Source organism: Phoenix dactylifera, unplaced genomic scaffold, assembly GCF_009389715.1.
Source record: "Phoenix dactylifera cultivar Barhee BC4 unplaced genomic scaffold, palm_55x_up_171113_PBpolish2nd_filt_p 001265F, whole genome shotgun sequence".
Classification (NCBI taxonomy): domain Eukaryota; kingdom Viridiplantae; phylum Streptophyta; class Magnoliopsida; order Arecales; family Arecaceae; genus Phoenix; species Phoenix dactylifera.
Genome location: NW_024068598.1, coordinates 59,123 through 121,446, shown reverse-complemented (window position 1 = coordinate 121,446; position 62,324 = coordinate 59,123). Strand labels below are relative to the sequence as shown.

At 39.8% G+C, this 62,324-nt stretch overlaps 2 protein-coding genes and 1 non-coding gene across 4 annotated transcripts; 1 reads left to right on the top strand and 2 right to left on the bottom strand.

Moving 5' to 3' along the window:
* Positions 1 to 2,098: 2,098 nt before the first annotated feature.
* LOC103697431 (calmodulin-2) lies at positions 2,099 to 27,851 on the bottom strand. Its single transcript, XM_008779280.4, is given in 7 exon segments — positions 2,099 to 2,370; positions 2,373 to 2,444; positions 2,447 to 2,618; positions 2,620 to 2,651; positions 2,654 to 2,690; positions 2,692 to 2,714; positions 27,637 to 27,851. Coding segments are annotated over 7 exon segments (444 nt in total). The 5' UTR covers positions 27,713 to 27,851; the 3' UTR covers positions 2,099 to 2,338.
* Positions 20,829 to 22,269, bottom strand: LOC120108307. Of its 2 annotated transcripts, none has more exons than XM_039121894.1 (2): positions 22,228 to 22,269; positions 20,829 to 22,139 (listed from the first exon to the last, which is right to left on the bottom strand). In XM_039121894.1, the coding sequence occupies exon 2, from the start codon at positions 22,033 to 22,035 to the stop codon at positions 20,947 to 20,949; it is 1,089 nt and encodes a 362-aa protein (XP_038977822.1). In that variant the 5' UTR covers positions 22,036 to 22,139; positions 22,228 to 22,269; the 3' UTR covers positions 20,829 to 20,946. The 2 variants fall into 2 exon arrangements, with proteins under 2 accessions (XP_038977822.1, XP_038977823.1); XM_039121895.1 differs by lacking the exon at positions 22,228 to 22,269 and having other exon boundaries at positions 20,829 to 21,971; positions 22,064 to 22,202.
* A 31,513-nt stretch (positions 27,852 to 59,364) lies between the features above and the next one.
* On the top strand, positions 59,365 to 59,471 carry LOC120108308. Its single transcript, XR_005509708.1, has one exon. It is a non-coding gene; the product is annotated as a small nucleolar RNA R71 (small nucleolar RNA).
* The last annotated feature ends 2,853 nt before the right edge of the window (positions 59,472 to 62,324 follow it).

Here is a 62,324-nt window from a genome sequence, read left to right as displayed (position 1 = left end):
AAACTCCAAGCAATATTTCCACCAAGTAAGCATCTAATTTGGCCTAATAATTGCATGGATCATGTTGACGTCCACAAGCTATCTTCACGTCCAAATCCACTCCAATAGCCTCTTGCTGGTTCCAAGCTTCCTCAATCAGCCCATTAAGTGCTTCCTTCATTCTTTTAGCTTTGGACCGAGTGATTGGTCCTCCACCAGTTTAATGGATCATCAAGATGTATCGGACCAGAATGCTCCATACATTGCTCCTTGCTTCCCACGGCTTGGATAGTCCCTCCTTAGGCTGCATCCTGGTTTCCATCAAGATCATGGCCACCTTCTATTTTAGTGCGATCGAGCCATAAGGGTGTGGAGGCTTGTTGATATCCTGCTAGATGCTCTGTGCTAGTCTGACTTCTTCACCCAAATCTGACACATCCTTTCAGACCCGGTATATGCCATCAGGGCAAACGTATATTGCTTACATATTTGGCTGGCCAAAATGCTTGAATTTTGGAGAGAGCAGTCCTACAACCAAGGTTCGTCATTAGAGAGAATTTTGTGATCAAGGCTCAGACTCTAGAGTGGTGCGGTATCGGACACAAACTAGGTGGCTTCTTTTGTGGCTAACCATCCTACTAGAGTTCTTGGACTGGTGAGGGGGAGCTGCCTAGAGCGCTCCGTCACTTATACATTTTGACTTTTTTTGGATGTACTCATACTAGAATTGTATGTGTTATCCCATTGTAGCAAAAAAAAAAAAAGACACTTCTTTTGTATAGTCATACATAACCTACTTTTTGTAAATTTTCACTCATGTAAAAGAACCCAAGCACAAAGAATAATAAGTACACGGAGCCGACCCAGACCCAACCCAGAGCCGACCCGGACCTGATTTTTTTGGATTGGGACCGAGTTATATAGGGACTTGATCCGACCCGAATGACCCCATTGGATCAATAATTTTAGCCGTAGACCCGACTCGACCCAATTTCCATTTGATTGGGTTTGGGTCCAATATTAAGAACAACAAACAGAAATGGAATTGATCGGTCCGACCCACCTATTTGCACCCCTATTCTCTTATCCTTGATCACATGGTAGTCATCGTAATGTCATTGTCTATTTGGCGCACCATCTTCAGGTTGGCGCATAACCTTACCTTGGATTATGAGATTTCTTTCACATCATGCATCCAATTATCCACACACCTGATTACTCTTAATCTTTTTTTAATGAAATCATCACTCTTAATCTCAACTGCAAGTAATCACATGCTCCCCTCACCCTAGAATTTGGACAGATGGCATACTCTACCGATCACATCACCCTTCCAGAATATTCCTCTTTCGTGCGACGCCAAGTCTCCCCAAGATACCGTGTCTGGCCTCCATAACCTCCGTTTCTCTTGGCTAACGAATGTTGCCCAAGATAGAACTGAAACCCAGACCCATAGACCCAAAAACCAGAGCTGCTAAATGTTTAAAAGAGTTAGAACACCAGCCTTGTGACTGATATACGACAAACAGAATGTAACTGTCACACACCAGCCACCAAACAGTTAGATTATTTCTGTTCAAATCAACATGTTCGAAACACTCAAGACTTTCGTAACCCAGACACCATAAGACCATCAATATTGGAGTAAACCAGAACAATAAATGATCCAGTTTAACTTTTGATAAGACCTGTCATCGCTTGCACCAACTACAGATTTGACTCAGGAGAGCACCAACTTAGATACCATGGAACTATTACAGATTGCACTTCAACATAATAAAATAAAAACCACTCAGTACCAATGATCCAGGTAACAGCTTGTCTTTGCCTCTACTGCAACTAGAAGCGCCCAGTCATCAATGAGATTTACATTAACACAAAAAGGAACGCAACTGTCTTGACACTTCCAAGACAAGGACATATACCTGATTACTAGAATACCAAAGCACCAAATAACAACAGCACTTTCAAGTATCAGAATGAGATAAAAAAAACAGCTACAAGGTAATCATGAAGAATAAAATATCAATTTAATAGAAAAGGTCAAGAAAGAGGATGACTTCATTGTTTCAGTTTGCAGAAGTTGGGAAAAGGGTGATGCAGAAATAGGACTATCATATTGATTCAAGCAAAACCAAAACACTCAGATTGAAACAGACAGGACAAAATCACAGAACCATGGATGAATAGTACAATGAACAGTACCACACAAGACACAAAAGAAGAGAGAGCAACAGGCATCCCTGTTTTGGTTTCACAACTAAAGCTATCCAGATAAACTACCTGCATAAGAGGGAATGGGATCCATTTTACTGCATATCTTCCGTGATATTCCTCATATTTTTCATGTCAGAGAGGGTCACTTGGCCATCATGACTTTGACAAATTCCTATAGTTGATCTGGCCGTCACCATCAACATCAAGCCTCACGGATCATCTTCGTCAACGCTCCTCATCTGTCAGCTCTCACCAAGGTTGGTCATGACATGGCGGAGCTCAGCAGCTGAGATGAAGCCATTCTGATCCTTGTCAAACACTCGGAAGGCCTCCTTGAGTTCCTCCTCTGAGTCAGTATCCTTCATCTTACGGGCCATCAGGTTGAGGAATTCTGGGAAGTCAATAGTTCCATTGCCATCAGCAATCAACCTCATTTATCATGTCCTGCAACTCTGCTCAGTTGGATTCTGCCCCAGTGACCGCATCACAGTTCCCCAACTCCTTAGTCGTGATGCAACCTGTTCAAATTTCACCCAAAACAAACTGCACTTCTAAGATTTTATTTTCCTAACAAAGTTTGACACAAGCAGATTCAGCACCTGCTAGCTGCTTATCGGCATCCACTATATCATTCAGTTAAACAATTAAAAACAAAAACTGCAACCTTGTGTTCTATCTCCAAAGCAATCCATAATGCTTTGGGGTTAGAGCATCACCTACCATATTAACAAAACTAATGATTGCCAAATCTAGCACAACTGAAACATAGACAGAACATGTTTTAAAATAACACCGAATCACAAATCCATCTTTTAGCAAGAATATACAAGATTGAACAGCAAGAATTCACCTCCAATGTCGGCAATTCACTATTTCGTATTATAGGTATCATAATCTTTCATAAAAAGAAACTTGCTTATACATCATGGACCCCTTAAAACCTCCTAAGAAAGGTTCTGTTATAACAAAGCCCACCATGAATACTACTTCTGGAGATGTACTAACATCTCTGAAACAAGATAAATACTTAGCTGAAGAATATTGTGAATTCTAGCAAGAGATGCCCCTCTCAGTTTGCGGGATTGCAGGGACCCTGTTTGCAACTTAAAACTACTCACAAAGCTACAAGCTAAACGGTGACTTAATTTCATTAACGTTATGGCCTGACTCATTCAGTAAATAATAGCTGAGAGATTGCAACTACAAAGGCGTTTTTTCAGGTAAAGACCACAAACTACAAATTGCTTTTCAACTTGCAATAACATATATTGAACGATGCACAAAGCCCCAAGGCATGAATGCCTGAATAGGACCAGCCAATAAATAATTAGAGCCTATACAAAAATTCTACCGCAAATGCCAACCACTACTCAAAAAGGCCGACACTGGGGCATCCAAAGTCCAATGAAGCAGAACGAGAAAGTGCGATGACAAGGACTTCATTGATCAAACAATAAATAACATGCATACATCATCAAACGAATATCCAAACCGAGTTCGGGACTTCAGGCAGCTCTTTCCAAAATATATATCTTACTTATCCTTTCTCAAGCAAGAAAGCCATCAAACGAGTAAAAGCTACAATGATTCACAACCAAGCAGTAAAACACTTCACTTCTACTACCTAACACTGCAAGTTAGATCGAAAAGTCTGAAAGTTGCACCAAAGAGCAAAAAAAAAATCTGCTTCAAAATGAAAGAAGGAAAATGACCAAGAGTGGTGCTACCCAGATCGGATGAGGGCAGACCATGAAGACCAAACTTTTCCTCAAAAAATCCCCAACGACTGAAGCAATTGAACACCCTACCCTAGCGAGAGATAGCTGGGTCACAAGTTGTCTTCTTCTGAAAGATGGGATGGGGATCAACTCCAAAGCCAGATGACGGAATGAGGAGACCTAGGGATGTAGAAGATTGATAGGCAGGAGGACAGCCTCACTCTCTCTCTCCCTCTCTAGTTCTGATTCGATAGAATGCAAACAAAAAAAGCCTAAAAACAATTTCCATTGGAAAAAGCTATCATTGTGAAACTTCTTGTAAAGAAATCTAGGAAAATACCATCCTGGCATTCTCACAATACCTTGGCAATCAGCTAACACCAAAGCTGGAATTGGTGCAGCTGACTGTCTGTCATAAATCACTTACTTCTCCTTGCAGAAGCTCATGTTATCCTAAACCAATCATCTAGTGTTTAAGCAACATCCATCAAATGTATGAAGGTATATTGGTAAAAATTCTAGTCCACTGATCTCACATACTCTACATCCAACATCCATTACATGTTATATAATGCACACTGTATTCATACATAACAGCAACAGTTGGCCTAAAATTTTCTGCTTGATCTTTGAGCTACCTTAACAAAGTGCACAAAAATCAAATCACAATGATACCTTCACATGACATGGTGGGAACATGTCAAGTCGGAATCGGTCATTTTATGATATATTACATCATGTTGCTTTAATACTTAGATTTTCAATTGGTCAATCATGACCCACTAAATGTGAACTTTGCACATGCATACTCAAACCTTAATTCAGAAGAAGCATTTAGTTGTCAGATGTTTGCAATTGTTCCTTGCTTTCTGATCTGACAAGGACAACTACCTGATCGTTGATCCTATGGCTTGCTTTTCTATATTTCTTGCACTAGCAATTCTATAGAACAGATAAAAGTACTGATTAGTGCTCAATAATCGATAAATCCGTAAACAGAATTAGTTCATCCTTCATTGAAAAGCAATTCAAAAAGAAGGGGGGCACTATGAGAGTTTCTTGCAATAGCAGTATTCTGAATTTTTTTTTGCAAATTTTGAGAATGCATGCTTTTCAAAATGACTGTCTTTTTATATGAAGGACTAGCCAAACTTGTATGCTGCTACCTCCCTTGTCTCCTGCAGAATCAGAATCATGCCATTGCCTATTAAAAATTTGATTCTCATCCACTTATTCACTGCTCCTCTCAAGCCATTTCAGATTTCCTACGCAATACATAGAACAAAATATAGGAAGACAGAAATGGCAATGGCCATGAAATTAAAACACACGTACACGGCGCTGTAGGGGCGGGGCGGGGGTGGGGGGGGTGTGGGTGTAGCGAGCTGCTACAAAGCCTAACAGCTAAGAAATGTGATCGTCACTGACATCAGCCTGTAAGCATATTACACCCATGTTGGTCTGGGACCCATAGGAGCTTTGGTTTTCTTAAACAGTCCTAATACAACTCTATACATCAAAAATAAGAAAACAGACCAAAGATGTGAACTCGTTACATCATATTATACATTACGGCACTCAAAGTTCCACAAGACATGTTAGATAGTGAGTTTAAGATGGCCACGCTCTAAAACATTAACTAATAGAAACAGTGAACTAACACACATATTAAAAATAAGAGTAAATTACAAAAACCTCCTTGAGGTTTACGTTCATTACACATATACCCAATAGTTTGTAAAATCTACACTTACACCCACTTAAATTAACGGCGTTAGTAAAATTATTTACCTCATGTGAAAAATCAAAATTGCCTTTAGGTGGAAAGAAGGATACACACATTTTCTTATATCCTTGGGTATTTGTTATGTCACTTAAAATTATTTTGGTCATTTTTGAAATTTTTTTTAATGTGGTATTTGGGTCCTATTTAAGGTTAATGATTTGACTAGCGTCCTGTTAAGTTATGGGTTAGAGTGTTAGATAAAAATAAACCTCAGAGGTAAGCATAAGTTTTTCAAACTATTGGATGTAAGTGTAATTTTCCACTAATCTCAAGGGGGTTTGTAATTTACTCTAAAAATAAAATCAACTGGAAGACCCATTTTCTAATTAAAGAATGTGATGCACATACATTTCAAACTTTGGAAATATTAGGAAAGCAGTCCATTCAGTTTAGCTTAAAATTCCACAAGACATGTTACATATCTAGGGCACTCATACATCATATTATAGATTAGGGCACTTAGTACATCATATTATATGTTGGGGCACTCAAAATTCCACAAGACATGTGAGATAGTGGATTTAAGAAGGCCAGGCTCCTAAAACATTAATTAGCAGACAGTGTGTGAACTGACACACCATACTAAAAACAAAATCAATAGGAAGATCCATTTTCTGATTAAAAAAAGTGATGCACATACATTTCCAACTTTGGCAATATTAGAAAAGCAATCTGTTCCTGGATTTGCTAATTCATAATTCCAATGGATCATTCAACAACCTTCGGTTAGTCAGCTTTTGGTCGATGTCTAAATTTATCTTGTTTATCCCTTTTTGCTAATTAAAAGCAGAGAAACAATTAATATATTCAGGTAATTACACATCTAGAATTACCACTTCAACTCATCCTATTTCATCAGATCCAATATATATTTCCAAGGATGAAAAGCATATGCACATTTTCAATATGATATCATTCATGAACAAGATTCCATACTTGGGATTTTGTTTTTTTTTCAATCTATTCAAGACTATGCCAAACTTTTACCAAAATGGGTTCAGTTTGAGCTAAAACTCTAATCTTAGTCGAGCTTAGCTCGTAGGTTTGACCAGATCTAAATGTTCCATTTAGACCACTCACATATTTCAATCTTCATGACACAAAAAATGGAAAGTCTCCAGCATGTGATTATCAAAATTACAGAAATTGATTGGTTAATATAGTTCGTGAATATTTTTGAACACAACAAATAAAAAATCAGACCAAAGGTGTCGGACTCATAACATCATAATGAACATCGGGTCTCCACAAGATTTCACAAGGTTGATATGTTGGACAACAAAACTAAGATGGCTAGATTCCTCAAAGGTTGAACATGCAACAGTATCATAAACCTTAACATGCAACATTTTCCACAAAGAACATTGCTATTTTGAGAAATAATTGGTATTTACTTACTAATATTAACAATGATATCCTAGTTATCCTTCTACTTTTCTAGTTTTCTGTTTTCATATATCAATTATAGTGGTCTAATTAATTGATGTATTTAGTGAAATCATTATCCAAGTAAGGCCTTGTTTGGGGGAGTTGTTGGCAGTAGAGCTTTTGGAAGTAGAGTTTTTAGAAGTAGAGATTTCTAAAGTAGAGCTTTTATAAAAAGCTGTTTACTGTTTGGTAACTACATTTCCAAAGTACTGTGCCACTTTAACATGTGTTTGGTAAATAAACTAAAAAAGTATTTTTGGCATGACAAAATGACTATAAGAATATTACATAGTATTATTCAACAGAGCATAATAACATACAATACATAAATATATGATATAATATAATATTACTGTAATGTAATATAATATTATTATAATATAGTAATATAATATTGTATACTATAGCATAATAATTTAATATAATATTAAATTATTTAACATAACATATCAATATATTATGATATAATGTAATATAATATTATATTTATAGTATAGTACAATAATAAAGATATAAAATATTATAATTATTAGCATAAAGTAATTTTTCATAATATAACAAATTTTCTAGCTAGGTGATAAATTGGTTACGATTATTAAAGGGACATTTTTAATAATTGTTATATTTTATCACGGGTATTTTGATCAAAAAAATAGCTTTTCGACCAGGCCTAAAAGTGCTTTTCCGAAAAGCTCCAAAATAAAGCTTCTTCTAAAAAGCTATTTGAGAATCATAATGTTATTTTGATGTTTACAAAATCATGAAGGCCATATGGAAGTACCAATGCTATTAACAAACTTAATCAAGTAAATAGACACTCAAGGAAGAGAGAAGTGATATATTCTCGATACATCCTACAATTTCGATACATTCATAATACACTCATCTACTATGTTCAAAATGACCTTCAAGAATTCATCCAAAGATAATTCTATTAGAAGAACTTGAGAGAATCTAATTTTCATTTTGACAAAATTAATAGTGAAGTTTTCTTGATAAGGGGTAATTCCGTCTTTTTTGTTAGTTAAAGAGATGAAACTTGAATGTGCCATTCATCCTAAATTAATTGGAATATCTTTTTATTGCTTTAATGTGCTAAACTAACCTTAAAGTGTAGATAAACAGGGTTAGAGTCGACCCCATGTAGTTTGGAGTCGACTCTAATATATTTGGCATGCCTTGGCACAATGCGGCACACCCTTGAAACACTTGACACAGGTTTGGAGTCGACCTCAGAAGAAATGGAGTCGACCCTGGCACAATTTGGCACAATCTAGCACAAATGGCACAGAGCTCGGGCCAACTCCAAGAAAACATGAGTCGTCCTCAGGTTGAGTCGACCCCAGAAAAGCATGAGTCGACCCGAGCCTAAAGAGTTAGAAAAATAAGTCTCTGAAATTCCTGAGAGGGCCGGCCACAGATAAGCTTGAGTCGACCCCACTGTAGCTCGAGTTGACCCCAAGAAAAGTTGAGTCGACCCCAGCCTAAAGAGTCAGAAAAAAATAAGTCTCTGGAATTCCTGAAAGGGCCGACTCCAGATAAGCTTGAATCGACCCCACTGTAGCTTGAGTCGACCCCAAGAAAAGTTGAATCGACCCCAGCCCAAAATGTCAGAAAAACAAGGTTCTGAAATTTCTGAAAGGGCCGACCCCAGCCAAGTTTGAGTCGACCCCAGAAAAATGAGCCGACCCCAATCTGTGGAACAGTAACTCGGGTCGACCCGAGCAAAAGCACGACTGATAGCATAACGTCTAGTTATGCAAAAGTACAATTTGAGTATTCAACGGCTAGAAATGGCTAGTTACTCTATTCCAACAGCTAGGGAAGTGATCATTTGAGGTTGAAGAAGTATTTAAGAGGCACTATTCATCGGGGGAAAAACCTTTTGCAAAAATCAAGAGTGCATTCAAGAGAAAAGAAAGTCGAAGTGTTCTTCATTAATTTGTTTCATTCAAATTCTAAAAGAAGGTGGTTGAGCAGTCTTCAAGTATCTTCAAGAGCTCCACCAACTCCTTAAGAAGTGAAGCAATATTGGCAAAGAAGAGAAGAGCAATCTACAAAAGCGATAAATATTCTTTTACCTCTTCTTTAAGTGCATTATTGTATTACTTGCTCATTTAGGAGCTTTAAACTTCTTCTCTACTTATTCTTTGTAAGGTTTGTCGGTGAGCCCGTAAAACCAACGGTGTAGGTTGTTGGTGAGCCCGTAAAACCAACGATTAGGTTATTGGTGATCCCGTAAAACTAATTGTAGGATTTTTGGATTGTGAACCCGGCAAAACAATCCAACTGTAATCCGCAGGATTATAGTGAATTCCCAAAGGAACGCTTTAGGAGTGAATGTAGGTACTTTGGAGAGCACCGAACCACTATGTTTCTTGTGTGTTTGCATTGTGTTTTTTTTGGTTCCACTGCACATATATAATTAACACAAGCTAAACTACTCATACATCTATCAACTAAATTAAGGTCCTAAAAACTTGGAAAACCCAATTTACCCCCCTCTTAGGTTGTTATCTTGGGCAACAAGTGGTATCAGAGCAGGTGCTCTTGTATTAATTGTTGATATAACAATCAAGAGCCAAAAATTATGACAACTCATATTGGTAGCTCTCTATCCGAGGAACAATCAACAAATAGACCACTCCTATTTAATGGCACTAATTACACGTATTGAAAAGCACGAATGAGAATATTTATACAAGCACTAGATTATGACATATGGAGAATCATAATCGAAGGACCACACATACCCACCATTAGCATAGATGGCATGGTCATCCCTAAGCCACAAAAGGAATGGGATGATAATGATAAGAGGATGGCTCAACTTAATGCAAAAACCATGAATGTCCTCTATTGCTCACTTAATGCAAATGAGTTTAATAGAATATCAACATGTAATTCAGCTAAGAAAATTTGGGATAGATTAGAGGTTACACATGAAGGCAAAAATCAAGTTAAAGAATCCAAGATAAATATGCTAGTACACAAATACGAACTATTTAAAATGAAATCCTCTGAAAGTATAATTGAAATGTTTACAAGATTCACATAATCAATGGTCTCAAAAGCTTAGGCAAATCTTATTCTAACTCTGAATTGGTACGCAAAATTCTCAGGTCTCTACCGCGTATGTAGGAGGCCAAGGTGACTGCAATTCAAAAGGCCAAGGACCTCAATACATTTCAGCTAGAAGAGCTTCTAGAGTCCCTCATGACCTATGAGCTGACAATGAAGCAAAACTCTGAAGAAGTCAAGAAAAAGAAGATAATTGCCTTGAAGTCCATGAGTCAGATGAGTCCAATGATGAAGAAGGGTACGATGAAGAAGAAGTAGCGATGCTTGCCAAGAAATTCAGAAAATTCATAAGAAATAAGAAAGGACTTCATAAAAGGAAGCCATTCTCCAAAGGCAGCACTAGCAAAGAAAAGAGTAAGAACAAAGAAAAGGAAAGAAAAGTGCCAATCTGTTATGAATGCAATAAGCCCGGGCACTTCAAAATAGATTGTCCACAATTAAAATGGATGGCAAGGAAACTCAAGAAAAAAGCTCTCACGGCTGAATGGAGTGAGGGTAAGGAATCAAACTCAGAAGAGAAAGATCAGCAACATACAGCTCAATTGTGCTACATGGCAAACGACGATCAGGTAGATGCTGAACTTGATTGTGACTTTACTGTAAATGAATTGCATGATGCTTTTCTAGACCTAATGAAAAAACACAAGAAACTAATTCACAAAAACAAATGTTAAAGAATGAAAATCAGACTCTTATGGAAGAAAAATTAAAACTATCTAATAATCATGAAACTTTAAGTAAGGAATTAACTCATGAAACTGAAAAATTAATTAAAGAAAACAGTGAACTAAAGAGAGATGTTGAAAAATATAAATCTTTAGTAGATAAATTCACACTCAGCTCAACAAAAATTGAATATGATCTTAGATAGTCAAAGAGCCGTTTACAATAAAGCAAGATTAGGTTATGAACAAATAGTAAATAAAAACATCTAAAGAACTTGTTTGTTAAATCCAAAAATGAAAACATAATATGTTATTGTTGTAACAAAATAGGGCATAAAGACTATGAATGTGATTTTAGAAAACTTAACTATAACAACAAATTAAATGAAAAAAGCAAACCAAGATTTAAGAAAATTTGGATTCCAAAAGGAACGATAACTACTAACCCTAAAGGACCCAACATAGTTTGGGTACCTAAAATGGATCCTTAATTTTGCTTACATGTATGTCTTACAACCAATGAGAAGAATCGACTATGGTATCTAGATAGTGGTTGTTCAAGACATATGACAGATGATAAGGATCAATTCATCACCGTGGAATCTAAAGATGGTGGAGTGGTAACCTTTGGTGACAATGGCAAAGGTCACATTATTGGAAAGGGTAAAATCCGTATCACTCCATCTACGTTTATCGATTATGTTTTGTTGGTTGATGGTCTAAAACATAACTTGCTAAGCATAAGTCAATTTTGTGATAAAAGTTTTGAAGTCTCTTTCAAGTCTTCAGCGTGTATAATCACTAGTCCCAAAGACAATAGTATAGTACTCATAGGACATAGGCATGGAAACATTTACATTGTAGACCTTGATGATCTAGCCAAGAAGAATGGATTATGCCTAATTGCCAATGAGGATAAGATAAGTGAAACTAGTTGACTATGGCACCGAAGACTAGGTCATGCTAGTATGGAATTAATTTCAAAATTAGTCAAAAAGAAGTTAGTGAAAGGTTTACTAAAATTGACTTATGAAAAAAATAAAATTTCTAGTGCATGTCAATTGGGTAAACAAACAAGGTCATCTTTCAAATCTAAGAACATAGTCTCAACTACTAGACCATTACAGCTCATCCACATGGATTTATTTGGACCAACTAGAACTGCAAGTTTAGAAGGCAAAAAGTATGGACTAGTAATTGTAAATAATTTTTCAAGATATACATGGATGTCATTCCTTGCACATAAAAATGAAGCGTTTTCAGCCTTTTGAAATATTACAAAAATGTTATAACTGAAAAGAACATCACTTTAATCTCAATTCGTAGTGATCATGGAACCGAATTTGAAAATCAACACTTTGAGAATTTTGTAATGAAAATGAAATTTCTCATCAATTTTTAGCTCCTAGAATGCCTCAACAAAATGGGGTTGTTGAAAGGAAGAATAGGACCTTCGTAGAAATGGCTCGCACTATGCTATGCGAGTCAAATCTTCCAAAATACTTTTGGGCTGAAGCTGTAAACACCTCCTGCAATATCTTAAACCGTGTTTTAATTCGTCCAATAACAAAGAAAACTCCCTACGAACTTTGGAAGAATAAGAAACCAATTGTCAAATATTTTCGAGTTTTTGGTTGTAGATGCTATATTTTAAATAATGGCAAGGAGAATTTAAGTAAATTTAATGCCAAGTCAGATGAGAGTATCTTCTTAGGATACTCTACATCTAGCAGGGCATACAGAGTCTTCAACAAGAGCTCTATGGTTGTTGAAGAATCAATCAATGTTATATTTGATGAAACTAATAGTGAGTCCTCTAGGAAAGAAAGTGTTTTTGATGATGATACAAAAACGTTCGAGCTTGAGAAGTTAACCATTCATGATACACCGACTCATGAACAAGAAGATACATCAAAGAAAGATGAGGAAGAAAAGGAAGATGATCATAGTTCACCACAGCATCAGGACCTACCTAAAGAATGGAGGTATGCACATGGACACCCCAAAGATTTAATAATAGGTGATCCATCACAAGGGATAAGAACTCGATCCTTCCTAAGAAATATTAATAACTATCTTGCCTTTGTATCTCAAATAGAGCCTAAAACTTATGAAGAAGCGGAATATGATATAAATTGGATCAATGCTATGCAAGAAGAATTGAATCAATTTAAAAGAAATAATGTATGGACATTAACTGAAAGACCTAAAAACAAAACCATCATTGGAACCAAATGGGTTTTTAGAAACAAACTTGATGAAAATGGAATAGTAACCAGGAACAAGGCTAGGCTAGTGGCTAAAGGTTATAATCAAGAAGAAGAAATTGACTTTGCGAAAACTTTTGCCCCAGTTGCTAGGTTAGAAGCTATTAGATTACTACTTGTATTTGTTTGTTTTATAGATTTTAAATTATATCAAATGGATGTAAAAATGCCTTTCTAAATGGTTACATAACAAAGGAAGTATATGTAGAACAACCTCCTGGTTTTGAAGAACATGTATTTAAATTGCATAAGGCACTATATAGTTTGAAACAAGCTTCTAGAGCCTGGTATGATAGATTGAGTAAATTCTTGCTAGATAATAAGTTCAATAGAGAAAATGTAGATAAAATACTATTCATTAAGAGAAAAGATAAAAATCTTCTTGTAGTGCAAATATATGTAGTAATGTAGATGACATAATATTTGGTGCTACTGACTATTCTTTGTGCAAAAAGTTTGCTAAGTTAATGCAGGGTGAGTTCGAGATGAGCATGATGGGAGAACTCAATTTCTTCCTCGAAATCCAGATCAAGCAAACTAAGAAAGGGATCTTCATTCACCAAACTAAATATACAAGAAAAATCCTCAAGAAGTTTGGGAAAGAAAATTACAAGGAAATGGAAACTCCGATGAATTCTACTAGTAAGTTGGATAAAGATAAAAAAGGTAAGAGCATAGACACTAAAATTAATAGAGGTATGATTGGATCCTTACTTTATCTTACTGCTAGTAGGCCTGATATTATGTTTAGTGTTGGAATGTATGCTAGATATCAGTCTAATCCTAAAGAATCACATTTATCTGCTGTTAAAAGAATTCTTAGGTATCTAAGAAGTACAAGTAGCATAGGATTATGGTACTCTAGAGATTCTTGTTTTGAACTTATTGCATACTCAGATGCTGACTTTGCTGGATGCAGACTAGATAGAAAAAGCACTAGTGGAGCATGTCAATCCTTAGGTGCTAATCTAGTCTCATGGTTTAGCAAAAAGCAGAATTTAGTTGCACTATCAATGGCTGAGGCCGAGTACATTGCAGCTGGAAGTTGATGTGCTCAAGTATTATGGCTTAAGCAACAATTAGAGGATTATGGAATTAAGCTTGATAAGATTTTCATAAAATGTGATAACACAAGTGCAATCAATTTAACCAAAAATCTAGTTCAACACTTTAGAGCAAAACATATTGAAATAAGATATCACTTCATAAGAGATCATGTGCAAAATGGAAATATAAATATTGAACATGTATGCATGGAAAAGCAATTGGCTGATATATTTACAAAACCTCTTAGTGAAGATAGATTTTGCATGCTTAGGAGAGAATTAGGAATAGATGATCCTTTTGCATAACAAGGTCAAATGTTTCATGATACGCTCCTCTCATCTCCTAAATTCTGTGAAACATTGGTAAAATGTTTGATTTAGAGCTTCCTCTCATGAATATCATTGACCTATGAAAATTTGGTAAAAATCAGAAGAGTAAAAAATCATTAAAAAGAAAATTTTGTTTTTGGCCTGACCTCGGGTCGACCCGAGGTCCTAGAGAGGTCGACCCGACTCACAAGGGCGGCCCAATACATCTGGGGGCCTAAGGCGAATTCAGTAAATGGGGTCTCTTTTTTTTAAATAATAAATTTTTTTAATAAATATAAAATACTTAAAAAAATGTTATGGAAATAGATTGCTGTCAAGTACACTATTTCAACAAAGATGCATGAATCTAATAAAGGTAGACAAAAAGTCTCTTCAGTTTAATATAATTTTTGAATAAAAATATTAAAAAAAATACTTAAAAAAAAAGGGCCCATGAAACTGTTCTTGGCAATACTGTTTACCATGTGAAGCGAGAGCAAGGAAAAGGCCATCCCATGGCGCTTCACGGTCAAAGAATTTGTCCAGAAAGGGACCTCTCTATAAGAGAAAGTAGGGTCATTATGGGAAATTCACTCCATCTAATTAATAAAAGTCCCATCCTACCATCTCCCCTTCAAGTGAGTACCCAAGCAGCCACTGCAACATCACGGCACAGCAGCCATTCAACCCCCCCTCCCTCCTCTTTCTCTACCCTCCTTTTCTTTTGCTAAAGACCATCTCCCCCTTCAAGTGAGCACCGAAGCTGCAACTGCAACATCACAGCACAGCAGCCATTCAACCCCCTCCCTCCTTTTCTCTCTCTACCACCCAAGAGGGGAGAAGAAACCGAGAGGAGAAAATTAAAAGAATCTCCACCCTCCAAGAAGTCCATCTCCAATCCCCCTATCTTTCTTCCTGATGGCCCAGCTGGATCAGGATTCAGGAGTAATGACTTGTGAGGGAAGGAAAACCAAGACCAAAACCAAAAAAGAGAAGGGATGAAAGATAAGAGTGGCTTCAGGCGTGTATCAAGCCAACCAAATCCCTCCTCTCTCTCTCTCTCCACCTAAAACAAAACTACTATCCCCAACTTCCCCAATTGCCCCTCTGCAGGCCAGGAAACCCTCCACCTCCCTTCCATCGGGGGAAGACTCGTAGCCAGCTTCTGCTCCCGGAGGCCTTCCATTGGCCCGGGGCCTTAGGCGACCGCCTCGGTCGCCTAGGGCTCGGGCCGGCCCTGCCGACTCACGCCGACCCAAGCAAAAGCTGGGGTCGACCCGACTCGAGCCGACCCAAGCAAAAGCTGGGGTCGCCTCGACGGCGGGTCCCTCATTTTTTAGGGCCGGCCGAAAGCTCATTTTGGGGGCTATTCTCATTCCTAAACTTCTAGAAACCCTATTTCCTCTCCTCCATTCACCTCCAATCACCAGTAAAACCTCATTCCACCCTCTCCCAAGCCGTTAGATCAAGTTGCAAGGAAGGTTTTGGTGAAAATGGGACCCAAACGAGCCGTGGCCAAGCGATCTAAGAGAGTAACACGCCCATCTACAGTTGAAGAGGAAGTTAGAAGGTCACCTACAGTTCCTCCACAAGCTAGACCTCGTGTGGAGCCTCCCCAACCCTCTTCCCCTTCGGTTTTGCTTGCCAAGTATGCGGGGAGACCGGTCACAACAAGTAGACGCATAAATTTTGACTTTTTGGATCAAGAGGAATTTAGATTGCGTAGATGGATCCAACAGGAATGGGAGTACCTCTGCTCCCTAGATCTACAGACCTACCCGAGATTAGTCCGTGAGTTTTATGCTTTCCTACGGGTCGGTGCGGGAGGGCTCGTGTCCGAGGTACGTGGGGTTCAGATCCATGTTACTGAGGAGAGCCTAGGACATCTGCTCCATCTCCCATGTGAGGGTGCCATACCAGATAGACCAAAGGACAGGATTAGAGCTCTACAGATGATCATGGAGAGAGATGAGATAGACTATTCTGATGATCTGGTAGCTAGTTTCTTCTCAGCTGAGATGAGATTGCTTCACAACTTTATAGGTCGAATACTGTTTCCGAATAGCGGGAGATTCGACCATGTGTCTGAGAGAGATTTGGCAATTATGGAGCATGTTATTCAGGGCATTCCCCTGAATCTCCTGGTGATGATGATCAGACAGATGCGTGAGGCCGTGACTAGGGCGAGGGCTTCTTTACCCTATGGCATGGTACTCCCACTGATTTTTAGACAGTATGACATATGTCTAGTAGGAGAGATCTCCAGAGATTTATTGCATATCGACACCTACACTGCACTCACTTAAGCGCATGGGGTACGAGAAGCTGAATGGTCACTGGGTGCGCGGAGGTGCAGGGCCACAGGCACCAGAGCCTGGTATACCAGAGCCCAGAGACTTCATTCCAGAGCCCGAGATGCCTGCTGACCATCCTTCATCACATGCAGAGGCAGGACAGTTATCTTCTGCACCTACTGGATACACAGAGGAGTACTGGAGTAGGATGACTGAGATGGTATCAGCTCAGATGATGAGTCTCTCCGATAGGATGATGAGTCAGTCAGACAGTATTACGGCTGAGATTAGGAGAGTATCCACTCAGGTGACGAGCCTCTCGGATCGGATGACTACTTTAGAGAGAGAGTTCCCTGGTCCCCCTGGAGCTCGAGCAGCTGAGTCAGAGGTCTCAGCACAGAGCCAGCCAGTTCATAGGGCTCACAGACCATCCCATTCGTATCAGACCATACCTCCTCTCGCCACTTACACTAGGAGATCTAGAGCCAAGTCACAGCCTTTGGATGCCTCTAGGCCTACTGATAGCACTACAGGAGCACATTTAGACTAGTCCCTAGAGACGTTCTAGTTCTCTATGTATTTTGCCTTTTGTTGATTGTAAACAATGTTATCTTTTATGGCATTTTGAATTTCTAGAACATTGTAATTTTGGCTTTTATAAAATACAATGTCTTCTTTTGAATTATGATCTTTGTCATTGGCATGCTATTCACCTTTGTATTATATATTCTTTTTGATGATGACAAAAAGGGGGAGAAAGATATAAGAAAAGGGAGAAACATATAAGAGAGAAATATATGAAAGATACTCTATAAGACTCTATAAGAAAGAAAAATATGAAGAAATTATAAGGAGAAAAATATAGGAAAGGATATCTATATTTAAGGGGGAGAATATTGACAACATGCAAATCTGAATTTTCATTAAATAAACATCTGAATTTTGAAATTTCGATACATGAGAATTCATAATACATAACTTATGGTACATGGAAACTCACAATGTATAAGTCTAGATATTCAAGAAGGTATGATACATAAGCTTTTGGCACACAACTATAGAAAGTTTCATTGCCTCGATATATAACTTGAAATTCTTAATTTGGCATAAATCCTTGAAAATTTTGACTCAATGAAACATAAGAGAAAGGGGGAGTAAAGCTAAAACAAATTTGGCATCAATATGAATAAGATAGGGGGAGCTCTTGGTTCTTTGATACATACTCCAAAATTAGACTATTTTGAAAATCTTGAATCAAAAGCATCCTATGATGTTAAATCAAATTTTTCTTATGAATGGCAAATTGACCATAAGTAATGTTTTGTAATCATCAAAAAGAGGAAGATTGAGAATCATAATATTATTTTGATGTTTACAAAGCCATGAAGGCCATATGGAAGTACCAATGCTATTAACAAACTTAATCAAGTAAATAGACACTCAAGGAAGAGAGAAGTGATACACTCTCGATACATCCTACAATCTTGATACATTCATGATACACTCATCTACTATGTTCAAAATGACCTTCAAGAATTCATCCAAGGATAATTCTATTAGAAGAACTTGAGAGAAAATCTAATTTTCAGTTTGACCAAATTAAGAGTGAAGTTTTCTTGATAAGGGATAATTCCGTCTTTTTGTTAGTTAAAGAAATGAAACTTAAATGTGCCATTCATCCTAAATCAATTAGAATATCTTTTTATTGCTTTAATGTGCTAAACTAACCTTAAAGTGTAGATAAACAGGGTTAGAGTCGACCCCATGTAGTTTGGAGTCGACTCTGATACATTTGGCACGCCTTGGCACAATGTGGCACATCCTTGAAACACTTGGCATAGGTTTGGAGTCGACCCCAAAAGAAATGAAGTCAATCCTGGCACAATTTGGCACAATCTGGCACAACTGGCACAAATGGCACAGAGCTCGGATCGATCCTAGGAAAGCATGAGTCGACCTCAGGAAAGCATGAGTCGACCCCAGCCTAAAGAGTCGGAAAAATAAGTCTCTGAAATTTCTGAGAGGGCCGACCCCAAATAAGCTCGAGTCGACCCCACTGTAGCTCGAGTCGACCCCAAGAAAAGTTGAGTCGACCCCAGCCCAAAATGTCAGAAAAACAAGGTTCTGGAATTCCTAAGAGGGCCGACCCCAGCCAAGCTTGAGTCGACCCCACTGTAGCAGGAGTCGACCCCAAAAAAATATGAGCCGACCCCAATCTGTGAAACAGTAACTCGGATCAACCCGAGATTTGCTCGGATCGACCCCAGCACGACTGACAGCATAACGGCTAATTCTGCAGAAGTACAATTTGAGTCTTCAACGGCTAGAAACGGCTAGTTTCTCCATTCCAACAGCTAGAAAGTGATCGTTTGAGGTTAAAGAAGTATTTAACAGGCACTATTCATCAGGGAGAAAAACCTTTTACAAAAATCAAGAGTGCATTCAAGAGAAAAGAAAGTCTAAGTGTTCTTCATTAATTTGCTTCATTCAAATTCTGAAAGAAGGTGGTTGAGCAGTCTTTAAGTGTCTTCAAGAGCTCCACCACCTATTGAGAAGTAAAGCAATATTGGCAAAGAAGAGAAGAGCAATCTACAAAGCGATAAATATTCTCTTACCTCTTTTTTAAGTGCATTATTGTATTACTTGCTCATTTAGGAGCTTTAAACTTCTTCTCTACTTATTCCTTGTAAGTTTTGTTGGTGAGCTTGTAAAACCAACGGTGTAGGTTGTTGGTGAGCCCGTAAAACCGACGGTTAAGTTATTGGTGATCCCGTAAAACCAATTGTAGGATTTTTGGATTGTGAGTCCGGCAAAACAATCCAACTGTAATCCGCGGGATTATAGTGAATTACCAAGGAGACGCTTGGAAAGTGGATGTAGGTGCTTTGAAGAGCACCGAACCACTATATTTCTTGTGTGTTTGCATTGTGTTCTTTTTGGTTCCACTGCACATATATAATTAACACAAGCTAAACTACTCATACATCTATCAACTAAATTAAGATCCTACAAATTTGGAAAACCCAATTCACCCCCCCTCTTGGGTTGTTATCTTGGGCAACACTATTTTAGCTTTCTGAAAAAGCTAAAACAGCTTTCTAAAATTTTTACCAAACATTCCTATTTCATCTAAAAGTGATTTTAGAGGGCCAGAAAGTGCTTTTTGGCCCTCCAAAAGATCCCCCAAATGGGGCCTAAATTATAATCATGATGTGCCATATCTGTTTCACTGACTAATCAATAAATCATAAATTCCAAATTTCCATTTGGCAAGATATTTCAAACTCTCAGTAAATTAAATTGATCCTAAGAGCATTCAATGGTTACCCTCTCCCACCCCCACCCCCCCAACCCCACCCCACCCCCACAAAAAAAAAAGAAGCAGCAAGCTATCAACAACTAAAACAGACTCAATATTGCTCCTAATACAAGGCTGAACATGTAAAACAAAAACTTACATGAGCTTCACACAAACTACATCTGACCTCAAGTCTGACCAATTAATTGATGGGTTGAGTTTGAGGTCAAACCTCAATCTAATTAGTTTTAGCTACATTTGGTCATAGCTAGACTCATCCAAATTACTCTGTCCAGTTTTTGCATCCATGGGTTGCAAAATTTTCTTTATAATCCGGTTGACAAAAACACCATAAAAAATACTTCCCACAGAATTGTTCTAAAAGTGCTTAGTCAAAAGGCCTTTGCAAAACTAAACATTCCTCAGTATAAGTGTGACAAAATAATCTTCATGATCCCAATGTTCCATCTCTGATTCAGCTTTTTTTTAAATAAATTACATGATGGAAAGTTAATGTAGTATGTTTCTCTAGATCAAGGTCCGCCGTACCGGTCCGGATCGGCGTATCGGTGGCCGGCCGGACCGGTACCGTACCGGCCGGTACCGCGAGCCAAACTTTTTTTTTTTAAATGTTGTCTCTGTTGGATCTTAAATTAAGTGAAAATTGATGTTTTTTTATTGCTTTTTTCATGATTTTTGATGTTTTTATATTTAAATTTAGAGTTGAAATTTGAAACATATATGATGCATGATTGCATGTTATGTTTTTCTCCCGTTCCAAATGATAAAATCATACACATAAAATATCTTCAAATTAAGATACAATCATTTACATACATTTAAAGTACTCTAGGATATCTAAAATCGGGACGAGTGCCGATGGCTCTCGTAGATATCTGGATTATAAGTATAATCAGGAGGAGGCAAATCAACCCAATCAGAAGAAACGCACGCCAGGTTATAAGAACTGTCGGATCTCTCGCTCATGCTCTGGCTCTGAGAGGTGTCCTCTGATTGTGTAGGGGCCCATCCAAATATGGCGGAAGCAAAATCCAATGCACCATATCCATATTCGTCAGGCTGAGGCTGTGGATAATAGAATCCATATCCGTATGTTGTCGGATCTGCAGTCGTATCCTGTCTTCCTGAACGACCTCGAAGAGCCCGTCTTCTATATCCAATAATATCCTCACGAAATCTATCAGGTGGTCGACCGTGGTCCGTATCCTGTGTAGCACCCATAAATTGGGACTCACCGGTGAAATAAAGACCACCCTCCGGCTGTGTCTCATGAGTACCATACTGTCCTCCGCTCCCTCCATGGCTAGAAGATCCATCACCACCAGAACCTTCATCGCTGCTAGTCCAAGTCTCTTCCTCGACACTCTCCATTGGGATTCTTTGTTTTTCTTTCCTGGCCCTCTCTGTCTGGCTCCCCTGTGCCTGCGGTTGATCAGCTCTGAAAGTGCGTGGAATATTGCGCTCAGCCCATTGCTCTGGATCGACCCCAGTTTCGGTGGCTATGAAGGTAGCTGGTTGTGGAGGCGATCCTGGCTCGTCAAGCTCGGGCTCCTGCTGCTGGCCTACAAGCCAGCCGAGTAGTGGATCATCGTCATCAGCGGTGAAGGATCCGTAAATCGGATTTGTATACTTGAGCTCCACTTCCTCCTGGATGCACTTTAGCCTCAACCGCAAATTGTAATGCACATAAATAAGGTCGTTGAGGCGCTTTTGCATCAAACGGTTTCTTTGTTTGCTATGGATAAGGACGAAGGTGGACCAATTGCGCTCACATCCACTAGAGGAGACTGTTTGGGAGAGGATCCGGATAGCTATCCGCTTTAGATTTCTCGCGGATCCGCCAAAATGCACCCACCATTCAGCTGCAAAAATATTTATAAAAATTACATATATGATAGTTCCATAATGGTAACTAAGTAACACCATGTGAATGTTTTCCTAATGTGTCACGTACCTGGATTCATATTGTGTTTGCTGACGACAGCCACTCGTTGGCCAAAACTGTAGCTACCCTCTCTAAATAATTTGCTCTGTGAAAAATAAGCATAAGAAAACCACGTTAATAATTGAAGATGCCGATATACTTACACATGCTGGTAATTACTAAATCATAATTACCTCTTCAAGACATAGGGCCGCTTTTTCTGGATCTGCCTCCATCTTGTAAATCACATTACGCAAAGCATCTAGAAGTGTTTCATCCATACCAATTCCATCTATGCTGTACTGAAACCGGGGGTTTAGGTAGTATGCTGCACATGTACGAGACTATCTTAGCATAATTATATAATTATATCCATCACTATAATTGTCACTATAATTATATCTTAGCTTACCTGCTAGATGTAATTCCGTACCCATTTGCGCTCCCCACCGTTGCTCAATGATGTTGATGTATGACCGGCCATATGCTGGATCTGCCTCCATAATCTGATCCTTTGCCTTGACCATCATGTGATACAAAAATCCCATCTAGGGGTAGATCTCGCTATCTACGGCCCGCAGCACTTCATATAATGGTTTGATAGCTTTGACTATTGTAGTAGCCCGCTGCCAGAATGGCTGTCTCGTCACCAAGTCTTCTATCTTGCTTCCTTCAGTGCCGGCATAAGAATATCTACTATCATACCACTCGGAACTGGCAAACATCTGACGTAGGCTCCTCTCTTCTCGAATATGCTATCAAGTGCGATGAAGTTGATAGCAAACCGTGTGACTCCTGATCTCAGAATCTCTCCCCCTGCATACTTTCTCATCAATGAAAGGACCCAGTTATGGTTATAAATATACCTGGTAATGCGTTGGGCTATCTCCACTGTTTGTTGCACCCTACGGATCTTTCCAATGTCCATCAACATAAGATCGATACAATGTGCAGCACATGGGGTCCAGAAAATATGTAGCCGCCGTTCCATCAAGACCTACCCGACAGCCTTATATTGCGGCCCATTATCAGTGACGACCTGCACGACATTCTCCTCTCCTACCAGATCAATCACATCCTCCATAAGCTTCAGCATGTACGAGGTGTTGTGCACATAAGCCGAAGCATCAATCGACTTGTGGAAGAAGGTCTTAGCATCACAGTATGTCAGAAAGTTGATGATGCTCCGTCTGGTTGGACCGGTCCAACCATCGCACATGATGGTTAGTCCATATATGGGCCACTTGCTCTTGTAGGAGTCAATCCAATTCTCCAGCTCCTTATTGTTGTCAAGAAGCTCACCGTATATGTCCTTCGGGCCTGGAGGAGCTACACCGGGACCGGCAGCTTGTATGGCGGCAATGGCAGACCTGTAGTATGTATTGTCTGCCACATTCGCTGGGATGTGGCTGAAGTGAAACCAGGATCCAATAGCTCGCCACATAGTTTTCTTCTTATCCTTCATCCACATTGTGTCTACCCTCTGCTGCCTTGAATCTCTACTGGAGAGAGCATGCGGATCTACATCATGAATTGTCGCACCTTGTGAAATTCCTCTAGATGACTTCTTTCGGCTACCAAAACTACCCAGCATAGATGCAATTCGGCCACGTTCTTTGCTGACTGAAGTTGCCCTCAAGAACTCTGGATCTTATCTAGTGCTCCCAGAACCGCCGCCCGACTCATATGCGGAGGGCCCAAATCGAGCCCTATGCCTGGCCACCTCCTCCTGCTGCCACTGATCATCCAGACTTGCATGCATGGCCGCCTGAATATCTGCCTCCTAATCTAGATCCTCGACTTCCTCTGGCTCCCTAGAGTGATAAGAAGGTGGCTCTGCCGCTTGGCGATCGACCTCCGTCCTCTTCTTGGAAGCCATCTCCTTCGCTTCTTTGGCCTCAGCGAGATTCTGCCTCATCAGCACACGAATCTCGCTAAGACAATTTGGGTACGTAGCAACCTCACCGGAATTTCCGGCTAAGTGTTGCTTCAACCTGGTTACCCCTCCTTTCTTGAAAATCTTGTCGCAAAACTTGCATTGAAACTGGTGTCGTTGCCCCTCACTTCCAAATCTTCGTCCATAAGACCAGCCAATATCACGCTTTGCAGGGTTCGTTTTTCTTGATGGCTCCATTTCTATCATAAAAGGACAACTTATCAAAAAATTAAGCTAATAAAGTAAATTTTTGCATTATCTTATTATTTAAGTAATTTATAAACTATTTTTTTAAATAAATTATTAACAAAATTAATGAAATAACATAGGACAAAAAAACCGCACCTTAAATAGTCTCCGCTAGATTTTTTGGGCAGGACCTCCTCCTCAATTTGTGGGCTATCTTTCAAATCTTCCCATCTCTGATTACTCTTCAGAGGCTCATTTCTGGATTTTAGTTATTCTGGAGTTATTAACAGAGCCTCTCGTTCGGTTTTTATAACCGAACGAGCGAAGCTGTCAACTCAAAAAAATTATTTTTTTTATGGGAATGAGTGGCCAGAGGCCACTTCCTTTCCCATCAAAAAAAAAGCTGTGGCCTCGGCCACAGCTTTTTTTTTTATTATTTGACAGAAGTGGCCCTCTTTCCTTAAAACCACGCGCGGGCGCGTGGTTTTATTTAAAACCACAGCGCGTGGCGCTGTGGTCCCCCCTCCAAAAAAAAGGCTTTTTTTTTTGACAGACACGGGCCACTTCTTTCCTTAAAACCACGCGCGGGCGCGTGGTTTTTAAAACCACGCGCCACGCGGTGGTTTAAAAACCACAGCGCGTGGCGCTGTGGTTCCCAAAAAAAAAAACCGGCTTTTTTTTTGACAGAAGTGGCCCGTGGGCCACTTCTTTCCTTAAAACCACGCGCCACGCGGTGGTTTTAAAAACCACCTTGCGCTGTGGTTCGCCCCCAAAAAAAAAAAACCGTACCGGTGCAAACCGGCCGGTTCGCACTGGTACGAGGCCGGTACCAAGCGGTACCGGCCGGTACGGGCTCCGTACCGGCCGGTTCGCAGATGAAAACCGAAAAATACCAGTTTTCATCTATTTCCGGTACCGGTCAAGGACCGGACCGGTACGTACCGGCCGGTACAGGCCGGTACGGCTTTCTTTGCTCTAGATTAACATTTATTACTACTAGGGTATAGTTGGAAAATCCTGAAGAAAGCTCAAAATGCAACATCTGAGCTAACTGCAAGAAGATTATCATTAGCTGGAAGATTTGAACTTTCAGAAAACTAAAATTTGATCAAAGAAGCTTTAATACGTAGACAGATGTGTGGTTCATTGACTTGGTTATTGGAGGGCTTTCTGAATCATTATCGGTCACAACTTGATGTTGGCTCAACCAAAACATGGGGGTTCTTGACATGTGAAATCAATAAGGGCACCTAAGATCCCTAATTTAGTTATATGGCGGATATGACCCATAGGATTTTTTTGAGAAAAAAAGCCACAAGAGAGGAGATTTACACTTTATTTGTTTTCCTTCTTTAGAAACCATATAGAAATATTGTTAACCAGTATGCTGTTCCACCACAATCTGTTGTACACAAGAAGCTAAGTTTTGAATTGCAAATGAATTCTCAATCCGTTGAGCTTTATACCTCTGCTTGGAAGTTGGAAGCAGCACCTCGAATTCAAATGTTTTGGTGGAAGGTCTTATGGTGTCAACTACCCTGCAAAACCTTATTGTTTCAGAGAGGCATCCTCCAGCCACAGGCCATTGCTTGTGATGTTTGTGGTTTAAAAGGGGATTTAGAACATGTATTAATCACCCCTTCAGCAGCTATAACAACTTGGAATCATCTTTGGGAGCATTTGTCCGCTGATTTCAATTTTGACTCCATGGATTCCTTACATTCTATGTTTAATTTGAGATCTTTTCACAGTCAATCTATTGTCCCTTATTGTGGTTGGCTGTCATTGAAATTAACAAATAACAAGCTTTTTCAAGGTTCACATACTACCCTAAGGTAGTTGGCTAATTCAGCAATCAATCTGAATTTGAAATTTCATGAGGCATTGAAGGTGATACTACAATTACTCTAGGGCACCAGGATACATGTAGCACCAGTAGCTCATCTCAATTAATTAACAAGGAAGTTCATTGGGTACCCCATCCCCCTGGTTTAGTTAAAGTCAATTTCGATGGCTCCTTTGTACAAGGACCAGCTGGTGTTGGTTTTTTTATTAGAAATCATCTTGGTCAAGCCTTGTTGGCTGGCTCCAGAGTTTTTTCTGTTGCTTCAATTCCTCTATCTGAGCTTTGGGCTGCATGGGAAGGTTTAATGTCAACTATTGATGGATTACAGTGCAGTAAGATCATCCTAAAAGGGGACTTTGATGTTGTTATTAAATGGATATCAGAAGCTTCCACAGTCAGCCTACTTCATCCTTTGCTTCAAGATACAAGTCAAACCATATTCCTGTTACATCATTTTGATGTGCATCATGTATTCAGAGAAGCTAACTTCTCTGGAAGGCATACAAAATTTAGACCTCGTCAGACACTAAATTTTTCCTTCAAATTTGGCTCGTTTGATTCAGTATGATGCTCTAGGTTACACCTATTTGCGCTTTATGTAGTTGTTTCTTGAGGTCTTTGACGTCCCAGTTCACCCAAAAAAATAAAAGGGAACTCCATGGGTCAAGCCTTCTGCATATGGATCGATCTAACTAAGTGACAATTTATTGCAGCAAGCATACTTCCGCCCCCTTGTGCAGTTTATCCATATAACATCCATAAACAGTATCTAAAGTTGTAGCACTGTTCAAAAAGTTGCTATCCAGGAAATTTTGAAGAGCAACCCTTGGGTGCCTTGCAAGGATAGGAGCAGGATGTCATATCAAGTTCCCTTTCAAAATTAGCAAATCATACTAAATCAGGAGGAAACAATTCAATGATTAACTAGTCATTATGCCAAACAAGTGTAACGTTGTCATGAACAATGTCGAGTTAGATGGATCGAGTACCAGGTTTAGTATTTAAATCTCAATCCATCAACACACTATCAATACTATGATGATCGTAGCTCCCAACGAGCAATGTGACCATTGTTAAAACAGGGTAGCATCTGTCACTACTTTAGACTGGTCCCGGATAAAAATCAGAAAAAGAAAATGTAGCCCGGAAAAATCTCAGATCAACAAACACAAGTTATAAGAGATGTCATCAGAGATCAAGAAGCATTTACTAGTCATCAATTCAAGCAAAATAAATAAATAAATAGATAATTCTAAACTCAAATAAATCTGGATTGCGAGTAACAAATAGGCAATCAAACCGTACACAGCATCCTTAAAGTTCATGTGAAAAAAAAAAATCAAATTCCCAAAAGAATCGACGCGAGAAAAATCAAGAATCTATGAAGATCGTATCTAAACGAACAACACCAATATACTTCAACCTATCTTGTGATATTAATTAAAAACAATGAAGAAACCCTGCATCTGTAACACCCACAAAAATAATAGAAACACAATCAGATCAACCGCCAGATCCGAGCGGAAAGATCCCAGAACCAACGGAAAAGGAAACAAATCACATCAATATACGGATCGAACGGAGAAGAAGGCAAGGAAATGATATAGCGGAAGATAAGAGGAGTAATCTGACCGTCTCCGTCTTTGTCGAACAAGCTGAAGGCCTCCTTGAACTCAGAGATCTGGTCGTCCGTGAGCTGATCCGCCATGGCTTCTCCGAGATCGAGAACAGAGAGAGAACCGAGAAGAGATCTGACGCCGAAGGCGAAGGAGAAAAAAGGAATCGAGCGCCTTCTGCCCTCGGCCTCGGAAAATTTAGGGTCATTTTATACGGGCTTGGTGGCCTCGCCAAGCCCCTGGGCATCGGGTAGTTCTATATACACCCCCCCTATTGCTCAGGGGAGTTCTAAATACACCCCCCCGATTGCTCAGGACACCCCCCCAAAAACCAAAAAAAAAATACCCAAACTAACCTTTAGTGTAATTACCATATTGCCCTTGAAATTTTCTCAGTACACCCCCCTTCCTCCTCCTCCGTCTCCTCCTCCGTTTCGTTTTGAAAAGGAAAAAAAAAACCACCCCTCAAACCCCCCTTAAACCCCTCGATCCATTTACATCGTTTAGGCGATCTTTGAAGGAGATTTAAGCCCCATTCGAAGCATGGACAAGCAACTAGTGATTTGGGACGAAGAATCGGCCGCAAAGGTACGTGTTCCACCTTGTTTCGAAAGTTTTTTTTTTTCACGGTTCGTGCTCCGTTCGGCACTGGATCGCCGAACAAAAGGCTTCTGTTCGGCTGCATAGTGCCGAACAGAAGCCTTCTGTTCGGCAACGCTCTACCGAACAGAAGGCTTCTGTTCGGCTGCACAGTGCCGAACATAAGGCTTCTGTCCGGCACACTGCAGCCGAACAGAAGGCTTCTGTTCGGCACTCTGCAGCCGAACAGAAGCCTTCTCGTGCCAAATCGCGTGCCGTGCTGAATTTTGTGCCGAACAGATCCTCTGATTCATTAATTCTTGGTGATAAATTATTTTATATGTAGGGCTATGCTACAACCGATCGAGTATAATTGGATCAGAATTTGTACTGGATTACACAAGCGAATTTACAACTTACGAGGTATTATAATATATTGTGCAATTTTGTATTAGTTTAGCGAGCTATTTTTACAACTGTGTACTTACATAAATTGTTTAATGTATAGATCTTCAAGAGTAGAGAGGACTTGTGTAATTGGTGTCGTGAAGCTGGGAGGCGAAATGGTTTTGTTGTTGTAATCAAATCATCCGATGCAGGTACCATTTCTAAGAAACCCAGAATTACGTTAGGTTGTGAGAGGGGTGGGACGTACCGAACCACAAAAGAAAAGCGAATAAAGACTGCCTGTGGGACAAAGAAGTGTGGATGCCCTTTTGCATTAAGAGGAAAGAAATTGGATACTGCGGATGATTGGATATTACTGGTCGTATGTGGAGTGCACAATCATCCCGCTGCAGAGAATCTGGAGGGGCACTCATATGCAGGGAGATTATCTGAGCAGGAGACGGAATTGTTAGTGGATATGTCGAAGAGTTTGGTTCGTCCAAAGGACATATTATCCACATTAAAGGAAAGAGATGCCCTCAATGTTACGACTATCAAGACTATCTACAATGTACGTCAACGGTTTAAGGTTGCAGAGAAAGCCGGGAGGTCTAAAATGCAACATCTATTAGGTAAATTATCAGAGGCTAAATATATTGAGTGGCATAGGAATTGTACTAATACGGATGTTGTGCAAGACTTATTTTGGGCACACCCTGGCAGCATTGATTTGTTCCGTGCATTTCCCCGTGTGTTGATAATGGATTGCACGTACAAGACGAATAGGTATCGTCTTCCGCTCTTAGAGATTGTGGGGGTGACATCTACTGACATGACATTTTCAGTTGCTTTTGTATACTTAAATTCTGAGGGGGAAGAAAGCTATACTTGGGCATTAGAGAGATTGCGCAGTGTCATAGCTGATGATGTTTTGCCTGAGTTGATTGTTACAGATAGAGACTTGGCTTTGATGAATGCAATTCATAGAGTATTTCCTACTGCTAGACATTTATTATGTAGATGGCATATTAGTAGGAATGTTTTGGCCAAGTGCAAAAAATTTTTCGAATTGAAGGAGAAATGGGATAAATTTATTATGAGTTGGAATGTACTAGTGCTGTCCTCCACGGAAGACGAGTATAATGATCGCTGGAGTGCACTGCAGAGAGAGTTCGGTACCTATCCAGATGCACTACAGTATGTGTCAGATACTTGGCTGAGCAAATACAAGGAAAGATTTGTTGCGGCGTGGACGGATACATGCAGGCACTACGGAAATGTGACGACAAATAGGTATCACAAATAAAGACTCATTTAATTTTAATTTGCCTCAGTTCTTATATCTAACTTTCATTTGTTTACTAGGGTCGAGAGTGCACATGCAAAGCTCAAAAAGCAGCTTGGATCAAGCCAAGGAAGTTTCGAGTCATCTTGGACTAGAATACATGGATTGATTGAGTTGCAGCACAGCTCCGTTAAAGCCTCATTGGAGAAGAGTTTATTGGTAGTGCAGCACAACTTCAAGCCAGCTGAATTCAAAGAGTTGCGGCGTTTCATATCTATAAGTGCGTTAAATCATGTCCTCGCCCAATCGAAACGAGCCAATTCAGTTGGGTTTGATGATTCAAATTGTGGGTGCGCTATTCGACGCACACATGGTATACCATGTGCTCACCAGATTGCGCGGTACAGGGTGGAAGGTCGACCCATTCCTCTCGACTGCATAGATCCTCATTGGAGGAAACTTGATATTCTGCCTACCCCCCGTGCAGCCAATTCAGTTGAGTTGTGATGCAGAGTTAGATTTGATTGCGCTACGATTCAAGAAGTTAGATGGGGCTTCTCAATTGCAGATGATCAAGAAGTTACGAGAGATTGCAAGTCCAGATAGTACACCTCTTTTAGAGCCTGCAAAACGGAAGACCGGTTCACGTGGGCGCGCTTCAATGAAGGTTGATACGTCTACTCGACGTGACCCGTCTGCGTTTGAGTTGGTTCTATCTGGACAGGATAGTTATTCACCTGGTGTTGAGAAAGTTACCATCCGCAATCCATCTACTCAGATTCAAAAGAGGCGGCCCAAGCAAAAGGTAAGTACCAAATATTTATTTCCTTACAATAGGTATCACAACGTCTACGGGACGATCCGTGCCGTGCCGGTATGTCATGTGCCGATACGGGACATGTCGGGACGTGCCGTGCCGAGATGTGCCGATACGGGACATGTAGGGACGTGCCGTGCCGAGATGTGCCGATACGGGATGTGCCGTGCCGAGATGTGCCGATACGGGATGTGCCGTGCCGAGATGTGCCGATACGGGATGTGCCGTGCCGAGATGTGCCGATACGGGACATGTTCTGCCATTGTTACATATTTTCTATCATTTGATATTATTTGCAGGTTTTTCGTACTAGAGCCCAGTCACATACGCCCATTATCTATATTGATGCTATTTCTTCTGCCTTGAGACCATACATCCAGCATATCAAGGATGTAAAAGCTGATGGGAATTGCGGATTTAGGGCAATAGCTGACTTACTGGGATTTGGAGAAGATGACTGGGTGCGTGTTAGGAAGGATTTATTGCAAGAGTTGCAATGTCATTCGGACCACTATCGCACATTATATGGTGTGGAAGGGACGATTGCTGAGATCACTCATGCATTATCATATTATGATGATTGTCCACCATATGACAGATGGATGACTATGCCGGACATAGGTCATCTTATAGCATCCTGCTATAATGTTGTCCTATACCATCTCTCGTTGCAACAATGTCTGACCTTCCTACCTCTCCGTTCTGTGCCAGTACCTCTTCTATCCCGCAAAGATATCGCTATCGGATTCGTAAATGGAAATCATTTTGTTGAGGTACTACGTTCACAACACTTGCGAATATTTAATTTTGCTTATTTAATTTTGCTTATTTATAATTTTGTAGCTATTAATATTTTCTTATTTCTAATTTTGAAGGTGTTCTTGTTGCCGGGACATCCCGTTCCGCCAGTAGCGACCAACTGGCGAAAATATCATCTTCCTTGTGCTACCGGATGGGAAAATTCATATGAAGCACGGATTCAACAGTTCAAAGAGAGCATCTCACCTAATGTTATAATTAGCGAGACAGTAGAGTTAGATTGATTATTTATATATGTACAATTTTTGAAAGTTGTAAATTTTTTTGGGCTCTTAGAGTCATGTACTGTGAAACTCCATCATCAGCTGGGAATACATATGACGACTGTTGTTTCCGTTGAGATTTCAGATGTAAACAGAAACATACTTAAGAGCTGGTGGGAGCAAACAAATCAAACAGGGGAACTAATAGACCTTTCTGATGTACAAGAACTTAACGGTGACAAGCTTGAGCAGATGATTAACATATTTGTTGGAAAAGAGGGCTCTGTGATGTTCTTGGTTAAGAGGTTAATCGGCTGCCCTCTCCTTGCAAGGCCAGGTCTTGCCACTGGCACCCTCTTAGGCTTTGCTGCCTTTTTTGGAGGGGAACTTTGTCCAGGGTCAGCTTTGATTGGAACAACATTTGGAGGTACCTCAGGGGGAGGTGGAGGCAGAACATCAGTCGTATCAGATTCAGGGTCAAACCCCCCACGGGACTCCATCTCCTCAGGGGGAGGTGGAGGCAAGACAGTAGAGTTAGATTGATTGTTTATATATGTACAATTTTTGAAACTCCATCATCAATATAAATCAAAAAATATCTGTCTTCGCATTGTTAGATTGATTGTTATGTGCACTGTTATACCTGTGTAAAATAGAACGGGCCAGGCTTTACAAAGATTACACGTAAATGTACCAAAAATATATATTTTTCATTAATATCAAAGGCTTTACAAAGATTACAAAGGCTCCATCATCAATCCCTATGACGCCATCGTCGACGCGTGTACTGCTGTACGTCCGAATGAGAGGGTCCTGGATCCGAATGAGAGGGTGCTGTACTCGGGCCAGGCTCATCACCCAGAAGTACCTGATGCATCTGAGAAATAGCATCATATAGGTGCCCGGCACCTAGTGACGTAGCCTCTGAGGGACCCATCCGTACAATGTCGGTACTGATACCGAGTGCAGCTGCATTACGCCGCCGGTGCATGTCAGCATCATCATGACCTCCCCTAGCTCCAGAATGAGTACTCGAGCGCAGATGAGGAGGCTGAACTGCAACGTGCGTGATACGGAGATACCACTCCATGTATCCCGGTATGCTGTCTGATGGCCGGGTAACTGGGTGGCTCCTGCTCGCCTGGCTCAGCACGTGGTCCTCCCACCGCTCCCAAAGCTGATCCATATAGGAGTAATGTATCCGGTACGAGCCTGCTGTGGAACCTCTGTTGGCTCGCGTAGGGGCTAGTGGCGCTCGAGGGATGGTCTGAATACGACCAAACTGTCTAAGAACCCTTTCTGGATGATAGGGTTCTACGATATCAAGGCACTTGATGGAGCCACTAAAAAATGCGACGGGTATATATGGGCGATCTCCCCGAAGCCGATGATGGGGATCCCAAATAACCTGTAAAACAAAAGGTCCATTTCAGTTTTATACTATATCGCATATTAAATGTACTGACAAACACAAGCAAATGGTAATATGATACGTACCTCATCGATGCTCAAAAAGTCCAATGACTCACGTAGAACCACTAAATGGTCCATCGTGGTACGGGATGGAACCTGCGACAGGAATCCCTAAAATGGCGGATACATCATCCAACGTGATAGTGATCTCGCCAAATGGTATATGGAAGGTGTTCGTCTCGGGCTGCCATCTCTCTACGAAGCCCGAAATCAGAATCTTATCGATGAATCGATAAGAGCACTGTACTAACTCTACGAGGCCCGACTGCCTCAATAGTGCTCTGAACCTGGTATTTGGTTGGTTTGAAGACCACCACTTCCATTCACCAACCTTGGCAGTATGGTTCATGCACTTTAGTGGAGCTCGTTCCTGTAATATAAATGTATAATTACTACTACTTTATAAAACATCAATAAACAAAATATAATGCTATAACAAATAAACAATACCTGTTGCCTCCAGATGGAAGCTGCTATATGCGTCCTGAAACTGATCAGGACGGACTCATCCTCTGGACCTCCTGGACATGGTCCAACGGACTCATCGTCTTCGCCCCTAGCGGGCATATCATCATGCTCTGACTCAGGAGAGTCCGATGGCATATGAGCAGGCTCGGGAGAAGCAATCCTAGCACGACGTCTCCTAGCTGACGCCGTAGGTCTAACTCTGGCGGGACGGGGATCCATGTCTGAAAATATAGAAATTCAATGTTAGGCTATATCAAAGAAAATAATTCAATTGCATACATAAATGTTCGGCACAAAATTCAGCACGGCACGCGATTTGGTACCAGAAGCCTTCTGTTCGGCTGCACAGTGCCGAACAGAAGGCTTCTATTCGGCTGCACGGTGCCGAACAGAACCCTTCTGTTCGGCACTGTGCAGCCGAACAGAAGGCTTCTGTTCGGCACCGTGCAGCCGAACAGAAGCCTTCTGTTCGGTTGAGGGTTGCCGAACAGAGGGCTTCTGTTCGGCACTGTTCAGCCGAACAGAAGGGTTCTGTTCGGCGATCCAGTGCCGAACGGAGCACTGGAGGCGGGGGGGGGGGGGGGAGCTACCTCGAGGTGGTCGTGGAGGCGCCGGCGAGGTTCTCGTTGCTCGGGAGATGGCCGGGGAGGTGGTTCCGGGAGAAGCCGGCGAGGTGGTCGGAGATCGGGAGAATGCCGGCGACGAGAGGGAGAAGGGGGAACGGGGGGGTTTTGGGCGTTGGCGAGGTGCACTGCACCGACCGGCGACGAGAGGGAGAAGGGGGAGACGGAGGGGGTTTGGCCGCCGGCGAGGTTTTTTGGGCGGAAGGGTTACGGGTGTTTTGGAGGGGAAGAGCGGGGTGGGGGGGGGTTTGGGGGGTGTAGAGAGCAATTTAGGTGAGGGGGTGGGGAGGGTGGGGGGTAATTTAGGTATTTTTAATTTTTTAGGGGTGTCCTTAGCAAATGGGGGGTGTAGAGAGTATTTATTTTTTTTTTTAATTTTTGGGGGGTGTCCTGAGCAATAGGGGGGGTGTATATAGAACCACCCCTGGGCATCTAGCGCTCTGAAACCAAACGTTAACGATCTTTTACAAAAGTACCCCTATTCTTTTATGCAATTACAGATAACGTGGAGTCTACTTTTCTAAATTGACGATTTTAAACACCTGATCCCGCGAACCGGTCCGACAAAGATGACCTGGTGGTCCCCGCTGCCTTCGCTATATGATGTTACTGCGAAGTCACCGTCATACTCTCGATTCCGTGTACTTCACCCCTCCAAATCCAAGCAAAGAACGAAGGCGGCTATGAAACAGGTATCGAAATTCTGGTCGTTCGATGGTGAGCATGAGGTCGTCATGCAACCAGAGGTCCAGAGATGACCAACAACCCACCAATGTATTCCAAGTGCCAGAAACTGTCCTCTACGCCAAGTACTCCCCTGAAAGTCGGGTATTTTCATAATTTAGTGGAAAGGGCATTACTTTTTGTCTTATTTATATAATTAATAACAGCTTTTTCGGGAATCTTGCGCTGGATTTTGTCCCATTCCCAGACTCCTCAATATAAAATTCCAATGTTGCCCTCAACGCGGTTCCGACGCGGAGTAGAGTTCATCGCCAGTCGTTGACTGGAAGGGCCCGGTGTCACGTTACCGTCCGTCAGCGTCGCAGAGTTCTAGGCGTCTAAACCGAAACGGCGGTTTTCTTCCGTTACGGAAGTTACCTTTTCAGCGCTTCGTAATGATCACATCCTGTTAAATGAGGATCCGTGGCTCATATAATGACCGTCCATTAGAGACGGAGCCAATCAATTGGGTTAATATAAGGGTCAAGATTATTATCTGATAAAGTCGCGGGATGCAATGTAAATTTTGAGCTTAGAAGCAGAACGCTGTTATTCTATGTCAGACCATCCGATACGTACGGACTTTTTAAATCATGATAGTACAGAACTCTTGACTGCCATGTTGTATTTGTTATCAAGATGGTACAATACTCAAAGGCCAATGGTTCTAATCATCTTCTGATCAAGAAAACAAAAAAAAAAAAAAAAGAACTGATAGGGAAAAAAGTGGACCACCCACACATATGATTAAAGCACCCGAATCCGACGGCAGGTGTAATCTCGATAAGTATGGCCTCGGCAAGTACGACCTCGCCAGAAAACATCTCTCCATTAAAATATCTTAAAATCCCTCTCTCACTTAAGCATCGGAAGTGTTGGGAACCCTAGTGGTTGCATGCATATATTTTTAAAAATTTTACAGCGGAAGCATGAATTAAAACTATTTAATTCCTATGTATGCTAGAGATCATATCTCTACAACAAAAATAGATTCAGGACTTTAAACATTCATCCTAAACAAGTATGCATGATTTTATGTCTTACATGTAGTCATGCAGAATTTTAGCAACTTAGTTGATTTCTAATCCTAATGTTTAATGAGATCAGATCTCATACCTTTTTGCTTTGAGGACTTTGATGATGCCTTGATCACCTTGTATAGCCGCACACGCGTCCGGCCTCTACGGATAGTCCATGCGAAGCTCTAGAAAGATCTTCCTCCACAGGAGTACTAGCTCGTGCAGAGGTGCTGCAGTGGCTAAACTTTTCTCCCTTGAAGCACTCAACTTTTGATTCTTCTTTGAGAGGATGAAGGATGAAGATGAAGGAGAAGAAGAAGTAGAGAGGATGGCTAGCTCTTAGAATTTTTTCAGAATTTAGAACCCTTTCTAAAGATCATATCTTTTAAACCCAAGGCATGGGGGTTTTTTTATAGCCAAAAGACCCCCCACATGTCTCACCTATTTTGGCCAATGAATTTGGCTGATAAAATTTTCAAAAAATTCTGATGAACCGGCAGCTAAAAAATGAACAAATTCTCTTTTAATTTTGTTCCATGAATCCCTAAAAATTAGGGGGTTTATGCGTCCCAAACTTCAGTTGCACGCCACCCTGCTTGATGCGTCATGCGTCCCTACAAATTAGAGATTTTATTCCAATCTCTTTAGGAAGATTTGAGGCGCCATATTTTTCTGAAAAATATCCCCATGCCTCCTCTTTTCTCATGCCAAAAATTGGCCAAAAATAAAAAAGAATAGGCGCCACTAATTTTAGGGATAAGGATGAGCTATTTTTCTTCTCTAAGAAAGAAAGCTAGGGTCCTAAAATTTAGGGATTCTTCTTCTTATCAATTTCTGAATTTTTGAACTTAGAATCTTTATCAAATAAGAACTTTTAATATGCTCAGGTCAAGCCCAATCCAATTGGATCAAGTCCGATTAATTGGGTCGAGCCTAATCAACTCGGATCAAATCCAATCCAATTAGGTGAAACCCTAATGTAGCCCAAATTAAATTTTATTCAATTTGGCTTAACCTAAGCTCAATCATTCAATCAATTGAGTTCATTAGCAATCTAATTGCTAATTAATTCTTTAATAATTTAATAATTATTTTACTGCAACTTTTGCTTAGGGTAATTTGTCAATCGAATTGACCGATGTACCCCTATACGATTCTTAATCGTCGATCAACCATTTGATCAACCTAGAACTTCTATGCGTGTGACCCCATAGGTTCGAACCTAAATCAGTAGCACAAGAACGACTTATTGTACTAATCGAAATGACCATCTAGCAATGATACCTGACGTCCGGATAGGCCGAATAATTGCAAAGCAATATTCTGAAACCCTTGGACTATGGTTACCGTATAATTAATCCCTATGACTCTAAATGCCCAGGATGACTTCAGAGTTCTGTCAACTCTTTAATCAGTGCATCCAAAATATGTTTCAACTTTACAAATCATGTGACTTGTCATAAGGATTACCCTGGCCAAGGTTTTGCTAAATTGAACATAAGGGCATTATCTCCTGTCACCAGGAGGGGTCAATTCCATCTTGACTCATGCACCGACTTCGAAAGTACTTGACTGCACCTAGTAGCCTTCCATCACTGAATTAGAAATTCAGATAGTTCAGTACCAAAGTACAGTGAGTTGCTTGCAAATCACCGTGGTGATCTTAGGTCTGAGGGATACTTATACCCATATCCACTCGGAACATCTCTTGACAGTAGAGCGTTATGGAACTGGTCACGTTTAGTGAAGTGTACTCCTATACTTTACCTGTGTGACATATCAGTATCTCTATACTTCTTGGTTAAGAGGATAACCAACGTATATGGCACACAATGACCTATTCTTGATAATGCTATTGTCCTAGTGATAGCATATCGTTTGGTCGCGAACTAGTTTAAGAACTCATAGATAAATCTTCATTTATCATTTAATAGAGTCCTAAGGACTTCATTATGAGGATGATAATGTTATTTTGATGATTAGCACAACCATTGAGGGCATATCAAATTAGCACTGCAAATTAACTTGATACATCATTAAGGAATAATACATCCTTAATACATTCACGATACATTAAGAAAATGCGGTCAAGACAACTCTCAAAGATTAACAACGAGATAAAATATGTAGTAGAGAATGATAGAGAGGCTTTTAAATCTATTTCGGCCAAGTTTCAAGTTAAGTATACTCTAAAGGGCAAAACTGTAATTTTTATTGTTAAGGGTATGAAGCTCTATCGTGCCATATACTCAAATTTATTTGAAATATGTTCTATTGATCCTATGAACTAGCCTAGTCTTAAGATGCAGGAAATTGTGAGTTAAGTCGACCCCAAAGAGATTTGGAGTCGATCCTGATACATATGGCATGCACTGGCACAGAGTGACACACTTGGCATAGAGTAGAGTCGATCCCAGAAGAGGTGGAGTCGATCCTGGCACGTTTTGGGATGATCTGGCACATCCTTGCAAACATGGCACAGATGAACAATAACTAGGGCCGACCCCAAGTTTCCTTGAGCCGACCCTAGGAGGAGCCGACCCTAAAGGACCATGAGCCGACCCCAACTTATGGACTCCAAGTAAACAACTCTCTGGAAATTACTGAGAAGGTCGACCCCAAGAATCCTTGAGCCGACCCCAGGTGGAACCGACCCCAGGAAGTCTTAAGCCAACCCCAGTGGAGCCGACCCCAGGATGAGTGCTCAAAAACCATGTCTCTGGAACCCTGAGAGGGCCGACCCCACTGTAGCATAGGTCGACCCCAAGAAAGCATGAGTCGACCCCAGTGAAAACAGTCAGAAAAACAAGATTTTGTATTGTTAGAAACCCCACACATGCCGCTGAAAATTCAAAAAATTCAGATGCAGCGGAAGAGGCATGCGCGGGATCAACCGTTCATCGCATGAACGTTGTTCAAAAACCGTTCGTAGATAGATAAGGATTAAAAAGTTTTTAAAACCTTTAGAAGATCAGATCTTCACCTTATGCGGGTAGATGATCACCGCAAACTGAAGTTTGTGGTTTAGGATGAAGGTTCGCTTGAAGCCGTTCAAGTGCCCGGCCTCTACGGGTATCCACACGAAGCAGAGGACCAATCCAAACGCTCCAATCTCCCCGGGGTGCTAGCTCCCTTGCAGAGATATGTTTTGATGGATAAAATTCTTTCTCCTTGCAGCAAACAACACCTTGATTGCTCTCTCTAGAGGAAGAAGAATAGGAGAAAGAAGGATCAAAAGAAACACGCTTGCTGCCTTTTGATTTGGTGGAAGAAGGATGAATGAATAAAGCCAACGCCACTCCCTTATTTTTGTTTTCCCATGCGGCTGGAAAAAACAAGGAGGGAGAGAGGTAGCTTGTGGCTTCCAAGAGAGGGAGTTAATGCTCCTTTACGGCTAGGAGAGGAGGATTAATGCACTTAAGGGGCTCGTTTGGTTCGCGGGAAAAGAAGGGGGGAAAGTGTGGTCAACGGGAAAGTAATGAGATGCCTCTTGTTTGGTTGGAGTTTTCAAAGGAGAGAGAAGGAAAAGTTGTATTCCCATGGGAATGTGATTCCCACATTTCATGAGAAAGTCTTTCCCATGAGAAACATGGGAAAGTTACTTTCCCATGAGGCGGGAATCACTCCATTTTTACTTTTTCCCAAAAAGTCCCTTCAGCATTAAAGAAGCATCAAAGAGGCATTAAAAACCTAATTTTTATTAAGGGCATAATAGGAATTATATATAACTTTCCTAGGAAAGTGGATGGCCAACCAAACATAAGCATCTTGGAAATTTGTCACCTTCCCATGGTCAACCAAACATGCCAAAAGTACTTTCCTAGGCATCCTCTTCCTAGGAATTTGTTTCCCAGAAATCATATTCCTAGGAAGGAAAATGTTTCCCGCGAACCAAACGAGCCCTTAGGGCATACCCTCTTTCCCTCCTTTTAAAATGCCGTGTGATGCTCTTGTTTGGAAAGGGGTGGGGCCCTCTTTTTCTCACGCCAAGAATCAAGGGAGGGGTCTTTTTCCCTCTTTTCTCATGCCCCCACTTAATCATATTAAGTGGGGGGGATGTAGCCACATGGATGGGAACCTACTTCCTTTCCAAAAAGGATTAGGTGAACCCAATCTATCTTTTATTCAAAATCCCAATCTAATTAGGATTTTAAGTGAACCATAACTCAATTGAACTCTTCAATCCTAATCCAATTAGGAGTCATCTTAATTAGCTTAAAATTAATTAGGACTTAAAAAATCTTAATCTAATTAGGATTTATTTAATTTTAGTCCTAATCCAATTAGGACTCTAATTTGAATCCGAAGTCCTAATCCGATTAGGACTCTAGGAATCCTACTCCAAATAGGAATCCAATTTTAATTCAAAACTCCTAATCTAATTAGGATTGTAGGAATCCTACTCCAAGTAAGAATTCCAGTCCTACTCCAATTAGGATTCCCAGTCCTAATCCAATTAGGACTCTAGAAATCCTACTCGAAGTAGGATTTGTGTTTAAGTCCAATTAATTAATTCCATTGTTCCTTCTTCAACTGAATATCAATCGAATTGATTACTTGTGATTCCTAATCACGATTCAACCATCGGATCGATCAATACTTCTAGTGTGTGTGACCCCATAGGTTCTATTCTGGCTGGTAGTGAGATATATTGCAATCTCTATCACAATATCATTGAAAACTCCTTTCAATGGGTCGGAACAATTCCAACTCTACTCATTAGGGTTTATCGATCATCGAGATAATTCCTGTGAGTCCCACTATCCACCAGTGACACCTAGCAGCGTGTAGTGGCTACCCAGCAGAATGGAATGATGAACCTCTAGGTGCAGTTATCATGTGATATAGTCCTACTATCGTGGATTCCTACAGGACGGAGGTCATGGATAACTCGTCAAACTCCTTCGTCTGTCATATGTCAAGATTTATTCGACTCGAGTTCGTTAGTGGAAAACTCTTTCTCCACTTTATATTACTGCCCTGGCCAAGGTCTTAGAACTCAGTCTAACAAATCACATAGGATCACTCCTCTTCTATCAAGGTCGATAGATTCCATGTAAGTGCATACCCTACTCCTACAGTGAACTTACTGCAGCCAATCTACACTACAAGGACCCATATGACTAGAGACCATGTATACGTGTAGTCAAACTACAATAACCTCACTGTGAGTAGCTGAAGCACCGTAGGTCAAAGGACCAGTCATACTACTGCAACATCAAGCAAGTCACTGACGAGTGGATAGACATCCAAGTGACTTCTTGTCTTGGTCACGCTCAGTACCCTTGTTCTCTAACAAGCACCTGCACTATCACTTCAGTGTCCCTACACTATGGACTCAAGTCTCGTCCATCCAGAAGGAAAGTGATCTGTGCACTGATCGGATCGATCACCGTCCTCGTGATGATCCATTGATCAGGAGCATTTAGAAATTAATCACTAATGATACATGCCTCAAATTCTCAACTCTTGAGAATATGCATCATCATCTTATTAATTTCTTGGACGATTCATAGACACATAAATAATATGAATGATAAGATGCCTTTTATTTATTCAATAATAAATAGTCAAGTAGAAAATTATGTCCCTAAAATTAACAATATGTCAGCCAGATTGGCTTCTAGGGCATACATCTAACATGTATTTCATGAGAAGGCCAACCCCACTGTAGCAGGGGCCGACCCCAGAGAAGTTTGAGTCAACCCCAAGACTGATGAACAGTAACTTGAGCCGACCCTAGAAAAGCTTGGCTTGACCCCAGCACGGGTGACAGCCCAATGGCTAGTTCTGCAGAAGTACTTTTTGAGCTCCCAACGGCTAGAAACGGCTAGTTTTTCAATTCAAACAGCTGTAGAGTGACTAATAAAGATTGGGGAAGTATTTAAGAGATAATATTCATTAGAGGAAAGCATCATTTGTAAATCAAGAAGCTTATTCAAGAGAAAACCCTAGAAAAGAAAGCCTTATTTAATTGCTTCATCAATAAAGCCAAAAGAAAGTGGTTGAGCAGCTTCAAAGAATCATCAACAGCTCCACCAACCCTTGTGAAGTGAAGCAAGCTTGACAAAGAAAAGAATAGCTCCTTCAAAGCGATAAACATTCTCTAAACTCTTCTTTGTTGTTCATAACTGCTTTATTTGCTCTCTTAGGAGCTCTCTTTCTTTACTTGTTAATCTTATTGTAAGGTTAGTTGGTAAGCCCGTAAAACCAACATTGTAGATTGTTGGTGAGCCTGCAAAACCGACATAGGTTATTGGTGATCCCGGAAAATCAAATTGTAAAGATTTTTGGATTGTGAGCCCGGAAAACAATCCAACTATAATCCACGAGATTATAGTGAATTTCAAGGGGACACTTGGAAAGTGGATGTAGGTGCTTAGGAGAGCACCGAACCACTATATTTCTTGTGTGTTTGTGTTGTGTGCTTTTTAATTTCACTACACGTATTCAATTGACATAAGCCAAACTACCCATACATCTATCAACTTGATTAATGGATTAAAAATTTAGAAAAACCAATTCACCCCCCTCTTGGCTTGTTACCTTGGGCAACAAGTGGTATCAGAGCAGGTGCTCTCATAGTATTTGTTGATATCACGATCAAGAGCCAAAGATCATGGCAACCCAAGTAGAAAGTTCTATAAGCGAGGGGCAATCCACAAATAGACCTTCCTTGTTTAATGGCACAAACTACACATACTGGAAAGCTATGATGAGGATATTTATTCAAGCTCTAGATTATGATTTGTGGAATATCATAACTAAAGGACCACACACATCCACAATTAGCATAGATGGCACAATCATTCCTAAACCTGAAATAGATTGGGATGACAGTGATAAGAGGCTAGCGCAACTAAATGTTAAAGCCATTAATGTACTTTACTGCTCTTGGCATAAAAGTCAATCGCTTTCTGGATCATAACAGCTACCGAGCACTTCACTCCCGCATCTGCTTTCCCGACATGTTTCCTAGGGTATCTCCGACACTAGCATCTTATTCTCCGACATTTTTAGATGTTTATTATTCTACCATAAATCAACCAAAAATTCTTTAATTTTTACATTCTCCGAGGAATAAGGAACATAACCAATACGGGGAACAAGGGAATACCGGACCATATCTGCTTTTGCGCCATGACAATCTCACTCGAATTACAGGGACCTACACATATTAGTACAGTATACCGGGGACCCACATTTTATATTGAATCGGATTCTAGAATCATTCCTAAAAACAGACACAGGGGCTAGACTTAGATGTAAATGAATTCAATAGAATATCTACATATACCTTAGCCAAAGAAATTTGGGATAGGTTAGAAGTCACACATGAAGGGATTAATCAAGTTAAGGAGTCAAAAATAAATATGTTAGTACATAGATATGAACTATTTAAAATGGAATCAACTGAGTCCATAACTGAAATGTTCACTAGATTCACGGATATCATAAATGGATTAAAGAGTTTAGGCAAATCTTATACTAACTCTGAATTGGTGCGAAAAATTCTCAGATCTCTACCAAGAGTGTGGGAGGCCAAGGTAACCGCAATTCAAGAGGCAAAGGACCTCAACACACTACAGTTAGAAGAGCTCTAGGATCACTCATGATCCATGAGTTGACCATAAAGCAAAATTCAAAGGAAGAGGTCAAGAAAAGGAAAACCATTGCCCTGAAGTCCACAACTCCAAAACAAGATAGTGAATTAGAGGACTTTGATGAAGAGGAGGAATATGACGAAGAGGGAATGACAATGCTCACGAGGAAATTCAGAAAATTCATGAGAGGGAAGAAGGAGTTTCATAAAAGGAAGCCTTTCTTCGAAGGCAGCTCAAGCAAAGAAAAGGTAAAGGACAAGGAGAAAGAAAAAGAAACGCCAATTTGCTATGAGTGTAACAAGCCCGGACATTTCAAGATAGATTGCCCAAAATTGAAATGGATGACAAGAAAACTCAAGAAGAAGATTCTCATGGCTGAATGGAGTGAGAGTGAGGAGTCAAGTTCGGAAGAGAAAGATCAGCAAAACACGGCTCAAATCTGCTACATGGCCAATGAAGATGAGGTAAATTCTGAACTTGAGTGTGATTTTACAGTAGAGGAATTACATGATGCATTTTTACATCTTATTGAAGAGCATAAGAAGCTAATTAATAAAAATAAAGTTTTAAAAGATGAAAATCAATCCCTTATGAAAGATAAGCTGAAACTATCTAATGACTATAAAACATTAAGTAAAAAGTTCACTAATGAAACCAAAAATCTAATTACTGAAAATTTTAAACTAAAAGAAGATGCAGAAAAATTTTAAACATTAAGTTTAGACTTAGCTCAACTAAACTAAATATGATTTTTGATAGTCAAAAAGCTGTATATGATAAAATAGGCTTAAGATATAAGACAAATAGAAAACAAAAATACTTAAAGAATATATTTGTTAAAGCCAAAAATGAAAATTCAACTTGTTATTGTTGCAATAAAGTAGGACACAAAGCATACAAACGTAATTTCAGAAAATTCAGCTATAACAAATTGAGTAATAGAATAAAAAAAGGCCCTTTCTTCTGCTCGCCCCCGCCAACTAGAGATCCTCAGAAGCGGACCGAGGAGGAGGCCATCTCAGTGTTGATTTGATCTCAAAAGAGCAAGCTAAAATACAAGAAAATTTGGGTTCCAAAAAGAACATCAAACACTAACCCTAAAGGACCCAACATAGTTTGGGTACCTAAAATGCATCCTTGATTTTGATTGCAGGTGTGTCTTACAGCCGATGACAAGAATAGACGTTGGTATCTAGATAGCAGCTATTCAAGACACATGACAGGTGACATAGAGCAATTTGTCACCTTGGAATCTAAAGATGGTAGAGTGGTAACTTATGGAGACAATGGAATCATTGGAAAGGGTAAAATCCATATCACTTCATCTATTTTTATAGAAAATATTTTGTTAGTTAATGGTTTGAAACATAACTTACTTAGTATAAGTCAATTTTATGATAAAGGTCTTAAAGTTTCCTTTGAAGCTTCAGTATGCATTATCACAAATCCTAAAGATAAAAGCATTGTACTTATGGGGCATAGGCATGAAAATATTTGTATGGTAGATCTTGATGACTTAGCCAAAAAAAATGGATTATGTTTAATCACTAATGAAGAAAAGAAAAATGAAACAAGTTGGCTATGACATCGTAGACTAGGACATGCTAGTATGGACTTAATATCAAAACTAGTCAAAAAGGATTTGATAAGAGATGTACCAAAATTAATTTTTGAAAAAGATAAAATTTGTAGCCCATATCAATTAGGAAAGCAAACAAGATCATCTTTCAAATCAAAGAATGTAGTGTCAACCACTAGACCTTTTGAACTCATCCACATGGATTTATTTGGACCTACTAGAACTACAAGTTTAAGAGGGAAAAAGTATGGACTAGTGATTGTGCATTTCTCAAGATATACATGGGTTTCATTCTTGCACATAAGAATGAAGTATTTTTAGCATTTTTGAAATATTATAAAAATATTATAACTGAAAAGAATTTTACCTTAATTGCTATTCGAAGTGATCATAGAACCAAATTTGAAAATCAATACTTTGAAGAATTCTGTAATGAAAACGACATTTCTCATCAATTTTTAGCACCTAGAACGCCTCAACAAAATGGGGTTGTTGAAAGAAAAAATAGGACTTTGGTAGAAATAGCTCGCACTATGTTATGTGAGTCAAATCTTCCAAAGTACTTTTGGGCTGAAGCTATAAATACTGCTTGCCATATTTTAAATAGTATTTTAATCCGTCCTATAACAAAGAAAACTCCTTATGAATTTTGGAAGAATAAGAAACCAACTGCTAAATATTTTAGAGTATTTGGATGTCGATATTTTATTCTAAACAATGGCAAGAAAGATTTAAGCAAATTTGATGCCAAGTCAGATAAGGGTATCTTCTTAGGATTTCTCTACTTCTAGCAGGGCATACAGAGTCTTCAACAAGAGAACACTTGTTGTTGAAGAATCAATCAATGTTATTTTTGATGAGTCTGATAGTGAGTCCCCTAGGAGAGAAGATATTCTTGATGATGATGCAGGGATAATTGAATTTGAAAAGTTGAATCTTAATGACGTGCCAAATCAAGAAAAGGAAGGTGAAAGGAAAAAAGAAAATGATCATAATCCACCACAATCTCAAGACTTGCCAAAGGAATGGAGGTATGCACATGGACACCCTAAAGATCTAATTATTGGTGATCCGTCACAAGGGGTAAGAACTCGATCTTCTCTAAGAAATTTGAATAATTATCTTGCTTTTGTTTCACAAATAGAACCTAAAATTTATGAAGAAGCTGAACATGACATAAATTGGATTAATGCCATGCAAGAAGAATTAAACCAATTTAAAAGAAGCAATGTATGGACACTAATTGAAAGACCAAAGCATAATTCAGTAATTGGAACAAAACGGGTCATTAAAAATAAGTTAGATGAAAATGGAGTAGTTACAAAAAAATAAAGCTAGACTTGTAGGTAAGGGATACAATCAAGAAGAAGGGATAGATTTTAAAGAAACGTTTGCTCCCGTAGCTAGATTAGAAGCTATCAGACTACTACTAGCATTTGCATTCTTTATGAATTTCAAACTATATCAAATGGATGTAAAAAGTGCCTTCCTAAATGGTTATATAGAAGAGGAAGTTTATGTAGAGCAACCTCTCGATTTTGAAAGTCATGAATTTTCTGATCATGTATTTAGACTACATAAGGCACTATATGGATTGAAACAAGCACCTAGAGAATGGTATGATCGACTAAATAAATTTTTGTTAAATAATAATTTTAGTAGAGAAAATGTAGATAAAACACTTTTCATTAAGAGAAAAGACAAAAATTTGCTAGCGGTACAAATATACGTAGATGACATCATATTTGGTGCTACTAATGAAAGTCTTTGTAAAGAATTTGCTAAATTAATGTAAGGAGAATTCGAGATGAGTATGATGGGAGAATTTAATTTCTTTCTCGGATTACAAATCAAGCAAACTAAGAAAGAGATTTTCATTCATCAAATTAAGTATACAAAGAAAATACTAAAGAAGTTCGGAAATGAAAATCACAAGGGAATAGACACTCCGATGAACCCTATTAGTAAGCTAGACAAAGATGAAAAAGGAAAAAGCATAGATATGAAAATCTATAGAGGCTTAATTGGATCTTTGCTTTACCTTACTGCTAGTAGGCCTGATATAGTGTTTAGTGTAGGGATATGTGCTAGATACCAGTCAAACCCTAAGGAATCACATCTAAGTGCTGTCAAAAGAATTCTTAGATATCTAAGAGGAACCACAAACATAGAGATTTTTGTCTTGATTTGCTTGCATATTCATATGCGGATTTTGCTGGATGCAAGTTAGATAGGAAGAGCACTAGTGGGACATGTCAATTCTTAGAAAACAATTTAGTGTCATGGTTTAGTAAAAAGCAGAATTTAGTAGCATTGTCGACGACTGAGGACGAATACATCGCAGCCGAGAGTTGTTGTGCTCAAGTACTATGGCTCAAGCAACAACTAGAGGACTATGGAATCAAGCTTAACAAAATTTCTATAAAATGTGATAACACTAGTTCCATCAATCTCACTAAAAATCCGGTTCAGCACTCTAAGGCAAAGCACATTGAAATTGGGTATCACTTCATTAGAGATCATGTGCAAAATGGAAATGTATGTATTGAGCATGTGTGTACCAAGAAATAATTAGCTGATATATTTACAAAATCTCTAAGTGAAGATAGATTTTGCATGCTTAGGAAAGATTAGGCATATGTGATCCCTTTGTTTAAAAAAAAGGGGGGGAAATGTTGTCTCATGATATGCTTCTCTCATTTTGTAAATCCCATGAAATATTGATAAAATTATTGATTTATAGATTCCTTACATGTATATCAATGTCTCATGAAGATTTGGTAAAAATCAGAAAGAAGGAAGAATGGAAAAAAAATAAATTTGGGAGTCTGAACCGGAGCCAACCCGAGCCTAGAGTGGGGTCGACCCCTCCTTGAGTCGACCCAAGCAGAAGCTGGGGTCGACCTGACGGCGGAACCCCCATTTTTAAAGGGGAGTCGTGAGCAACATTAGGTCATTTCTATTCCTTGTACCCTCCAACAAACCCTATTTCCTACTCTCCAATCCCCTCCAATCACTCCCAAACAGTAGTAGATCGCTCTCCCAAGCCGTTAGATCAAGTTCTAGAAAAGGGTTTGGTGAAAATGGGACCCAAGCAAGCGGTGGCCAAGCGAGTCGGGAGAGTGACACATGTAGAGGAGCATCCTAGAGAGTCATCTACAGTGCCTCCATGATCTGAGCCATGTGCGGAGCCTCCTCCACCTCCTTCCCCCTCAGTTCAACTTGCTAGGTATGCGAAAAGATCGGTTACTACGGGTAGAAGGATTCATTCCAAATTCTTGGATAAAGAAGGGTTCCAGTTGGGTGGTTGAATCTGACAACAAGGATGGGAGTATCTTTTCTCCCTAGATTTAAAGACCTACCCGAGATTAGTTCATGAGTTTTATGCTTTTCTACGAGTCAGTCCAAGAGGGCTTGTGTCCAAGGTTTGTGGAGTTCGAGTCCGTGTTTTCGAGGAGAGCGTAGGACAGTTGCTTCATCTCCCTTGTGAGGGTGCCACACCAGACAAACCATAGCACAAGATTAGAGCTCTGCAGCTGATTATGGAGAGAGATGAGATAGATTTTTCAGAGAACTTGATAGCTAGCTCCTTATCAGCTGAGATGAGGTTGCTGCATAACTTCATAGGTCGGATACTGTTTTCGAAGAGTGGAAGATTCGACCATGTGTCTGAGCGTGATCTGGCCATTATGGAGCATGTTATTCAGGGTATTCCCCTGAATCTTCCAGCCATGATGATCAGACAGATGTGTGAGGCCATATCTAAATCGAGAGTCTCGTTACCATACGGTATGGTACTTGTTGCGGGATTTGCACCCCGTCACCAGCACAGCCCGCACACCAGCCGAGCAGGGAAAGCGACCGCGTCCTCACCGAGGTATTGTTGCTGCGATTTTAATCTTGCTCTTTTAAAAAAAAAAATTAAATGTAGGATACCCCAAGTATAGGGTGTAGCAAAGTAATATTCTCGGTGAGACCGAGATCGAATCCACAGGGATTTGGCAGTGAACAAAAACTAAAGGCTAAATAATATTCGAATTGACAAAATATAACTAAGGCATCAGGATTCAGCCTAGCACTTCATCATGGTTTTCTTAAAATCATCTATTATCTCAGTTAAATAGATTTAGTTTTATGGGCAGCATTACAGTAATTATATTTTAAACTACAGGGATTTCTAAGCATCTGTTATACCCGGGAGAAATAACAAATCAAAAAAAATATATAAGTTTGAAATAATTTCTATAAATTTACTGCACCATAAATCAAAAAGAAAAATATTAAAATCCCATTGATGATTAAATGAAATACATGAAGATTTAGCTACTCATATGAAATGGAAACATTTTTATAAAAAGGAATTGTAAAGAATAACTTAAAATAAACATAAATCCCTTTTTCCTTTTTTTTTTCTTTGGTTCAGAAAACAGGATGCTCTGTTTTCTTCTCCCGGTTGCTTCCTCCCTTCCGAGGCCTCTTCTCCTCTCTCGCTCGGCTGGGAAAGAAATGGATGTTGGCTTCCCTGGTTCCGTGGCTTCCCCTCGCTTCCTCCTTTTCCTCCACCGTGTGGTTCTCTCCTTCCTCGTCGGCTGATTTCCCTCCTTTCGTCCGGCTGGAAAGATTGGAAGAGGAGATGCTCCCTTCTCGCCCCCCCCGTGGTTGCTTGCTCGGCTGCCTTCTTATAGCATGTTGAAGAGGCCGGATGAAACGCGGCTGAGATGCGGGGTGGAGGGAGTTGCGAATATGGGAAGACTCCTCGTGGATGGAATTAATTTGCTGGGAACGGCTGGAAAACGATCGGATGCATGGAATACGTGGATGGCCGTTGGGGTGTTGAGAAGACTCCTCGGCTGGAAGCTCTATTCCGAAATGGATGATCCGATTGCATGTGCTGGGAGGTCTCGGACGGTTGGAAGATGCTGGGAAGCTCCTTGGCGTTAGGAGTTTGAACATTGAAGAAGTTTGAGCTGCAGTCATTGATGTTGGATTTGTGGATAAGCTGAGAAGAAACGGGGGAGACGGAAGGACTCTGATGAATGCTGGGACGTTGCAGACGTTTGGGAAGTTAAGAAGACTCGGCTTGGGACTCTTCTCCTCCGATGGCTGCTGGCCTCCTCCCTTTCCGTCGCACGCTCCACGCTTGGATGAGCTGGGAAGAAACAGGGGAAACGGAAAGATGCTGATGAGATGCCATTTGGAATTGAAGAGCTGGTTTAGCTTAGGTCTCTTGGATGAGATGCCATGATGCTTGGAATTGAAGAGCCCGTTTGCATGTGCATGGAGGTCCACGGTGTTAGATGTATGCCCTAGAAGCCAATTTGGCTGACACATTGTTGATTCTAAGGACATAATTTTGTACTTGACTATTTATTATTGAATAAATAAAAGGCATCTTTTCATTCATATTGTTTATGTGTCTATGAATCGTCCAAGAAATTAATAAGATGATGATACATATTCTCAAGAGTTGAGAATTTGAGCCATGTATCATTGGTGATTAATTTCTAAATGCTCCTGATCAATGAATCATCACGAGGACGGTGATCGATCCGATCAGTGCACAGATCACTTTCCTTCTGGATGGACGAGACTTGAGTCCACAGTGTTGGGACACTGAAGTGATAGTGCAGGTGCTTGTTAGAGAACAAGGGTACTGAGCGTAACCAAGACAAGAAGTCACTTGGATGTCTATCCACTCGTCAGTGACTTGCTTGATGTTGCAGTAGTGTGACTGGTCCTTTGACCTGCGGTGCTTCGGCTACTCACAGTGAGGTTATTGTAGTTTGACTGCACACATACATGGTCTCTAGCCATATGGGTCCATGCAGTGTAGATTGGCTGCAGTAGGTTCACTGTAGGAGTAGGGTATGCACCTATAAGGAATCTATCGACCTTGATAGAAGAGGAGTGATCCTATGTGATTTGTTAGACTGAGTTCTAAGACCTTGGCCAGGGCAGTAATATAAAGTGGAAAAAGAGTTTTCTACTATCGAACTCGAGTCGAATAAATCTTGACATATGACAGACGATGGGGTTTGACGAGTTGTCCATGACCTCCATCCTGTAGGGATCCACGATAGTAGGACTGTATCACATGTTAACTGCACCTAGAGGTTCATCATTCCATTCTGCTGGGTAGCCACTACATGCTGCTAGGTGTCACTGGTGGATGGTGGGACTCATAGGGATTATCTCGATGATCGATAAACCCTAATGAGTTGAGTTGGAACCGTTCCAACCCATTGAAAGGAGTTTTCAATGATATAGTGATAGAGATCACAATATATCTCACTACCAGTCAGAATAGAACCTATGGGGTCACACACACTAGAAGTATTGACCGATCCGATGGTTGAAATCGTGATTAGGAATCACAAGAAATCAATTTGATTGATAAGAAGTTGAAGAAGGAACAAAGGGAATTAATTAATTGGACTTAAACACAAATCCTACTTCGGGTAGGATTCCTAGAGTCCTAATTGGATTAGGACTAGGAATCCTAGTTGGAGTAGGACTGGGATTCCTATTTGGAATAGGATTCCTACAATCCTAATGAGATTAGGAATTTTGAATTGGATTCCTACTTGGAGTAGGATTCCTAGAAATCCTAATTGGATTAGGACTTCGGATTCAAATGGAGTCCTAATTGGATTAGGACTAAAATTAAACAAATCCTAATTGGATTAGGATTCCTTAAGTCTAAATTAATTATTAATCTAATGAATCAACATGACTCCTAATTGGATTAGGATTGAAGAGTTCAATTGAGTCATGGTTCATTCAAGTCCTAATTGGATTAGGACTAGCATAGATTGAACCCAATTTGGCCAATCCTAATTAGATTAGGATTAAACCATGAAAGAGGGACCTAATCCTCTTTGGAAGAGGATTAGGCTAACCAAGTAAGAGGGGCATCAGCCCCTCTCCACTTGATTAGGTGCGGCATGAAGAGAGAGGGGGCCGGCACCCCCTCTTGGAAAGTTGTCAAGGGCTCCTAACTCGTAGGAGCCCTTCATCCTTATTAAAGGAGGACTAGGGCCGGCGCCCTAGTGGAATCCTTTTCCTCCTCTTCAAGCCGTGGAAGCCCCCTCTCTTCCTCTTAGTTGCAGCCGCCATCAGCAAAGGGAAAGGAAGAGGAGGCGTCTCCCTCCTCTTGGTCTTCTTCCTTGGCTCCAACGCATGAAAAGAGAAGAAGGCTGCAGGGATTCTTCTTCTTCCTAGTCTTCATCCTTCTTCTTCCTCCTTCCAAGCACAATCAAGAGTTGATTGAGAGGGAGGACATCAGCCATCAAAGCTATCTCTGCAAGGGAGCTAGCACCCCGGTGAGATAGAGAGCTTGGATCGGATCCTGCTTCGTGTGGATACCCGTAGAGGCCGGACGTTTGAACGGCTTCAAGCGAACCCTCTTCCAAAACCACGAATTCAGATTTGCGGTGATCATCTACCCGCGCAAGGTGAAGATTTGATCTTCCTAATAGTTCTAAAAGTTTTAATTCTTACCTAATTACGAAAGGTCTCGAAACAACGTTCATGCGATGAACGTCGAACCCGTGCATGCCTCTTCCGCTGCCATCCGATTTAATTTTTGAAATATCAGCGGCGTGTGCGGGTTCCCAACACACGGTCAGTTGGGAAATTGGAAAATTTCAAAGCCCCCATGCTGTGGATGTTTGGAAAATTTATTGAGCTTGGGCTGCCAGGCATTGGGCTCAAATCCAGAGTTACTGGGTCTCTTGGATTAATTTCACTCAAACACAAATAAAACATTAATTAATTAATTTTATTAATAAAAATTAACTATAATACTAATTAAGATAATATGAAAATTATACTTTTGTACTCTCATCACACCCCCCAACTAACTTATTGCTAGTCTCTAGTAATTTAGTGTGAAAATGATAAAATGAGGGTGCAAAAGTATTGTTTATTTTATTAATATATATATATCAATATGCATGAATTAAAATAAATACTCACTTTCGTAGAGTATTACGATTGCACTTAGCACGTGCAACAAGCCGTTAAACCCCTAGGTTACCCTAGTGGACGAGTGTTGTCTCGTGAGGGTTTGCAGTGATGTTACCCACAAACATCGTTTTTAAGTTAGAAGATACTTTAAAACATAGCAACTCTTAAGGCAAATGTAAATGTGACGTCTCAGAATACCTATACCTCCACCACAATTGGGTACCCTTTGAATTTTAGGTGCACTACTCAAATTCACAAATGTTAACTACTATTTGTTAGCTCCCAATCCACTAAATTTTCTGAATATCACATGTTATTTATCCAGAATGGTTCGCATATAAAAATGAAGCTATCAATCCCAACTAGACATCCCAGGTACACAGAGTTCTAAAACAATGGAGTCAAACCAGTCATCCACACGTCACTTGGTTTAAGTTTAACTAACTTACTCATGTTTAATTTATTTTTTTTAATTATTATTATTATTTTTCTTACATAGTGACTACAACAGTCCAACTCCATTAGGCTCTAGTAAGGTCCATGTAACGAGCTTTGGGTCAATGACTCTTGATCCAATTGGCTCAAGGCATTAGGTGAAACACCCCTCGGACTTAATTACTCGAACCAGACTACGCCACGAGGCCAGACTAGTCACTTATTTCAGTCATTTTCACCTTTTTACGCGAACACTCGCTGCTTTGTAGGCAAGAGGCCCGGTTACTCAGTGAAGACAAACTGTATTATTTCTCTTTTTTTTTTATTTTTTTATTTTTATTTTTTTATGTAACGTGACTGTATTGTGACTATAGGTCAACCAAGGTCAGAACATAAGGCACCCAGGTGATCTAGCCGGGAATTTCAAACTCAATCTTTATGTGAAAACCAAATCATGAACTTTAAGATAAGGACACTCGTACTTCTTTTGCGAATAAGGTCAACAAATAAATAGGTAACACAAGTGAACTCCTGAGGCTTTCCTATTGTCATTGAATACTTGTGTGGGGATCTAATAATAGGTCTCTAATAAGTCATAATATGCTCCTTGCCTTAATAGCTGCACATGTTTATTTCTTTGAAAAATATAGTGGTAATTAAATGCAACAAAATATATGTTTGTTATTATTATTACTATTATTATATTTTTGTATTATTTTTTATTTATATATATATAAATATATATATATTTTTAAATAGAGTTTTTTTTTTTTTGACATATATGACAATTGGTATGATATATAGAAAAATATAGTAATCTCTCCCCCCAACTTAAATTCAACATTGTCCCCAATGTTTCAACATGAATGCATTAAATATGATAGTATGAAGGATAATAAGGCTGAAGGTTAGAATTTACCTGATAGAATGACTGCACACTGTTGTTGCTCACCAATTGTCATAAAGAAAGAAAAATTATGTACAAACAAAGGATCTCTAGCAGATATAGAGATCAATCCTGATAAACAGGATCTCCCAGATTGGTCGATTCAACTTCTGGGGTAAAGTTGTCCAAAAATAACTTCAAACGTTGGCCATTTACTTTAAAAATATTACCGGTGTTTGGATTCTCTATCTCAACGGTTCCATACGGATAAACAGTTTTAACTATAAATGGACCAGTCCACCTAGATCTCAATTTTTCTGGAAATAAATGAAGTCTTGAATTATACAATAGAACTTTCTGAGAAGGCTCAAATGTTTTTCTCATAATATTTCTATCATGAAAGATTTTCATTTTATTCTTATAAATTCGAGCATTCTCATATGCTTCATTCCTGATTTCCTCTAGTTCATTAAGTTGAAGTTTGCGTAGTGCACTAGCCTTATCCATATCAAAATTAAATCTCTTAATAGCCCAGTATGCCCTATGCTCCAATTCCACAGGCAAGTGACAAGGTTTGCCAAAAATAAGACGGTACGGAGACATACCAATCGGACTTTTAAAAGCAGTACGATAAGCCCAAAGTGCATCAGTTAAACGCAAAGACCAGTCTTTGCGATTTGGGTTAACCGTTTTTTCCAGAATATTCTTAATTGATCGATTGGATACTTCAACTTGTCCACTTGTTTGTGGATGATAAAGGGTGGCGACTTTATGGGTGATCCCATATTTTCGTATTAAAGCCTCAAAAGGCTTATTACAGAAGTGTGAACCCCCATCACTGATGATGGCTCGAGGTGTTCCAAATCTGGAAAGAATGTTTTCCTTTAAAAATTTTAGAACAGTTTTGTGGTCATTATGTTTGCAAGGAATTGCCTCAATCCATTTGGAGACATAATCCACAGCTACTAAGATGTACAAATTTCCGAATGAAGGAGGAAATGGGCCCATAAAATCTATTCCCCAACAATCAAATATTTCGATAATTAAAATTGGGTTGAGGGGCATCATATTCCTACGAGTTATCCCACCTAACTTTTGACAACGCTCGCAAGCTTTGCAAAAGTTATGGGAATCTTTAAACAAGGTGGGCCAATAGAAACCGCACTGTAAAATTTTTGCAGCCGTTTTCTTAGCAGAGAAATGACCACCGCAAGCTTCAGAATGACAAAAGGAAATGACACTAATAAATTCGTCATTAGGTACACATCTCCTAATAATTTGATCTGGGCAGTATTTGAAAAGATAAGGATCATCCCAGAAAATTTTTTTTATTTCAGTGAAAAATTTTCTTTTGTCTTGTTTATTCCAATGACTTGGTAGTTCACCTGTAACTAGAAAATTTGCAATGTCTGCAAACCAGGGTGAAGATGTGATCTCAAACAGTTGCTCGTCAGGGAAAGTGTCTTTTATGGGTGAATTGTCTAAGGAATCTGAAAGAGTGAGACGGGACAAGTGATCAGCTACTACGTTCTCTACCCCCTTTTTATCTCTTATTTCTAGAAAAAATTCTTGGAGCAGAAGGATCCACCTAAGCAAACGCGCCTTAGCATCCTTTTTTGAAAGAAGGTACTTAAGGGCAGCGTGGTCAGTGTAGATAATGATTTTGGATCCAATCAAGTAAGACCTAAATTTGTCTAGTGCAAATACTACGGCGAGTAGTTCTTTTTCCGTAGTGGTGTAATTCATTTGTGCACTATTTAAAGTCTTACTTGCATAGTAGATAACATAAGGTTTCCTTTCTTTTCTTTGCCCTAGAACTACCCCAACTGCATATTCACTAGCATCACACATAATTTCAAAAGGAAGCGACCAGTCAGGTGGTTGCATGATGGGAGCAGAGGTCAGCAAGCTTTTAAGTTTATCAAAAGCTCTTTGACATTCTTCAGACCACACAAATTGGGTTTCCTTTTGAAGGAGATTACATAAGGGTTTAGATATTGAACTAAAATCTTTAATGAATCTCCTATAAAATCCTGCATGACCCAAAAATGAGCGTATATCTTTGATAGTTTTTGGGTTGGGTAAGTTAGCAATTAAGTCAATTTTAGCCTTGTCTACTTCAATTCCTTCAGATGAAATAACATGCCCGAGAACAATTCCCCTAGTTACCATGAAATGGCACTTTTTCCAGTTTAAGATTAGATTCTTCTCCTCACACCGAATTAAGACTAGTCTTAAATGGTCCACACAGTTTTCAAAAGAGGAGCCAAAAACCGAAAAATCATCCATGAAAACTTTCAAAAAGCGCTCAACCATGTCAGAGAAAATACTGAGCATGCATCTTTGGAAGGTTGCAGGAGCATTACATAATCCAAAAGGCATTCTCTTGTAAGCAAATGTGCCAAAAGGACATGTAAAAGTGGTCTTTTCCTGATCTTCAGGATCAATTGCAATTTGGTTGTAACCTGAATAGCCATCTAGGAAGCAATGATATTTATGACCTGCTAACCTTTCTAAAATTTGATCAATAAAAGGTAGAGGAAAATGATCCTTCCTAGTGACAGAATTAAGTTTCCTATAGTCAATGCATACACGCCAACTAGTGGGGACCCTAGTTGGAACTAATTCATTGTTGGCATTTTTGACTACAGTAACACCAGATTTTTTCGAAACCACTTGGGTTGGACTTATCCATTTACTATCTGAAATTGGGTAGATCATACCCGCATCCAGAAGTTTCAGAACTTCTGCTATAACCACATCCTTCATGTTTGGGTTTAATCGACGTTGAGGTTGACGAGAAGGTTTGGCATCAGCTTCTAAGTGGATTCTATGAGTGCAAATTGAGGGACTAATTCCCTTGATATCAGCAATTGTCCACCCTAATGCTCCCTTATGTTCCTTGAGAATTTCTAATAATTTTAATTCCTGATTTTGTTCGAGTTGGGATGATATGATCACAGGAAAGGTCTCTTCTTGACCAAGGTATGCATACTTTAGCTCAGATGGTAAAGGTTTTAGCTCAAGTTTGGGTGCTTGAACACTAGATGGTAGAGGACTATTGTTGCGTGGGGGCAATTCTTCAAAACGAGATTTCCACCTATCCGTATCCAATAAAGGAGCTGAATCTAATATAGCACTGATTTCTCTAAAGTTTTGGTTTATCTCTGTATGTCCAAAATGAGTTAGGCATGTTTCTAAAGGATCAGAAGAAAGAGATGGGACAAGAGCATCTTCTACAATGGAGTCGATCAAATTAACTCCATGAATTTCATCATTTTCATTGTCGTTATCGGGTTGTTTGCATATGTTAAATATATTAAAATCTATAGTCATATTTCCGAATGACATTTTCATTATTCCATTTCGACAGTTGATCAAAGCATTAGAAGTAGCTAGAAATGGGCGGCCTAAGATAACAGGTATTGGAGTGGTACAATTCATGACAGGCTGGGTATCTAATACTATGAAGTCGACTGAAAAATAGAATTTATCAATTTGGACAAGTACATCCTCGACTACTCCTCTTGGTATCTTTATAGATCGATCAGCAAGTTGGAGAGTAACCTTAGTGGGTTTTAGTTCACCAAGTCCTAATTGTTCATAAACTGAATAGGGCAGTAAGTTAACACTAGCACCTAAATCCAGAAGGGCTCGTTGTATCCTGAAGTTTCCTATGATGCAAGATATGGTAGGACAACCAGGATCTTTATATTTAGGTGGGGTGTTGTGTTTGAGAATAGCACTCACCTGTTCAGTTAGAAAAGCTTTCTTTTGTACGTAAAGCTTTCGCTTTATGGTACAAAGATCTTTTAAAAATTTTGCATAAGATGGAATCTGCTTAATGGCATCTAATAGAGGAATGTTAATCTTTACTTGTTTAAAGATTTCCAGAATTTCTTGATCAGGTACTCCTTTTTTAGCTGCAAGCAAGCGCTGAGGAAATGGAGCAACTATCTTGTGATGCAGTATTGGATCATTTTGTTCATTATCATCTTCATCATTCTTTTCAATAGATTTTTTAGGTTTGTCATCTTTTGTTGGAATTTCTTTGTTAATTATTTTTCCACTCCGAAGGGTTGTGACAGACTTTACTTGCTCAAATTTAGGTTGGGATGAACTTGCTTCATGGACCTCATGTTGACCCTTTGGGTTAGATTGAGGTTGGGCTGGAAATGTCCCTCTTTCCCTAACATTAAGTTGAGCCTCAATTCTACCTACAGAATTTTTAAGTTCTTGGAGTGATTGCATTGTATTCTGATTTATTTGAGTCTGCCCTTGCATGAAGGTTTGCAAAGTATCTTCAAGGGATTTCCTATGTGGTGGCACATAAGGAGTAGGAACAGAATTTCCTTGAGATTCATTGGCAGTGGGTCCATGTCTCCAGCTAAAGTTAGGATGGTTTCGCCAACTAGGATTATATGTTTCTGGAAATGGTCTTTTATAAGTATTGGTGAAATTTGCTTGATCATGCAACACTTCTTGAAAAGCAGGGATTGTAGAACAATCCTTGGTTACATGTGCATTACTCTCACAAATTCCACATATACTTTCAACAATAGTTTGTGCTTTTCCTATATTGGCTTTGCTTAATTCCATGGCTTCAACCTTCCTAGTCAGATTAGCAATTTTTACATTGACATCATTATCATCTTTAATAAGATATATTCCTCCTTTTGCATTAGGTGCTATTTTAGATTTTTCATTTTTATCTGTTGTATCCCAAGCTTGTGCATTTTCTGCTAAAAGATCAAAATAATCCCAGGCTTCATTTGGTTCCTTACTCATGAATTCACCATTACACATCATTTCTACAAATTGTCTCATATTGGAGGACAAACCATCATAAAAGAAACTAATGACCCTCCAAATTTTATATCCATGATGTGGGCAAGCAAGCAGAAGGTCCTTAAATCTTTTCCAACACTGAAAAAATGTTTCTCCATCTTTTTGTGCAAAGTTCATGATATTTCTTCTAAGTGTGTTTGTTTTATGTGTTGGAAAGAATTTCTTTAAAAATTCTCTTGTCATTTCTTGCCAGGTGGCTATGGTCCTAGGCCTTAAGGAGTGTAACCATGACTTAGCTTTTTCCTTTAAAGAAAAAGGAAATAACTTAAGCTTAACTACCTCTTCAGTGACATCATTGAAATGAAGTGTTGAACACACTTCATCAAATTCTTTTAGGTGCAAATAGGGACTTTCAGAATCAAGTCCGTGAAACTTTGGGAGTAATTGAATTATTCCTGGTTTCATGTCAAAAGCTCCCGCAGCAATAGGAATAACCATACAAGATGGGGTACTGGTCCTAGTGGGTTGTAGATAATCACGAAGCGTTCTAATAGGTAAATCATCTTGAAATTCATTATCTCCCTGATTACTACCATTATCTTCCATTTGATTATTTGAACTTTTATCCCTAGATTCAACTCGGAATAATCTTTTCGTTTTATCCCTTTGCCACAACCGCATATACTGACCAATTAACCAGTTGACTTTTTTTTTTAAATTATTATTATTATTTATTTATTTATTTATTTATTTTGTCTATATATATTTTTTTTTAGAGTTTTGGATGAGTATGAATATTACCTAAAGCTATGAATATTGACACCCTGCTACTAAAATTATTCACAATCAAACAGTATCAAAGCATAGCACCCTTATTTCTAATGTAGGAAAAATAGGACTAGTATGAACAAAACAGAAAAATTAATTTAAATACTCACGGCCGGAGTTCGTTCACTTCGGGAATCCAAAAATTTGATCTTGATCTTCCTCGTTACTGGTCCCGCTTTTTTGTCGTCCTTGAATCTGTAAAGAATTGAAATTTTCAGCCTTGTTCTCGTTCGCACGTTGCAAATCCCCGGCAACGGCGCCAAAAACTTGCTACGATTTTAATCTTGCTCTTTTAAAAAAAAAAATTAAACGTAGGATACCCCAAGTATAGGGTGTAGCAAAGTAATATTCTCGGTGAGACCGAGATCGAATCCACAGGGATTTGACAGTGAACAAAAACTAAAGGCTAAATAATATTCGAATTGACAAAATATAACTAAGACATCAGGATTCAGCCTAGCACTTCATCATGGTTTTCTTAAAATCATCTATTATCTCAGTTAAATAGATTTAGTTTTATGGGCAGCATTACAGTAATTATATTTTAAACTACAGGGATTTCTAAGCATCTGTTATACCCGGGGAAAATAACAAATCAAAAAAAATATATAAGTTTGAAATAATTTCTATAAATTTACTGCACCATAAATCAAAAAGAAAAACATTAAAATCCCATTGATGATTAAATAAAATACATGAAGAAATTGCTAGGCTTTTTCCTAGCCTTAGCTAGAGAAGATTTAGCTACTCATATGAAATGGAAACATTTTTATAAAAAGGAATTGTAAAGAATAACTTAAAATAAACATAAATCCCTTTTTCCTTTTTTTTTCTTTGGTTCAAAAAACAGGATGCTCTGTTTTCTTCTCCCGGTTGCTTCCTCCCTTCCGAGGCCTCTTCTCCTCTCTCGCTCGGCTGGGAAAGAAATGGATGTTGGCTTCCCTGGTTCCGTGGCTTCCCCTCGCTTCCTCCTTTTCCTCCACCGTGTGGTTCTCTCCTTCCTCGTCGGCTGATTTCCCTCCTTTCGTCCGGCTGGAAAGATTGGAAGAGGAGATGCTCCCTTCTCGCCCCCCCCGTGGTTGCTTGCTCGGCTGCCTTCTTATAGCATGTTGAAGAGGCCGGATGAAACGCGGCTGAGATGCGGGGTGGAGGGAGTTGCGAATATGGGAAGACTCCTCGTGGATGGAATTAATTTGCTAGGAATGGCTGGAAAATGATCGGATGCATGGAATACGTGGATGGCCATTGGGGTGTTGAGAAGACTCCTCGGCTGGAAGCTCTATTCCGAAATGGATGATCCGATTGCATGTGCTGGGAGGTCTCGGACGGTTGGAAGATGCTGGGAAGCTCCTCGGCATTAGGAGTTTGAACATTGAAGAAGTTTGAGCTGCAGTCATTGATGTTGGATTTGTGGATAAGCTGAGAAGAAACGGGGGAGACGGAAGGACTCTGATGAATGCTGGGACGTTGCAGACGTTTGGGAAGTTAAGAAGACTCGGCTTGGGACTCTTCTCCTCCGATGGCTGCTGGCCTCCTCCCTTTCCGTCGCACGCTCCACGCTTGGATGAGCTGGGAAGAAACAGGGGAAACGGAAAGATGCTGATGAGATGCCATTTGGAATTGAAGAGCTGGTTTAGCTTAGGTCTCTTGGATGAGATGCCATGATGCTTGGAATTGAAGAGCCCGTTTGCATGTGCATGGAGGTCCACGGTCGGTTGGGAAATTGGAAAATTTCAAAGCCCCCATGCTGTGCATGTTTGGAAAATTTATTGAGCTTGGGCTGCCAGGCATTGGGCTCAAATCCAGAGTTACTAGGTCTCTTGGATTAATTTCACTCAAACACAAATAAAACATTAATTAATTAATTTTATTAATAAAAATTAACTATAATACTAATTAAGATAATATGAAAATTATACTTTTGTACTCTCATCAATTGTCCACTTTGGGGATCGGGGATCGTGACCGCTCCCGGGGGTCCGTGCTTTGACGGCGCCCCGGGTGAAACCACCCATTCCACCCCTCACGGGTTTGCCCTTCAAAAGGCGCCTCGGTGAGAAGAGGTTATTGAGCCCCCCATTTAAGGCACAGACTTTTCCGCTGATTAGCCGATGTGGGACTAAATTCGAGGAACCCCCCGTAACACAGCCCCCCCAGCGGGAAGGTCCTGTGCCCGGGTCGGCTCCTTGCTGGATAGGCGGAGGGCCAGGCCCTCCTTCT

What these genes read in the sequence shown, in the direction of transcription:
- LOC120108307 (XM_039121894.1), bottom strand. Translation starts at nt 22,035, where the DNA reads ATGGTGTTACTTAGTTACCATTATGGAACTATCATATATGTAATTTTT.